Below are 55206 nucleotides of genomic sequence, written 5' to 3'. Positions count from 1 at the left end.
AGCCAGGTGAAGGATATCCAATGGGTCTCAAACGCTTGGTGACTTAGGGACTTCCCCTGCATGCAAAGACAGGCTCTGGCGCATTGAGCAGACAAGGCCAAGAGGTCTTGAAGGTCCAGTGGTCAAGAAGGCAGTTTTTGCCCTTACTGTAGAGGGAAGTGAGGGTCAGATGAGGCTCATCGACCTGGGAAAACAGTCCATCTAGGAGAAGGAAAATTCTGGTGCTAAAACTCTGCCGCCTTGCAGAATATCTTCAGGAAAAGAAAAGGCTACACAAATTTGGAGTCCCCAAGACAACTGGATGGCACCTTGTACACCTCCTTTCAGCATCTCCTGCAGCCAAGCTGGTGCCAAATATAGTGAGACCAAGAGGGAGGTCCCATCATCTGGGCAGCCCAGGACCTCCATACACCACCCAGCCTTGTGCCCCAAGTCACTGCCATTGTAGTGGCTTGACTTCAGCCCCGCACTCTATTGTCTCTCGAGACAGACGGCTGCCAACTTAAGGAAGCAGGAGAGTGAATTGGGCCCATTTGCCACCCAAAGCTCCCTTTAGATAAGAACACAAGAATAGCCTGCTGCGTGAGGCAAGTGGGCCACCTAGTCCAGCCTCCTGTTCTCACAGTGCCCAACCAATGGCCAAGATGGGAAGCCTGCAAGCAGAATCCGAGCACAGGAGCCCTTTCCTTCCTGCAGCTTGCAGCAACAGATTCAGAAGCATTGCTGCCTCCAGATGTGGGGGCAGAGCAGAGCCATCCTGGCTAGTAGCCATTGCTAGCCCTCGCCTCCAATCCTCTTTTAAGCCCATCCAGCAGTGAGTTCCATCGTTTAACTATGCAGTGTGTGGAGACGTCCTTTTGTCTATCTGCCCTGAATTCAGTTTCATGGGATGTTCATGAGTTCTGGTGTTATGAGAGAAAGGAAAACTTTTTCCCTATCCACATTCTCTATGCCATTCTTAATATTAGAAACCTCCGTCATATCGCCTCTTCCTCACCTTTGCTGTAAACTAAGAAGTCACAAGAGCTGCAACCATTCTTCACAGGGGAGGCACTCCCTCCTCTTGATGGTTTTGGTGGTCATTTTGGACTCCAGCCTGGGGCTTTGCTCTGCTGCCTAATTGGCTGCTGGTTAATCCATCCGCGCCAGGATGATGCCCGAGCAGTGTGAGTGGAGCTGTACATTTGGCCAGGTGCCATGTTTATGAATATAATGCAGCCTTGATATTGCCAATAACCAGAATTGTGATGCATCCAGCACCTGTCAGCCGCTGAGCAATTTACCTTGTTGTGACAAAACAAACATACTCAATCCAAATGGTTTGCTTTGCTGCCAAAGGGAATAGAATGTTCTGCAGATTTACCATCTCTCCCCAGAGAATGACAGCTATCACCTGATTATAAAAGAATCCTTAAGTTGATTAAGCTTCACTCTATTTAATCAAGCAATTAAATCTGCATGAATTTGCTTTAAGCTGCATGATTTAGCTTTGAACAACAACAAAAAAGGTTTTAGATATTCTGTGTATGCACCCAACAACTGCAAATGGTCTCAGAGGCAATTCTTCCTCCAGTGGTGGAATGTATGTCAACACCACTCAGGGCACTCTCCTCTCACTGCCAGAGCTGCTGGGGTGGGCGCAAGCGTGCCACAGCCTCTCTCTGCCCCCAGGTGAGCTTGGCCCGGGGATGGAGCTACTGCCGGCGACATTGGGCCGTTGCGCGAGGAAGCCGTCTCTGCGGTTCCTTTGCGTGACAGAGCCAGGCTCTGATGAGGGAGCCTGTGAGGGGACATCTGGTTGAGCCCCCTGAAAAAAATGTGCCCCACAGGCCCCCCCCCCACTGCACCACCACCTTACTGAGAGTTGTTAGGAGCTACAATTCCCAGCACGCTTAACAAACTACAGCTCCCATTATTATTATTTTTTTGGGGGGGGGGACGTGACTGTTAAGTGATACAAGGCAGCTGCTGGTTCCTCGACATTCCAAATTTCTCATCTTATCTCTGGTTCCCTTTTTTGAGGGTGCTGTTTAACTAGACATTGCGACTGGGGCAGCTGCTGTTTTATCACTGCTTTGAGAGTGTGTGCGCGTGCGTGTTTAAAGGCGTTTTATATTTGTTTCAGCTGCCTTATGAGGACTCAAAAGTGGCAGGGAAATGTCTGAAGAAATAGACAACCCTCAGCGCCATTCTCTACAGGAGGGATGCGGAAACCTGTGGCCGTCCAGACACGGTTGGACTCCGACTCCCATCAGCCCCAGCCAGAAAGGCCAAAGGCCAGGGGTGGCAGGAGTTGGAGTCCAAGAGCGCCTTGGGGGGGGGCACCACGTTGAGGAAGCCTGTTGTTCCAAAGTTCCTAGCAATTCTCCAGATCTCACGCATGGGTCTCTTCCAGCCAGGCCAGGATCCTTCCTAATCTGCGGAAGGATTCTTTTAAACTCAGGGTAGAGAACCTCTGGCCCTCCTGGTGTTTAGGGACTGCAGCTCCCATAGGTAAAGGTAAAGGGACCCCTGACCATTAGGTCCAGTCGTGACCGACTCTGGGGTTGCGCGCTCATCTTGCATTATTGGCCGAGGGAGCCAGCGTATAGCTTCCAGGTCATGTGGCCAGCATGACAAAGCCGCTTCTGGTGAACCAGAGCAGCACATGGAAATGCCGTTTACCTTCCCGCCAGAGCGGTTCCTATTTATCTACTTGCATTTTGATGTGCTTTCGAACTGCTAGGTTGGCAGGAGCTGGGACCGAGCAACGGGAGCTCACCCCGTCACAGGGATTCGAACCGCCGACCTTCTGATCAGCAAGCCCTAGGCTCAGTGGTTTGGGGCAAAACTAGGCTTTGTTTCACCAGTTTGGCACCCCCATGTGCATTTGCCACATGCAAACAGGCTGGTGCCCCTCTAGAGGCTTCACTCGGGGCAAAAACCCACCCCAGTGGCAACGGCACTGCATAATCCCTAACCTTTGGCTGTTTGGAGGGCATATGAACTTTAGTAGAGCCTGCTGCATCAGGCCAATGGCCCACCTAGTCTAGCACCCTGTCCTCACACAGGGGCCAGCCAGGTGCCCCAGTGAGAAACCCACAGCCAGGACCTGAGCAGAAGAGCTGCTCTCTCCCCTCCTGCTGTCTCCGGCACCTGGCATTGAGAAGCACTGCTCCCTCCGACTGTGGAGACACAGCAGAGCCATCCTGGCTAGGAGCCAATCCATAGCTCTCTCCTCCTCCATGAATTTGTCTAATCCTCTTTTAAAGCCATCCAGGTTGGTGGCAATCAAAGTCCCCTGCAGCAAGGTGTTCCACAGTTTAACACTGCGCTGCGTGAAGAAGGGCTTTCTTTTAGCCATCCTGAAACTTTCAACATACAGCTTCACTGGATATCGATGAGTTCTAGCAGTATAAGAGGGAGAAAAACATTTCTCTATCCACTTTCTCCAGGCCATGAATAAGTTTATACATTTCTATCACATTGCCTCTTACTCGCCTTTTCTGCGCCATGTTGGGGAAGTCCAGCAGAAGGCAGAGTCCTATATCCTTCTCATTACTCACTGCATAAAAACCAAACCACAATTCCAACCATTGCTCAAAAGAGTGGCCATGCCTGCAATGTTTTTTATAAATGCAAATGGCATCAGTGCAGGAAAGGAGGGACTGATGATATATCAGAATAAGAATAAGGAATGGGTAACGAATTTGTGGGATGGAATACTGGGGCAGACAAGTCACAACAGTTCCTAGAGTGTCCACTAAGAGGAACTCACCTGGAGGAACACCTGACTAAGTTCAGTTTCCTGTTCCTCCAGACATGCAGATGAGATGGATTAGCTGGCAGAGAAAAGCCCCTAGCCAGCAGCCACTCTCTCTCTTAGCCATCTCTTCTTCAATGGGAACACATCTCCAGAGAATCTCCAGTTAGGATGGTTCTCCCTCTTGGCCTGCTGCCAAGAGAGAGACCAGAGGGAGCCTTACTCTACCAAGTAGACTCCACATGTACATATTCGTAACTTTTCTATGTAAGCCTGCCTTTCTGAGATTATGCTGTTAACTCAGGATGAACCTGTAAGTAAATTCTATCTTATTTTATAAACACTGTGTTGTGTATTTCTTTCAAGAGGGTAAAAGGGGATTTGCCAGGAAGTATAATATTGTTGTAGAGGTTCTAACGAACCTAACGCTCACGTTTTGCTGCGCACAAAAGGGGAATGTCACTCTGCTGATATTGGAAGCTTGATAACACAAATTGGATAGGATCTATCTAATAATATATCCTAATCCACATCCCTAACATTCCCACAGAATTTAACCTTTTCCTCCCCTGAATTTAAGGCCTGCCCTGAAGGTGATATTTGCATTGGCAGGGAATCTCCTCTGGAGATCCATTGGACAGACAGACAGACAGACAGACAGACAGACAGACAGACACACACACACACACACACACACACACACACACAGCAAATGCCAGCTTCAGAACAGGGACTTTTCTGAGGGCCATAGCAGGGAAGGAAATGGTTACATCTCTCCTCTATACCTGTGCTCTGATCCCATTAAATTTCAGTCCCACTCTGATACAAGTTGTACTGAAACACACACACAAACTTTAAATGAAAAGATGCATTTAATGTTCTGTCTTGTTCGGCCTTTCAGTGGTGATGCAGAAGACAGATTTCTTTGAATATTTAAAGTATGGTTAGTCATAGCGGGAATAAACTGCAATCTTGCCTTCTTTTTTTGCAAATGTTAAGCACAATGACTGGAAATATGGTATCCTCTCTTTGAAAATGTTAGATTGTTGTTTGTGAACACAGCATTGAATACAACGAAGATCAGGATTTATCCCTCACCCTTTGCTGGTCACAGCACTTAAAAATACACTTTGGGGGGGAGTTTGAAACAAATTACAGTTATGAGACTAAAATGGAAGAAATCAAGTCCTTCCCACAAAAATTAAATGTTTAAAACAAGCTCAGTCACTTTTCCTACTGCAATGCCATGGCTTCCTTCTAAGTTGCTGAGGATTCTGTGTTAGTGGACTCTAATCCCTACATGGGGAACTACAGTTCTCAAGGTTTCCTGGAAGGAGGAATGATGATTTAACTTTGACAGCTCTGCTTTGCAACCAGGGGGGTAGTGACACGTAGTGGTTAGAGTGTTGGACCAGGACCTGAGAGAGACCAAGTTTCAAACACCTACTTGGCCATTAACGTCACTGCCTCTCAGCCTAACCTCCCTCACAGGGTTGTTGTTGTTGTAGGGATAAAATGGGTTATGGCGAGAACTAACTACGTTACCTTGAGCTCCTGGGAGAAACTGGTGGGATATAAATGCAATAAATAATATCTCAGCCTCGCCTCCAATAATGCAGCACTACGTTCCTACGCATGATACCAGGCTGCAAGTGTCTCAGCCATAAAGAGTGAGCAGTGGAAGCAGAAGGACACCAGCCCAGGCCTGTGGCTCCCAAAGGGTGGCTCCCTCATTGCTGGTCATCGGCACCACGGGGGTAAGGTAGATCACCACGAACTTGTCTTCCGATTTGGGGGACTCCTCTTTCTCACAAGGTTCAGTTTGGGGCTCGCTGGCTTGGATATTGTTCCGGATGATGTCCCCGGCAGGATTCTTCGAACCGGCCAAGGCCACATTGACCGAGGCCTCCCGAGACCCCACATCATTCAAGGCCTGGCAGGTGTAGATGCCCTCATCAGCCTTGCTGAACTCAGGGATGGCCATCGAGCCGTTCTTGAAGACCAGGATGCGCTGCTCCAAACTCCCGGCAGCCAGCCTGTTGCCCCCTTCTCCCACGTTTGGTCCACTGATCACCATCTCCTGAGTGGAGGTCTGGATTTTCCACTGGATCTCCGGTGGCGGCCTTCCCACCGCACTGCAGTGCAACCGGAGAGTAAGCTCATCGTGCAGCACACTGTTGCCCAAGCTGGAGTGATAGGCCAACTGGACAGAGGGAAGCATGCAGTCCAGCTTCAAAGCTCTCCCAAGGATGAAGCCCTTCAGGTTGTCTGGGGCAGCACAGGTGATGGAGTCCCTCTCTGGGATGGAAACTAGAGTCTCCTCCAGCCACCTCTTCAGTCCCCAGGCCTTGCAGGAGCAGTTGAAGGGGTTGTGGTTGATCTGCAACTGGGACAAGAGGGGCAGGGAGCTGAAGGTCCCTCTGGCGAGGACGGAGAGCCTGTTGTCATTCAGCCAGAGGGATCTCAGGTCCTTGAGGGTGCGGAAGGCCTCTGGGGGGACCCTCTCCAGCCGGTTGCTGCTGAGCTTCAGCTGCTGCAGGGCAGTGAGGTTGGCCAGGTCCCCCCAGGGGAAGAGGGCAATCCGGTTGTGGCTGAGATCAATGGCCCTCAGCTGCACCAGGGAGGCAAAGGCGCCCCGGGCAACGGTGCTGATCTCATTGTGCGACAGCCACAGGGCCTGCAGGTCAACAACATCCGCAAAGGAGTCTTCCTGCAGGGAGGAGATGTGGTTGACGGACAAGGTGAGAGTAGTTGCGTTGAAGGGCAGGCCGAGGGGAACGGCCCGGAGGTCTCTGTAGGAGCAGTCGGCGATGTGGCGGCCGTATTTCTTCTTGGCAACACAGTTGCAGATCTCGGGGCAGCTTTGAGTCTCCACCAAGAGCAGAGCTGTGAAAAAGCAGAACCATGGACCCATTGCTTCTCCCCATTCAGCAGAAAGAAAGAAAGAAAGAAAGAAAGAAAGAAAGAAAGAAAGAAAGAAAGAAAGAAAGAAAATTATTGCCTTGCAAACCACTTGTTTCCTGTTGATACCTACTGATTATCAGCCTATGCTGATGTGTAGGCAGATCTCTTTGCAGGGCCGTCTTAAGCGTCCCTGGCGCCGTGGAGCGACGGATCCCTCTGGCGCCCCCCCGCCCCGTTTCCCAGCGCGGTGGGCGGGCGGACGCAGCTGCGCGTCGAACCGGCCGGCCAGCGGGCGGGCCGGCGCTGTGGTGCCCTGCGCCACCGGGGGTCTACCTAGAGCCGGCCCTGTCTCTTTGCTGGTGGCGCTGAATCCCCTCCCTGATGAAATGCGAGAGGCCCCATATGCATTGGCATTCTCATGGCTTTTCAATATGCCCCTGTTGACACAGGTAGGCCCTTGAATCTCTTAACCTACATCTGCTGCTATAAATGCTTTGGTCTTTGTATGGGGTTGTTTTATGGCAGTGTTTCTCAACCAGTGTGCCTCCAGATGTTTTGGGACTACAACTCCCATCATTCCTGACCACTGGTCTTGCTAGCTAGGGATGATGGGAGTTGTAGTCCCAAAACATCTGGAGGCACACTGGTTGAGAAACACTGTTTTATGGCATACTTTACTTATGGATTTTGACATCTACTGGATTGTTTGAGTGTGGATTTAATTTATGTGCATTTGCATCTTATTGCTTGTGTAATTGGCAGGTGTGCATGTATGAACTAGCCCCGTTTCAGTATCAAAAGCAGGCATCCCCAAACTTCGGCCCTCCAGATGTTTTGGACTACAATTCCCATCATCCCTGACCACTGGTCCTGTTAACTAGGGATCATGGGGATTGTAGGCCAAAACATCTGGAGGGCCGCAGTTTGGGGGTGCCTGATCTAAACCATTTCAGCCCAGGTCCAGGCCTGGATTTGACAAAGAACCCTGATGAACTGGAGATTGGGGGCTTGATTGCAATAGTTCTTCTATTGGGGGGGTCCCTCCCCCAAAAGAGTTGCATCGAGGGACTTCTGCTCAGCCCTATGCAGTCACTGCAATGCAGGGCCCCCAAGTCCAACCCATGATGGAGCCTTCTCCCACAGAGGTCATCCGCATAGCTGCCAAGTTATCCCTTTTTTAAAAGGGATTTTCCCTTATGCTGAATAGGCTTCCTCGCAAGAAAAGGGAAAACTTGGCAGCTATGCATCCGTCAGAGGGACCAAGGCTCCTTAGGTGCCAGGCCTGGACCCAGACTGCAATAGGTCTAGGTCAGTGAGTCTCAAAGGGAGTGGTAGTGTCCCTTGGGGGTAGGCAGTTGGGTTGCCTAGGGGGTGCCAAGAGATAAGGGGGTGGCAGGGGGCCACTGGAGAAGTTAATGACTATCAGACTTTGAAAGCTGGTCTCACTGGATCAAGTTCATCCATTTTGTTGAATTAATTAATTAAACTAAATGGTTTTAATTGGATTTTTGAATGAATGTGCAATTCACTTGTTACTGCTGTGAATTTTCTTTTTCTTGTGTTACTATCTTCCTTAATGGGTTGTGCAAAGTGAATAATGCTTTTTATAGAATAGGAGTGGGGGGGGGGACTGGGGATGAGTTACTAGAACCAGGCAGCCAGGGCAAGATAGCTTCCTTTTATCTAAAATCTCTTTCCTTGGAGGTTTTACAGTAGAGGTTGGGTGGCCATCTGCCAAGGACACTTTAGCTGAGATTCCTGCATTACAGGGGGTTGGGCTAGATGACCCTTGGTGACCCTTCCAACTCTACAGTTCTATAGCTTCAGTCTAGTCTCCCAAAACATCCTACATATCCTTGACAAGATGTCCTTTACAGCTAATACGATAGGCTACTGTGAAGTTCTGTGGAGACGTGTCTTTTCTGAAAGATGACTGCATTTCTAAAAGAGGAAGAAAAGTCTCATTGACTGAAGTCAAGGCATTATGCCACACCAACTTTCCGGTCAATTCTTGATCTCACTTTCCCCAGGGTCAGTGAAATCATGCGCACGAGTTCATCCCAATACATGGAGCTGGCAGTCGGCAGGGCAGGATCTCGCCCTGGAGTTCCACCCTCCATTTTGTGGATGAGCACTGCAGCTGTGCACAGAGTAGTATTCTTGGCTGCAGTAGGGAGGCAACTACCGTATATTCTGGAGCCCACTGCCGCTGTTGTCTTGAAATTACTTCGCCACTCCTGGAATAGGATTTCTTTCTGCCGGCTGTAGCAACTGAGAAGGCAGCAGGTGCATATCTAGCAAATAAACACTCATCCCGCCAATGTCGCAAAGCTAGACTACTGCAATTCCCTTTTATGGGGCTGCCCTGGTTGTCAGTTCAGAAGCTCCCACCTGACTGAGAGCACATGGCATCAGTGTCCAATGTCTGCACTGGCCCTGCTTCCTTTCAGGCTCAGTTCATGGTTGCCAACCTATAAAGGCCAAAATAGTGGGTCTCTAGCAGGGACCCAGGTGGCGCTGTGGTTAGGGTTAGGGTAGATAAATAGGAACCGCTACAGCGGGAAGGTAAACGGTGTTTCTGTGTGCTGCTCTGGTTTGCCAGAAGCGGCTTTGTCATGCTGGCCACATGACCTGGAAGCTGTACGCCGGCTCCCTCGGCCAATAATGCGAGATGAGTGCCGCAACCCCAGAGTCGGTCACGACTGGACCTAATGGTCAGGGGTCCCTTTACCTTTACCTAGCAGCCGACCCAAGAGGCTGGGTGCTGCTGGCGCTGAGTCTGGGCTGGATTTGGGAAGGGCTTTTGTTAATAAAGGCTGATGCGGGGCTAAAATAAACTTTATGCAAGGCGGTAAACCAGGGGTAGGCAATCTCAGGCCCGGGGGCTGGAGGCAGCCCAATTGCCTTCTAAATCCGGCCCGCGGACTGTCTGGGAATCAGCATATTTTTACATGAGTAGAATGTGTCCTTTTATTTAAAATGCATCTCTGGGTTATTTGTGGGACCTGCCCGGTGTTTTTAAATGAGTAGAATGTGTGCTTTTCTTTAAAATGCATCTCTGGGTTATTTGTGGGGCCTGCCTGGTCTTTTTACATGAATAGAATGTGTGCTTTTCTTTAAAATGCATCTCTGGGTTATTTGTGGGGCATAGGAATTTGTTCATTTCCCCAAAAAAATACAGTCCAGCCCACCACACGGTCTGAGGGACAGTGGAGCGGCCCACGGCTGAAAAAGGTTGCTGACCCCTGCAATAACCCCAACCAATGTTTTCTGCTGGTGGAACACATAGTGACTGCTAGCATGGCAGGGCTTCTGGGGAAGCAGCCTGTGTCTTGCACAAAGAGGATCACAGCTCCAATACTCGACACCTCCAGTTGAATGCATAAGGTAGCAGGTGAGGGGAAGCCTCTCTTGATTGACCCAAACCCAAATCTTAATTCAAGTTACAAGAAAGGCGACTCTGACTAAACGTCAGGAAGAACTTTCTGACAGTTAAGAGCAGTTCGACAGTGGAAGGACACCCTCAGGAGGTGATGGACTCTCCTTCCTTGGAGGTGTATAGGCAGAGGTTGGAGGGCCATCTCTGTTAGACGTTTTAGTTGAGATTCCTGCATTGCGGGGGTTGGACTAGATGACCATTGGGTGTCCCTTCCAACTCTGCAATTCTATGGTTGTTTGTTGCGATGAGATCCCAGACAGCTCCTTCCAGAGTAGGTAGTGCCAGGATAGAGAGATAAACACTCTGTTGTGTAGATGAAATATCACTGCTGGCCATTTTTCTACAGATCCTTAGGTAGGAAGCTGGCTTTGACAGAGTCCATCCAGCCCAGTATTGTCTACACTGACTGGCAGCATGCAGGGTTCTCTCTCAGCCCTACCTAGGCAGGTCAGTGGGTGCCATGGACTGGCTGGATTCGGAGGACTGGTGGGAGGCACCAGCTGGGAAAGCCCCAAGGGAAGAAGGCTCAGAGCCCGGAGAGTGGCCGTGGGAAGGCAGGGAGGGAGGAGGAAATGTCGAACGCTGGAGAGGTAACAGGCCTTAGTGAGCTGGGAGAGTCTGTGGCAGAGAGCAGTCCAGAATCAGATCTACCAGGAAGAGTTGCTGTGCTCACTAGGCCTGGCTCCCTGAGCTGTTTATTTCTTAACTGCCCTCAGACCCCCCCCCCATGTTTAGGGCGGTATATACAGTATATTCCTGCATATAAGACTACTTTTTAACCCAGGAAAATCTTCTCAAAAGTCAGGGGTCGTCTTATACGCCCAGTCGTCTTATACAAATTCAATAAACAAATAAATATTTCACATGGCATCAGTAAAGTTAACTTATTCAAAGAAGTATTTATTTATTTATTTGTTGAATTTATATATCATACTAACCTGCTCCTGGCGCACACACCCAGACACTGACTGTGGGAATTGAACCCGAGACCGTCTGCATGCAAAGCAGCTGCTCTGCCGCCGTCAACTTGCCAATCACTGCTGTGCACGGAGAGGGCAAACAGTTCTTGTCTGGCCACTCCTCCCCTCCAGAAAACGCCTGGTCAGTTCAGGGTTTTGTCTTCTGTGGCCATCATCACCTTCCCTGCTAAGGCCTTTCTAGGGGGGGAATAGCAACCATAGACCATACAAACATCAGAAGAGCCCATTTCCTCCTCCCCAATCTGCCCCCTCTTCTCCCTCCGACCACTCATTGTCTCCCCACCGCCGTTCCCTGGGCCCTGCTGGATCCGGCCAGTGGCCCATCTAGTCCCAGGATCATGTTCTCTCAGTGACCAAACAGGTGCCCTTGTGGGAAACCTACAGTTTCCAGCCATTGGCATTCAGAAGCATCACTTGCCTCCTGGCTGGTAGCCATTGGTAACCGTTCCCTCCATGAATGCTACTTGTCTTCTTATGAAGCCATATGGATTGGTGCCCACACCATTTTGTCTGGCCTGAGAAATTTTTCTGCCTGTGGCAACAGAGAATCCTAGAATTGTAGGGCTGAAGGGACCCCAAGGGTCGTCTAACCCACATACCCCCCTGAAATGGAAGAAGGCAGCACACACACACTCACTGGTTCCATGTACAGAGTCCGGCTGGGTTTTATTCTGGCTCCACCTACTCTGGGGGCTGCTGACTAGCTTAGGGGGCTACAGGATGGCCCCTGCACAGCTCTGTCCTCCAGTCCCTTCCTGCTGCCCCCCCCTACTTTAGCACCTGAAGCAGCCTCGTCTCCCTGTCTAACAGGAGGGCTGGCCCTTTCTCTCTTTCTTTGGCCTTCGCTATATCACAGGCCCAGATGCGTAGCAAATGCTTTCAGGGAGCGGAGGCAGGGAGACGAAGACCGGCTACAGAATCAGAAAGGGCATCAGGTTGGGATCGGCAAAGCTCAAACATATTCTTTTTTTTAAAAAGTGCTCCTGAAAAGACAAGGGATGAAAGTTGTCTTTTTGTTACCTCTTTTTCCCCGGGACTCTCCTCCTTCCTTCACTGCAAGGGTTTCAGCCAGAAAACTGTGTAAACATTGTGTCGGGTCCTGACAGACTCATGCATTCCAAAAACGTTATTAATAAAGGCGAAGTCCAGCCTCCGACGCTCAGGGAGCCAGAAAAGTGGTTTTGATTTGTCACAGGCCTCGGAAAAAAAAATCCCTCTCTTTTTGTTTTTTGTTTTTTATTATTTTTGCTTTGGTTTTGTCCTGAAACGGACCCTAATTCCTGACATATTTACTGAATTAGAAACTGCCCATCTTCTGTTTTGAGGAGGGGGTGGCATTGGATCAAGCCCCCAACCCTTGCCTCCGCCAGAAATCCCACAATAGTCCATTGATTTAATTTCCTCCCCCTTTGATTATGTGTTTTCAAGCGACCTGGGAATACATTTTTTTATGAGTAGCAAAGACCTGCCTCTCTAAAACAACAGTCTACACTTAATAAAAACAGTGGTGTTTTCCCCCAACTTCCTTATCCCTCCCTTCTTGGCTTGGGTGCTGCCAGCTTCTTAAAGAGACAGCCCATAGCAACACACAGAGTGCAGTTAGGATGAGTAAAAGCTAGGTATCGGGGTTTTGCAAAGTGCACACCAAGAAATGTAAGGCTGGGATGGGTTTGGAAATGCAGGTGTGCTCTTCAGATAACAGCCACAATAGGCTGCAGCATCCTGCCCTGAGTTTTCTGCTGCACACTACATGCAAGGGTACTTGGTTCCATTTTACAGCCATTACCACTGAGGCTTGGCTGGAGCTCACTCTAGGAGCCTACGGCCATAGCTGCCAAGTTTTCCCTTTTCTCGCGAGGAAGCCTATTCAGCATAAGGGGAAATCCCTGTAAAAAAGGGATAACTTGGCAGCTATGGCCTACGGCTAAACAAAAGCATGGACCAGTAGTGGTTAGAGCAGGCATCCCCAAACTCGAGCTTCCAGATGTTTTGGGACTACAACTCCCATCATCCCTAGCTAACAGGACCAGTGGTCAGGGATTATGGGAGTTGTAGTCCCAAAACATCTGGAGGGCCAAGTTTGGGGATGTCTGGGTTAGAGTGATGGGCTAGGACCTGAAAGACCAGAATTCAAATCCCCATTCAGCCAAGAAATTTACTGGGTGACCTTTGGCAGGTCACTCACTCTCAGTCTAAGCTGAGATAAAAGCTGAGGTTGTTGTTGCAAGGATAAAATGCAGGGGAAGAAATATGTATGCCACCTTGAGTTCCTTGGAAGAAAGGTTGGATATAAAGGTAATCAGTCAATCATCCCAAAGACAGGGCTGATTTCTTGCTTTAACACTGCATTCCTATAAATATTTTCTTGGAAATAAGTTCCATTGAACTCAACAGGGCTTACTTCTGCGTAGACGTTATTGGATTGCAAGTGTTACACTTTCAACCAGAGGTTTCAGTCTGCAGCTTGTTCCAAATCCATGGCGGGTTTTTGTTTCACCTTTTCTCTCTCTCTCACTTTTTCATTGCACAAACTCACTTAATAATTCACACATTCTCTGTCTCCTCCAGGCTGTGAAGAGCAGAGAGAAGGAGTAAAACGGTGATTGCTTTTCTCCCCAGTGAATAACTGATGAAGCAAAACCCTGTTAAAAGCACATTCCCGGACAGACCTCTCCTTGGCTGCGAAGTCCTGTGGAGTTCAAGCCGCTTACTCCCGGGTAAGTGGATACAGGACTGCAGGATAGTAAGATGCACACCAGGGGCAGGGCTTTGGGCCAAAGTCATTTCTCCTTGCAGCAGAAAATTTCTCCATAAGTATATAAAGAAGTCCATCCTGGTCTCCTTTGTTGTAAAATAGCTATTTTAGTCTCTTCTGAAGATGCTTGCAAGGACAAGGGAGCGCTTTCAGATATGCCAGACTAAGGCCATTTTGGGCTTTAAAACCAGTACAATCCTATGCACACCCAAGAGTAAATACCATTGAACATAGTGGTACTTATTTCTGAGTAAAATGTATGGCAGCCATGGCACCCTGCCCACGCCACACCCCTTGCCAGCCCTGCTCTTCACCCTCCCCAAGCACTATTGTCCAGATGGAATGTGCCTTCGAATTGCATCCATGCCTCTTGCCATCCCGGAGGGAGGATGGTTTGATGGCATGAATAAAGACCTCTAGGGACCCAGTTGGCGCTGTGGTTAAACCACTGAGCCTAGGGCTTGCTGATCAGAAGGTCGGTGGTTCGAATCCCTGTGACGGGGTGAGCTCCCGTTGCTTGGTCCCAGCTCCTGCCAACCTAGCAGTTCGAAAGCACATCAAAATGCAAGTAGATAAATAGGAACCGCTACAGCAGGAAGGTAAACGGCGTTTCCATGTGCTGCTCTGGTTTGCCAGAAGCAGCTTTGTCATGCTGGCCACATGACCTGGAAGCTATACGCCGGCTCGCTCAGCCAATAATGTGAGATGAGCGCGCAACCCCAGAGTCGGTCACGACTGGACCTAATGGTCAGGGGTCCCTTTACCTTTATAAAGACCTCTGGCATTCAGGGTCACAAACACAGTACTGCCCACTACAGCCTTTGGCCCCGCCCACTACTGGCACACCGGCCCATCCAAAGGGAGATGCAGGCCTTGGGGCGGGAAACGTCCCCCAGGGCCATCTTAAGCCCATCCAGTGCCCTGGCACTAGGTCCCTCCAGCGCCCCCCTCCAGAGCCTCTCCAAGGGCCCGGGAGTGCCAAGCGGACCGCGGCAGCAGCGGGAGGCCACCTCTGAGGACTCCGCGCTGCACCTCCTTCTGCTGCTTGGGTGCTGTGCGCGCGCTGGTGGTGAAGCTCGGCTGAGCGGAACCCAGCGCTGGGGAAACGAGAAGGAGGCGCAGCGCGGAGTCCTCAGAAAAGGAGCGCAGTCCTGGCCAGATCGCCGGAACCCTGTGCTCACTTGGCGCCCTTCCAGCGCCCTCCAGCGCCCGGCACCGTGGTTCTCCACGCCACTAGCCTCTATGGCTAGGACGGGCCTGACGTCCCCCAACCCCCAACCCTGTGTAAGGCAAAATGAGCAACTTATATGGTTCTTGCCATATTGTCTTCACAACCACCTTGTGAGGTAGGTTAGGCAGCGAGATCAGTAGATCAGACCCATGGCTGAGTGGTGATTTGAATGTGGGATTCCCCACTCCTAAGCGGCATCCACACCCCACCTCTAAAGTGCATGGCTTCCCCTCAAAAAATCCTGGGAACTGCCATTTGTTAAGGGTGCTAGGAATTGTAGCTACGTGAGGGTAAACTACAGTTCCCAAGATTCTTCTGAGGGGGTGCTTGGAATGTGCTTTAAACATACGGCGTGTGTACTCCATTGGCTCCCAGTTTGTTTCCGAGCACAATTCAAAGTGTTGGTGCTGACCTTTAAAGCCCTAAATGGCCTCGGTCCAGTATACAGTACCTGAAGGAGCGTCTCCACCCCCATCGTTCTGCCCGGACACTGAGGTCCAGCACCGAGGGCCTCCTGGCAGTTCCCTCACTGTGAGAAGTGAAGTTACAGGGAATCAGGCTGAGGGCCTTCTCGGTGGTGGTGCCTGGGGAATGCCCTCCCATCAGATGTTAAGGAAATAAACAATTATCTGACTTTTAGAAGACATCTGAAGGCAGCCTTGTTTAAGGAATTTTTTAATGTTTGATGTTTTATCATGTTCTTAATATTCTGTTGGAAGCCACCCAGAGTGGCTGGGGAAACCCAGCCAGATTGGCGAGATATAAGCAATTTGTTGCTGTTGTTGCTGTTGTTGCTGTTGTTGTTTGTTGTATACAGCCCTAGTCAGACATCACTGCATCACATTGACTCCCCAAGAGCTCCCCCATTATGGAGGAGAGGGCTATGGGTGGCTGCATACCTGCCAAGTTGCTGTCAGAGAAATAAGGGACCGGGCTGGAAATAGCAGACCGGAAGTAGCGCTGCCACCATTTTGGAACTGGGCGGAGCAAGCTCAGAAGTGACCTTTGATGCTGCTTTGCCCAGTTCCAAAATGGCCGCCGCGCCAGAAGTCGCACTGCAGCCATTTTGGAACTGGGCAGAACAGCATCAAAAGTTGCTTCTGAGCATGCTCCGCCCAGTTCCAAAATGGCCGCCACGCCAGAATAAACCGGGAAAAAACAAAAAAAATCTGTTTTTTCAGCTAGGAACAGCTGGGAAAACAGGGATTTCCCGGGGAAAACGGGAGACTTGGCATCTATGGGTGGCTGATACCCACGGTTGCTATGCTCTGCCTTCACAAGTGGAGGCAGCAGTGTAGCTGCATATCGGTTGCTGGAAACCCGCCTAGAATCATGCTTGTGGGTTTCCCAGAAGAGCCATCTAGTTATACACCAGAAATCCCCAAACTTCAGCCCTCCAGATGTTTTGGACTACAATTCCCATCTTCCCCGACCACTGGTCCTGTTAGCTAGGGATCATGGGAGTTGTAGGCCAAAACATCTGGAGGGCCGCAGTTTGGGGATGCCTGTTATAAACCATGAGAACAGGATGCCAGACTTAGAATCATAGAATTGTCAAGTTGGAAGGAACCCAAGGGTCATCTAGTCCAACCCCCTGCAATGCAGGAATCTTCTGCCCAATGTGGGGCTCAAGCCCAGGACTCTGAGGTTAAGTGTCTTGTTTTCTAGCAACTGAGCTATCCCTTCCTGGAACAAAAGGACCAGGCTCTTCTTATGTTCTAACTAATGGACTGGTATCGACGGTTGAGTTGAACATTTCAGCCCAGCTAGAGTTTTTAATGTTTAATGTTTATAGCAGGTGCTGAAAAGGAGTACAGTGAAGGTGCCTGCCTGGTGTCAATCGGCAGGGAGTTCCAGAGTGGGTGCTGCCACACTAAATGACCCAGTTCTTACAAATGTGGAATGGTCATCCTGCGGCACCTGCATCAGTGCCCATTCTGCCAATCAAAGAGGTCAACTGGGCACATGTGGGGTCAAGCGACCTCATAGGTAAAGTGGTCCCAAGTTGGTATAGGTTTTATATATTAAGACAGTGGTACCTCTAGTTATGAACTTAGTTCATTCCAGAGGTCCGCTCTTAACCAGAAACTGTTCTTAACTAGAGGCGTGCTTTCGCTAATGGGGCCTCTTGCTCCCGCTGCGCCGCCGGCACACGATTTCCATTCTCATCCTGGGGCAAAGTTCTCAACTTGAGGTAACTCTTCCAGGTTAGCGGAGTTTGTAACCTACCTGAAGCATTTGTAACCTGAGGCGTTTGTAACTCGAGGTACCATGTGTAGTATCACCTTGAACTTGGCTCGGTTGCTTGGAGACTGTGGTGTCTTTAGGATATTTGGTTTATTTACACATATGTACTGGACAGTCTGAGCCAAGATGGAGAGGTTCACAAGCATCAACACCCTCAAAGGGTCTTGTTTCTCTCGTAGCTGCAACTCTGGATTCAAACAGACATCCGACATCCTGCTCTGCCTCTCTGACTTTTTCCTCCAGCTCACATAACCACAAAACTCTAAAGTCTAAACCTTGGCTTTATTCTCCTAGTTATCTAAGAGCTAGAAGAGGAGCCCACATTTGTCCTCTGGCACAGAGCCCCCTTTCCTTTGTTTTCTTAATGCCCCATTACCCCAGGAATTGCTTCATCAGGAAGCCAGGCTGGATTATATTTTAACCCTTGCAGGGTCTAGGGGTTAAAAGGTCTGGCACCCACAAACTCATAGCAATATATTTTGAAATAAACTTTATAGAATGCCACATATCTCATGCTCTCGGATGGAACGTGAGCCCTGACCGAGCAAATGCCCCTGGAACTTCTCACCACTTGAGGAAGTGAGGGAAATATGACAAGCACTCAGTTAATCCACTGTTAACAGGAATCTTTCCATGCAGATGTCTGAGATAGACGGTTGGCTTTTTCTTGCTCCCTCTGCCCAAGAGACCCCTTCTCCTCCTCAAGGTTGTTGTTTTTTGGCTTGCCTATGAAAGAAGGGGGCAGAGGCTGTGGGGAACATGTTGGTGGGGGGGCAGAGCTGGAGGGGTCCTTCTCATCTTGACTCATTTTCACTTGCTTAGGGAAAAGTGGGCTCTACCCAGAGCTCTTGATTCAACTCCCAGGCCTGTCTGAGGGGGCCGCAGACAGCTTGGGGGGGCATGATTGGCTGACCCCAATTATCTTGGGGGAGAGAGAAGGGAGAAGAGAAACCTTTGTAGGAACTGGTCGAAATAGCAGCAGTGGTTTCTGTGTCTGCCTTTACCCTGGACAACGTTCTTGGATCTGTCCTTACCTACCTACAGTCCTACTCAACACCTGTCCTCAAGGTACCATTTACCGCCGTGCCTCATTTCCAGATGGAAACACGGACCCTGGGTAAGCGCCTGTAACCCCTAGAATTTCACCCTGCTCAGAAATTTGGTTAGCGTGCAACCACGTGCGAGTGGAGCAGAAGGGAAGGAAAACAAGGCAGATGAGAGGGAGCCGATTCCAAAGCTTACTGAATCCCATTGGGAGCTAGGTCACGTTTACATACCACCTATTTCTCCAAGGAGGACACATGAATCTCCCCCCCTCCCTGTTTCATCCTCACAACAACCCTGTGAGGTAGGTTAGACTGAGAGAAAGAGAGAGCAACTGGCCCAAGGTGTGGGAATGTTAGGGATGTGGATTAGGATATATTATTAGATAGATCCTATCCAAGCTTGTGTTATCAAGCTTCCAATATCAGCAGAGTGACATTCCCCTTTTGTGTGCAGCAAAGCGTGAGCGTTAGGTTTGTTAGAACCTCTGCAACAATATTATACTTCAATATTATACTTCCTGGCAAATCCCCTTTTTCCCTCCTAAAAGAAATACACGACACAATAGTATTAAAATAAGATAGAGTTTACTCACATGACATCCTGAGTTAACAGCATAATCTCAGAAAGGCAGGTTTACGTAGAAAAGTTACAAATATATACATCTGGAGACTACTTAGTAAAGTGAGGCTCCATCTGGTCTCTCTCTTGGCAGCAGGCCAAGAGGGAGAACCATCCTAACTGGAGATTCTCTGGAGATGTGTTCCCGTTGAAGGAGAAAAGGCTAAGAGAGAGAATGGCTGCTGGCTAGGGGCTTTTGTCTGCCAGCTAATCCATCTCATCTGCATATCTGGAGGAACTTAGTCAGGTGTCCCTCCAGGTGAGTTCCTCTTAGTGGACACTCTGGCAACTGTTGTGACTTGTCTGCCCCAGTATTCCATCCCACAAAAGGGTCACCCAGTGAGTTTCATGGCTGAGTGCAGATTTGAACCCTGGTCTCTCCCAGTCACAGGTGCTAGTCTAACACTCTAGCCACTGCACACCACTGTTTCTTCTGCAAACCTTGAAATGCGCCAGAGTCTGATAGTACAGTACCTCCTTATTTTGCATGAGTGGTCCTTCCTTGGATACAGGATTGAGATTGCTACTGGCACATATGGCAGAACCCACAACAAATTATGCTGGAAACTCTTCAGATCCGCAGGATGTGGTTTGCTATATATTCTCAACACTCTCTTGAGACGGAAATTCACTCTATTTGCCTGTTTCCATTCTGCTCCCAGGCTCAGAAGAAATGGCGCTGCGGAATCCAACTCCAATAACTCATCATAACTAGATTCCCGGTAGAAATATTAGGGGGCACAGGAAAAGAAATCTATTACTCTCTTAATTAAATGGATGTGGAGAGGGCTGCGTTTCCTCTCGTCTTTGTATGTCTTAAAGCATAAAACTCAATTAAAATGTGCTCACAAGAGGCCATTTATCCATAATGAGAATTCTACATTTCTAATGCGCATTAAAATGTTGATATTGTTATCAGCTAAGGAGATAGAAAAGAGATAGCACCATCTCATTTCTGATCTTGATTCCATGGGGATGTAAATCAGAATAAGCCTCAATAGTTTTACAAAATTGGCACCAGTGCAACTTTGCCTCAGAGCCTGACAAGTATCCATCATCTGCATGCCTGGCAAGATTTTTGCATTTTGCATTTCTCCACTCTTCTTTTCTTTGTTATTTTGTATTCCTTCTTTTCCATAAAAGCTAGACAATGACTTCATGCACGCTGATGAAAGCTGAGCTTTTAAGGCATGGGGTGGGGAATCCTGAGAGGGATTGAAGGGAAAGTCAATTGTCCAAAAAATTCATGTGTTTCCCATAGTTGTGATGTATCATGCAGACGTCCTTTGGCAAAGGATATTGCATTTTCGAAATACTTGAGCTTCAATGTGCTATTATTTATTTTTATTTATTGCATTGCATTTACACCCCACCTTTTCATCTAATGAGCTTGAGGCGGCATACATGGTTCTCCCCCTCCTCATTTATTTCCCACAACAACCCTGTGGGGTAGGTAGACACTCAATGACTGCCCCAGTGATTCCCTACCTTGGGGATGGGGAGAGGGAATCACAGGCCATGGGGCTGCATTATCTGGATGGAGGTGGGAAGTGAGGCGGTGCTGTGGTTGCAGGCTTTGACTAGGACCTGGGAGGTAAAGGTAAAGGGACCCCTGACCATTAGGTCCAGTCGTGACCGACTCTGGGGTTGCGCGCTCATCTCGCATTATTGGCCGAGGGAGCCGGCGTATAGCTTCCAGGTCATGTGGCCAGCATGACAAAGCCGCTTCTGGCAAACCAGAGCAGCACATGGAAACGCCGTTTACCTTCCCGCTGTAGCGGTTCCTATTTATCTACTTGCATTTTGACGTGCTTTCGAACTGCTAGGTTGGCAGGAGCTGGGATCAAGCAACGGGAGCCATAGCTGCCAAGTTATCCCTTTTTTTCAGGGATTTTCCATTATGCTGAATAGGCTCCCTCGCGAGAAAAGGGAAAACTTGGCAGCTATGACGGGAGCTCACCCCGTCACAGGGATTCGAACCGCCAACCTTCTGATCAGCAAGCCCTAGGCTCAGTGGTTTAACCACAGCGCCACCTGGGTCCCTTACTAGGACCTGGGAGACCAGGGTTCAAATCCCTGCTCAGCCACAAAACTCTTCTGGAGTGACCTTGACCCCAGTCACAGTATCTCAGCCTAGCCTACCATGCAGGGTTGCAGTAAGGATAAAACGGGGAGGAAGAAAGCCATGTGTGTCACGTTGAGTACAAGGAAAATGTGAAATACTAAGGCAGAGGGGGCAATTTCTCTTCCCCCTCCCCTGCAACCCCCGCTCACTATCACTGCTTCAGCCTAACTGGAATGGCTCCTGAACTCTGATAACGCCTCTCGCTTGTCTCACTGCAGGACCTGTGCAGACATAGACTTTTAACTCCAAACCAGCATTTTCCCCTCCCTCTCCTTGAACTCTGCTCAACATCCAGAGCCCCTTGTTTTGCATGTAGAAGGCCTGGGGGGGCAACCCAGATGTTGTTGGGCTTCATCTCCCATCAGCACCAACAAGCATGGCCAGTGGTCACATGACTCACATCTGCACCATCCACAGAAAGCTCTCTTCTCCCCCTTTAACAGCCATGGCTTGACCTAAAGACTCCTGGGAGCTGTAGTTTGTGAAGGGTGCTGGAAATGGTAGGTCCTAACCCCCAGCCTTCATTCCCTGGCAGGAGGGGTTGTGTCTAAGAAGATTTGTGGTCGGACACATGCACAAACTATCTAAAAGCAAGGATAGCTGGCTGGGGAAGGTCAATCGCCCAGTGGGAGAAGGTCCCCGGCGCAGGACACACGGAGGTCTCCAGGTTAGGGCTGGGAATATTCATTGTCTCGGAAACCCTGGAGCCTGCTGCCAGTCAGTGTAGACAATACTGAGTTAAATAGACCGCTTGGTCTGACGGTGTCTAAGGCAGCAGCCAAACTTCCTATCCAGCCTGATGGACGCAAAGAGCTCTGGTGCACGCTAAAGTTTGCTTGCTTTTTTGTGAAATCTGGGCTGTTTTTAATAAAGGGGCTTTGATTTTTGTTTTGGGGGGTAAGTGGCGTTTAACCCGCGTGCTAATGTAGCTTCGTTTTCTCGGTATATTTGATGGACTCCCCGCCCCGCCCCCGGGGACTGCAGATTTATTCGCCTGGCCAACAGCGCCCCGGCGATGATATCATTACCCCTGCCGTGGAAGACGCGGCTGCCCCAACCCATGCACTGGCCTTTTCAGGCTCCTCCTCCAGCACCGCCCCGATGGAGATGCGCCAAGTGCCAGGACCAAGAGCTGGAAGGGCGGCACGTCAGTTTCTGCCCCTAAAACACACATGGGCCGCGTGCCAACACCCTGGCATTGTGGCTACAAACGATTATTGCCGGAGCCAGTAAATGCTTTTAAATGCCGGTTGCTGGAAGCTACAGAGTTTCTCTTGTGCTCAGGCTCCGGTTACGGGGCATCTGATTGGCATCTGTGAGATTGGGCTCATCCAGCCGGTTCCTCTTAGGTTTTGATGGAGCCTCCAGGTCCAGAGGCAGTCTATCGAGATTCCTAGGTTCTTAGGGATATTTCCCACGGTGAGAAGAGGATGCCAGACCAGGTGGGCCATTGGCCTTACCCAGCAGTCTCTTTATCGGAGAGCTGCGGTTGCACAGCTCAAGACTGGTTACGGCCAAAACATGCTTTAAGCCAGGCTTTCTCAACCTCGGCTCTCCAGATGTTTTTGGCCTACAACTCCCATGATCCTTAGCTAGCAGGACCAGTGGTCAGGGGTGATGGGAATTGTAGTCTCAAAACATCTGGAGGGCGAGGTTGAGGAAGCCTGCTTTAAGCTTTTCCAGTGGACGCTTTGTCTGAGAAGCCGAGAAGGAATTCTTTAATCTGCATTAACGTGTGCGCAAGATCTTATTCCACTTTGGTTAAACCGATTTTAAAGGGGACGAGGGGTGGCGTGATCCTGCATCAGTGGGGTCTTATCCCAGAGAGAAGATCCCTCTTGGTGAGTGAGGAACTCGCTAAACAACTGCCGGGGGGAGGGCATGTTTACCGAGAGAGTAGAGGAAGCCTGGAGGGCAGCTCGGAAAGATTCCGTAGAAATTTCAAGCATCGAGATTAAATTCCATAAGAAGGAAGGAATAGGAATCGTGCCCACTTAGCTCTTCTTTGTAATCACAATGGTGCCCTAGCTTCGGGGGAGAGCACACACAGCCCTCCGGGAGCTTGAATAAAATAATGGCTTCTGCAGATATGCAAACCCCCCGCGACACAATTTAAAACATGAGTGTGTGCGCGCGCGTGCAGCTTTTTACAAGAGCGTGTACACAAACACTACCTCTGTGCTACATGCAGGTAAATATACAGTTGTGTGTTGGTATGATTTAAAACTCTTGCATGCACGCGCACAATTCTATGGGAGCAGGAATACCCAACCATAGCTGCCAAGTTATCCCTTTTTTAAAGGGATTTTCCCTTATGCTGAATAGGCTTCCTCGCGAGAAAAGGGAAAACTTGGCAGCTATGTACCCAACCAAGCCTACTTCTGCATAAACACCAGCTCCCTAACTAACTCACACACCGCGCCTGCATTTAAAACAGCTGATTATGCGTGTGCTTGTAAATCTTCACAGTAACATGAACACTAAAAGCCTATTTCCACGCATGCAAGCCCCGTCCTTAGGTAAACACACACACACACACACACACACACACACACACACACACACTTCATTTGAAATGAGGGCCGCGCACAAAGCGTCCCAGTGTTTCTGGCAAGCGGCCACGCCCTTTCCTTGAGAGCCCAGGAGCCCTGCCGAATCCGAGCCAAGGCCCATCTGCTCTGCTCCGCCACCATCCTGCTAATTTTGTCTGGCAGTACAGTAATTGATATCCAAAGGCATTTCGCTATCCGTCCAGTTTCGCTGCCCTGGCCCTGGAGAAGCCTCTCTTATAAAGACCCAGCTGTCTGGGCAGGAGAGGACTTGGGGGCAGAAGTCTAGAGCTTTGCGCGGCGGAATGGTCAGTAGAGCTTTTGCTTTAAGTAAGGTACAATTTGCATTGTGTAACCATTAAGGCTGCAACTCCCATGCCCGCTTCTGGGAGAAAGCCCCGCTGAATTCAATGAGACTTACTTCTCAGTGGACGTGCATAGGATTGTGCTGTTAAGTCTCGAATAAAAAATCACCTAAATGCACACAACGGCAGCTGTGCGCACATAATATAAACATGTGCTAATCATATACCCATATGGGCCAGACAGGCGTAGTCAATTAAGAATACATCTTTCCACAATGGTTAATAGAGATGTTGGGTTTTAAAACCTTTATATATATAGCTTTTATTGTATTTTTTTCGTTTTATTGCTGCTAACTGATTTGATATTTTTCTTTTGATGATAGAGTGGTAAATAAATATTTGATAAATAAATAAAAAACATACCTTGTAAGGATCTGGTTCTGGCTGCCTCTCATGTGTTCGTATTTGGATTTTACTTCCGTCCAAGAAAATGCATGATATAGCCCCAAGATATGTATTTTGATATGTGTTTTGCTGGGTGCGTGCACAGCAACAAATAAACATGCATTTTGTTGCACACATCAACGGCATTGCACAGTCCTTTCCTATTTGGAAAAGAATAGCCAAGTAGGTATTCCTGCGGCTTTGATCCTGCCGTCCCTTTTCATGCACGGGGCTGCAATCCTTTGCACATACACAATGGAACTTATTTCCGCGTAAACGGGCACAGGATTGTGCTGCAGCCCCTGAGGACTACGAGCTTTTCCTGCACCCAAAAGCAGTTTGGAAAAAGCATGGGCTGGGTCAGTTTGTGGGACCAGGCAGGGCACACCGATAGTCCCGGTGCATAAGGCACATATGCTCAGCATGCCACTTGTGCTTAACCGTTGTTTTGAAAGAAGCATATTTGAGCGGATGGTTCGGAGGGCTCAAGGGTCCCCACCCTCAGCCCCTTTGCGCTTCCTGATGGACGCGCTCCCTGTCTATGATTGTTTGCGTTGTCCCAAGCGTGAGACTCTGCTCGCGTTGGAACGCAGCCCCGCGCAAATGCGCGCGCCATATGCAAGCTGTTCCGCGCAGCAAAGAGACCTGCAGGCAAGCTGCGCGGCTCGGCTCGCGCCTGCTTTGGGCGGTGGTATTTAGTGGGTGCTCCTTGGAACTACCGTAAGAGGGCAGATGGCGAAGGAGCCCAGCAGCAGGTGGCGCCAGAGCCAACGGACAGGCGGAGCCAACGAATTCCTATCGCTGTCCCTGTCCAGCTCCCCCTCGCTGAGTCCCGCAAGGGCAATGCTGAGGAAGCTGAAGAAGCTGGCAGGAAGAGCCACCCGCCTAGGCTGGAGGGATTGGAAGAAGGTAGGCAGGTGGGGCCTGGCAGAGGGCAGCTGAGGTTGGTGGGGTAGGGGCTCCATTTTGACCCTAATAGACCAACATTCTGCAGCTCTGGGATGGGCGACGCACCCTTTGCCTGACTGAGAGTTTACCTGAACCAGCCTTGATTCCTGTATTGCAGGGGGTTGGACTAGATGACCCCCAAGGTCCCTTCCAACTCTGCAACTCTATGATTCTACCATAGGGGGCTTACGTCGCTCTGCTTCTCTACGCGGCAGTTCGTGGTGACCATCCTGTTTTGTTCTTCGGCCCAGGCAGGTTTTTTCAAACTCAAAGTCATCCAAAGCCAGAGTGCCCTTTGGGGGGCGCAGGCCGGGGCAGTGTGTCCAGACGACAGGAAGGCTGCAATGGTATACCCCCTTACCTGAGAGTAAACTCCATTGGGCGCAACGGAGTTTCTCCCGAGTAGACATGCACGGGAATTGCAGCGCAAGACACGTTGTGTTGTATGTATTCAACTGCTGGTTACTCAGAGTCGACCCATTCAAATTTATATTATCAATGGCATTAGTGGATCTACTCTGAGTAAAAGTTCGTTGACTACAACCCGTGTTTTACAACGCAGTTCCCATGCATGTCTACTCGAAAGTAAGTTCCATTGCGTTTACTGGAGCTTACTTGACACCTGTCAATAAAAACCCATGGCAGGTAGATGCATCCTAGAGAATCCCATATCCTTCAAAAAGGGAATGGTTGGGGTATTAAAGACTCCGGGGTGGGCCTGGGGTGGGGGAGCCTGAAAAATAGATACAGTTTGCTCAGTGCAGCTGTTTTAATGTTCAAAGCCGCGGCGGCATCTGGGTGCAACGTTTGATCGCCAGCTCCGTTTCATGCTAAACGGATCCTGGGGAGATTTGCTCAGACATTCCCTTTCGATCAAGCGCCGCTTTCATTCTCGGCTCTGAAATCTAACATAACATCCTTTGCCTATTTGCAAATTACAAAACAAGGCTCCAAATGTCCACTTTTAAGTCTTTTTATTATCATTATTCTTGACTTTCCACATACAGAGGCACGGTGAAAAAATGTTATCGTTGCTCAGCCTGTTCCTTTCTGAAGGATTCCTTGCACAATAATAATTAACAATCACATTAGTGTTACCATCGTTTGTTTTTTCCCCCTCTCCGCCCTGGAGACGATTGTGCTGGCTTTCTTAGTTGACAATGGATTGCATCTCTTTCTCTCTCTCTTTACTTTAACAGAGGCAAAAACCACCATGATCATTCCAAGCCAAGCACGACTGCACCCTTTGCAAACGATATTTAAATTGTTTCCACTCTCAACACAGCAAAAAAATCAACCCACCGGGACCTCCCATCGTTTTTGCCTTTGAACATCACAGAACCACATCAAGGGCAAGCACGTTTCTCTAGAAGCAAGACTACTCTACCCAATAAACATTTAGCAAATACGGGTCTTCGTGGAGGTGAAATGACTCAGACAGGGCTGCAGGAAGAGGGGAAGGGGGTCAGTATCCAGACCAGGAGCTGGCAGCAGCCCTTAGGACTCAAACTCCACGCGTCCACCAGCGGTCCAAAGTCACGCACAGACATAACACACATTTATCTACAGCACGGCTCCATTTATTTAACACAGGTGATCCTGACCAGCCGATGAGACAAGCTGGGCATTTGGGCTGCTGCCTGGCACGGACCCTCATTTCACTGACCTCCTTGACCGCAAGCTCCTTCACACGGGGTTAAGGGGTTGGAGAGGGGAAGGCAATTCGGGGGTGGGGATTCGGGAGCTGTCCAGCACCATTAACCTCCTGAACTGAAATTGACAGCCTTTCCCGAAACGCCAAGGGAGCCTCTCGCTTACAGACTAGTACGAACGACTTTTAATGCGTTGTTGCCGTCGTGTTTTCTTTAATTTATTTTTTTAAGCAACAAAAAAAAGCAAACCATAACCAATTGTAAATTTCAATTTTAGAAAAGAAGTTCCATTTGCAAAAACGCGGAGGCGCGTGGGAAAAGTGGGGTGCGTATTTCAGAATATTGGTGTGGGAGCGGACCCTAACCAATTTAGTTTCGAGCCTATCAAATCCACGAAAATGCGGAGGGAGTGCGTGGGAAAGGGGGTGCGTTTTAGAAGACAGGTGATGGGGTGGGGTGGAAAACGTAACCTTTTTTGTTTGGAGCATATGCAGTAGAGGGTTTTCAAGAGGGGGGGGGATGAATTTCTCCAGGCTGTGTTGCCCATACCCAATCCATTCTTTTGCCCGAATATTTGGGACATCTCTATAAATCCGGGCGGGGGTCCCTCCTAAAAACAGCCCCTGAACAAAGCCAGCCTTAGGCGCCGGCTGCTGGACGCTCTCGTGGCAGGAGCGCCTTTCCAGAGAAGGTCGCAGCCGATCAGGCAAGCGGTGCCCGAGCCCCAGTGAAGAAGGGCGCTTCCCTTCGGTTTCTGCGCGCCCGGAGCTCCGGGAACCGCCCGAGGGAAGCCTCAACGGGGCGGTTGCCTGTAGTTGCCGTTGATCTCCTGGGAGATCGTCACAGCCTCGGCTCCGAGCGGGAGCCGGTCACTGTATTCGGAGCCCACCTCGAATTCCTCCGGGTTTGTTTTTGATTGGGACTCCGGGATGGAGCTGGCGGCCAGGCTCTCGTCTCTCTCCAGCTGCCGTCCCCCAGGCAGCCCCCTCCGCCCCTCCACCTCTCCCTCCGCCCCCTCCTCCTCTTCCTCCTCGCCTTCCCCTTCCCCCACCTCACTGGGGTCGTAATTCTTCTCGGATTCCAGGTAGGAGGCCCGCGGGTCGAAGTCCGCCGCCATGTGCTTCTCCATCTGGTCCGGGTTCTGGGCTTTCATGATGAGCTTGTAGGTCTTGCCCTGGTACTTGGAGAGCAGGTGGCAGCAGGTGGCGCCCAGCAGAGGGATGGTGGCCAGGCCCAGGAGGAAGACGCTCACCACCACGATGATGACGAGCGAGGGCACCTCCCGCTTGGTGGTGAAGACCACCTGGACCTGGCAGTCCTCCCCGACGTAACTCATGCAGACGGAGTAGTTGGTGCCCGGGTTGAGGCCTTGGAACCAGTAGGCGTTCACCCCTTCCTCGATCTGGGACCACTGAACCAGGGAGTGGCCCCTCCGGCCCGCCTCGCACAGGTAGAGCCTCCTCAGGTGGACCTTCTCTGGCTGGGTGTAGAAAGGGGTGATCTGGACCTTGGCCTCCCTCTCCGAGACGTCCAGCGCGATGACCCCCAGGTCGAAACTGTGGGGCTTGAGGGCTCCGCTACGGTTGAAGGCGTGGTTGGAGACGTACTGGGAGGCCTCGCTCGAGCCGCACTGCTTCGCCAAGACGGGCGGCCCCGACGGCCCGCTGGCGTTCCGGGGCCCGGGCGCGTGGTAGCTCCTAGGCGTGGGTCTCTCCGGAAGGAGCTTGGTCCTCTCCTCGGCATTCATGACGCTGTTCTTGGAGGCCTTGCCCTCGGGCTTCCGATCCCCGGGCTGGGCCTTGCGGTCTCCCAGCGAGCCCGCGGAGTCCTTTGCGGGAGCGTCCGCCACTGCGACGTGGACCGAGCTCTGGTTACTGCCCATCTCGTTGGCAGCAAGGCAGGTGTAGGTGCCTTCCTCCTTCTTGCTGAGGTGCGGAATGAGCAGCGTGCCGTTGCCGAAGGCCTGGAACCTCTCCCGGTCTCCTCTGGACCAGCCGTCGGAGGGCAGGGCGTTGCCTTCTCCTTCCGCCACCGGCGTCTTGATCTCCAGGGTCTCGCCGGCGGCCTGGATCCTCCAGGTGACCTCGGGCTGCGGGAGGCCCAGGGCGTGGCAGTGTAAGGCGAGAGCCAAGCCGTAGGAGAGCCGGGTGCGGTCCAGGTTGGGGTGGTAGCTCAAGCGGACGCTAGGGGGCGCGCAGTGCAGGTAGGGCACCTTGGCCAAAGGGAGCCCCTTCCAGGGCTCCGGGGCGGCGCAGGTGATGGCGTTGCGGTCTGGGATGGAGATCAAGGTGTTCTCGGTCCAGTTCTTAAGCCACATGAGCTGGCACGTGCAGTTGAAGGGGTTGTTGTAGATTTGCAGGTGGGACAGGGAGGTGAGCGCCTCGAAGGTCCCCTCGGCCACCTCGGAGAAGAGGTTGTTATTGATGCGGAGAGAGCGCAGGTCCCGCAGGGTGCGGAACGCCTCTCCCGGCAGGTGGGACATCCGGTTGTTGTTCATCTTGAGGAGCTGCAGGGCGCTGAGGTTGCGCAGGTCTCCCCAGGGGAAGTCGGCGATCTGGTTGTGGCTGACGTCCAGGTTCTTCAGCTGCACCAGGATGGCCAGGGTGCCCTCCTCAATGGCCCCGATCCGGTTGTGCGCCAGCCACAGGGAGGTCACCTGCGTCACCTCCACAAAGGAGCCCCTGCGCAGCTCAGCGATCTTGTTGGCCGACAGACTCAGGGTGGTCACGTTCGACGGCAGCCCTGACGGCACCGACTCCAGGTTCTTGTAGGCGCAGTCAGCGAACTGCTGGGCGTACTTGTCCACGCAGGCACAGGGCTCCGGGCACCCGCGGATCGGGGCGCATAGGAAGGTCGCCGCCAGCCAACAGCGCAGCAGCAGCAGCAGCGGGGACACCCCCGACAGCATCTTAGCCCTGCAAGGGTGCGGGGAGAGAAAGTAGAGGACCACCGTCAGAGTTGGAGGGAGGCGGTCTCCTACCACCAAAAAAAATCCGCTGTCAGCCACCGCGGTCACTCAACTACAACTCCCATCACTCATGACCATTGGCCACGCGCTGGGGCTGGTGGCAGTGGGAGTCTTTAGGTGTCTCCTCCTATTTCTCCGTTTGCCAACGTAGGAGCCCAGTATTGTCGATACTGACTGGCAGCAGCGGCTCGCCTGGATTTCAGGCAGGGAGCCTCTCCCAGCGCTACCTGGAGATGCCAGCGGGGGTTGAACTGGCCCTGGGACCTTTTGCATGCCCAGCAGGGGCTCTGGCGCTGAGGCACGGCCCCCTCCCTCCTCTTCGTGTTTTCTCTGCCGAGGCTACCCTTTCCCGGGCGCTGGGAAGCAAAGCCCCTCGAGCTCTGCAACACTGGTTCCCTCGTCAGAGCGTTCAGGGTGCCCCTTAGGCTGCAGCCCTAACCGTGGCTTGCCGTGGAATCAGTGGGGCTTTCCCCCCCCCCCCCAGGATTGCAACCTTACTCTCTTTCTGTGGGGGGCAGAAAAGTCAGTAAATGAGAGAGGGGCTTCTCAGGAGAAAAGGAGCACCCAGCCACTTTCCCGCTCGCTCTGTTTGACTGCCAGCGCCCAGAAAAATAAGGGGTTTCGAAGTGATACGGAGCAGATTGTCCTCTCTCTCTAGTCAGCCCCCCTCCGCTCCTAACCCCGCTTCTTCTCTTTCTCCATCCAACTTGCAGATCAGCCCCTTGTCGCCAGCTAGCCCCGCTTGTTCTCCAGGTGACAAGGATCGACACCCGCAGATCCCAGCGCAGACTTTCTGCGGTTTCTATCCCCGCGGCAGCCCCTCGATGTCACTCCACCCTCTACACAACCTAACCTCTATATGGAGATAAGAATATCAGAATAATATCCTGTATTGCAGGGGGTGGACTAGATGCCCCCCCGGGGGGTCCATTCCAATGGCCCATGCAGTGGCCCATCCAGTCCAACATCCTGTTCTTACATTGGCCCCCAGGTGCCCATTATGGGAAGCCCCCCAGCCCCCCTCTCCCCTCATGGCGCTGCCAGCAACGGAAGCATCGCTGCCTCCGACTGTGGATCATCGTGGCTAGTAGACCTCCATAGCCCCCTCCTCTCCATGAATTGGTCCCACCCTCTTCTAAAGCCACGAGAGATGATGAGATTCACACCTCCCCCCCCCCGCCCCACCACACACCCAGCCACTCCTTTCGGGAGGTGCACGGCGGTTTATCTTTGTGTTCCCAGCCTAGCTCTGCTATGTCCATTCCCAGCCTTTACTCTGCGCTTTAGGAGAGCCTTTTGGTCTGCAAACCGGGGGAAGCAGCTTCAGCGCCCCCCCCCAACTCAGCCCCCTCTCCTACAGTCCGCTGACCCCGACAGCGGACTCTGCCCTGGGCCAGCGAGCGAGCGAGAGCATCCTTCCTCGCTCATCTCCCCGGATGCAGCCGCTTTGGGTACCAACATCCCATCTTCCCTGGGTTCCTACACGGAAAGCAGGTCCCCTCTCTCACGCAAGCCCAAGCCGTGCCCGCCTCCCTTACCGTTCCATCCTGGGCTCCCAAGGGTCCCTTCTAGGGCGGCAGCATTACCAGGAGGGACCCCACGACCGGACGAGTCCTGCGGAACTCCCGGCGCAGGACCGAAGGCGCCGCCATGGAGGCTCCCGTCCGGAGCGCGAAGAAGAGCGGCAGAGAGGCAATAATCCCCTATCCCTGGGTCTGCCTGAAGACGGAGGCGGCGGCGGCGACGCTGAGCTCGCCCCCTCCTCTCTCTTCCTCCCGCACCTCCTCAATTCCAACCCACTTTTAAAAAAAATAACAATCTCTATTACTATGAGAGGCCAAGCGCGCGCCCGAGGCGCCCGGGGATGCGCCTCGCCTATCCCACCTCCTTGGGTGGATGTAGAAATCGCAGCCTATGCCTATGCCCACCCCCACCCCCAAGTGAAGACCATGCAATATTTATCACGTCAATATGTCTCCAAGTCACCCTCCTTCGCCCTCCGCCACTCCGCAGCAATCCAGCCGGCAGGTGGGCTGCTGCTGTTATGATTATTAATATTATTACTATTTAATCCGCCTCTGAGGCCCAAATTGGAAGCAAATAGCTGAGCAGAGAATTGTATCTGGGGATCCAGGAGGAGATCAGAACGGATGGAAGGCAGGAGCCGTCGAGATCCCTCTGATTTCCCCCTCCCCGACCTACTCTCATTGCCTCCTCTCTGCCCCCTCACCGCCACCATTCTTCCCGCTTCCTTTATTAATTAATATTTTTATTGATTTAAGTACAAAGTGCAAATTCATTATAAAAACACGAAAAAAACAATCTCCCTCACCCCCACGCGCGGCACAATAATTCACATGATCCTGATATTTGAGAGGAAAATCAGCTGTTGCAACAATAAGCTTCGTGAAGGGTCCTGGTTTTTCTCCTCGCCACCCCCTCCTGAACTCAGTTCCAGCAAAATCTCCCAAGTGTTTGAATTGCCAGAACTGGGCCCCTGCGCCAGCCTCCATGGGGGAGATTCTGCACCCCCGCATACTAAAAGAATAAGCTTGACAGGCTGCTTTTCAGATTGCACTTGATAATTTAAAGAAGTGAACGCGCTGCGGGGCAGAATGCTGGAAGTGACATTTGTCCTGGGGGGGGGGACATTTAGCCCAAGGGCCACACATCTTATTGCGGTGACCCTTCTTGTACCAGCCTGTCAGGAACAAAAAGTGGGCAGAGCAAGGCATGTGATTCTGACCTCTGAACAGTAAGCGGGGCTGGCCCGAGGCATTCCGGCACCAGAGGCGAATTAGGAAATTGCGCCTGCAAGAATAAATCGTTTGTTAAGGGTCCTACGCGCGCACGTGCGCGCAAGAGACGCGCCTCTTTCTTATAGCAAAAGGCCACGGCATAAATCGCACTGCTGTTGCATATGGTGCTTCTCTCACTCAATACTCAGTTCAGAACGATACAGAATTCAAGGAGAGGGAAGTAGGTGGTGCTGCTGGCTGTGCCCCCCACCCCAAATGCCTACCTTAGTTTTCTGTGCTTTGTACAGGAGCAGCAACCGTGAAAGCTCCCCATTCGCGCGAGAAACCCGGTGTTTTTGAAAGTACCGTAACTCCGTCGAAAAGCAGATTTGGTTTGCAAGTGAGGGTGACTCCAAAGGAGGAGAGAAGAGGAAGCGGATGGCCAAAGCAAGGCGATAAATGAAAATGAGGGCTCAAGTGGGTGCACACTCTTACTTGTAAGTAAGAAGCCTCATTGTTCTGAGAAAACACAGCCGGGAATGGAAGTGAGAAATGCATTTCCTGATCGCAAAATCAGGAAGCAAAGCTGAGCACGAACGCCTGCGGTTTGGGGGGGCGGGGGCGGCGGAGCTCTCAGAAAAAACACCTGCAAGAATTTGCTCGATGGTCCCTCTCCGCCCTGTGGGCTAGCGGGGTGGGGGGACGCCAGGAAGTAACACCGCACTTGCTTGTCGGAAAGGGGCGGCAGCTGGAACCTGTAGCAAGCAGCTGCAGCCGCTGCTGTGGCAGACATGCCGGTAGCAGCCGACGCCAGGGCTTGGCGGGGGCCGCCCGGATCTGACCGCGCCCCGCGGATCCTGTCGCCCGAGGCAGTCACTTCACACCTCATGGGCGAGCCAGCCATGGCAGTAAGCTGTGTACGTGCCATGCAAAATCCAGTGGTTTTCTATGGATGCGCTCCATAGAACCCACCTCTACAATTAGAATACAGTGGTACCTCGGTTTACAAACACAATTGGTTCCGGAAGTCCGTACTTAACCTGAAGCGTACTTAACCTGAAGCGAACTTTCCCATTGAAAGTAATGGAAAGTTGATTAATCTGTTCCAGATGGGTCCGAGTACTCAACCTGAAGCGTACTTAACCCTAAGTATGAGTGTAATTGGTTCCGGAAGTCTGTACTTAACCTGAAGCATACTTAACCTGAAGCGAACTTTCCCATTGAAAGTAATGGAAAGTGGATTAATCCGTTCCAGACAGGTCCGCAGAGTACTTGAACTGAAAATACTCAAACCGAGGCGTACTTAAACCGAGGTATGACTGTAGCAGAGTTGCAAGGTACTTCTTAGGGTCATCTAGTCCAACCCCCTGTCATGCAGGAATCAATGACAGATGACCACCCAACCTCTGTTTAAAAACCTCCTGTGCAGCCCATTCCCCTGTAGAGCAGCTTCAGGCAAGCGAGGCTTTGTGGCAGTTCAAAGGCACCTTCTAGCCAGGCGGTGCTCAGGGAGAGGGCTGGGGAGGGGGGTAGCATCGGAGGTGCAGAGCCTGGGGAGAGTTCTGAGGCCTAGAGGTCAGCAGTCACGCATCCACCCACCCACCCCGCAAGTGAAGGCAGCACAGGTCTTCCTCCTTAATCAAAATAGACCAGGGGTAGGCAACCTAAGGCCCACGGGCCACAAGTGGCTCACAGGGGTCGTTTAACCGGCCCACAAGCCACCACCGAACCGAGCCTCCTGCTTGGCAAGTTCCCGTGCGCTGCGCTAAACCGGTGCAGCGCAGCACAGGGACTCGCTTCCGCGCTGCAGAAAATCGTGTCTGCGCATTACGTAGCAGATGCTGAAAATAGTGTCTGCACAGACGCAGACACCGGAAGTTGCATCTGCGCAGACACAGACGCCGGAAATTGCGGGTGCGCACACGAAAGCTCATTCCAATAACAAACTTAGTTGGTCTCTAAGGTGCTACTGGAAGGAATTTTTTATTTTGTTTATTTTAAGCAATTCAACACAAACGATGAACTTGATCCAGTGGTAGTCAGCGAGTCCACACACACTCACACCCTACCACCCCCAGGGTCTGTCTTGCACACCAGTTCACAGTCCACAGTTCTTTGAAGGTGGCCCATCGCTGATTTATAACCCAGATCCATCTAGCTCAGATCTGGTTCCCCCTTATGCTGGTGGGGTCAGAAGGTGTGAAGAACATACTCGCCTATGTGGTGGGGATGTAACTGTGCTCAGGAGTTCTGGAAGCACTTTGAATGCTGAGTTATGTCTTTTGTCCATTTTTGATGGCGCAAATGCCAAACTTTTTTGTTAACAATTCTATTTCTGCTGAGCACCACTAGGTTAGTGATCTCTCGAAGGTGGGAGGAGGCGTATTTCTACTGTTTGACTTGTGATTTTAAAAAGTCATGTTTCTCGCCATCTCTGAAAAACATGTCCCCAGGGGTGAGGCAGACCCCACAGACTTTGCTTCTGTTTGTGGGGCTGTTCAAGGTTAATATGACCCAACAACCTCATGGCTGACATGTTCTTGCTCCATATGGTTTTATCTGGTGGTGTTTATGAATAGATTTTACTTTTTGTTGTTGTTGTTGTTTAGTCGTGTCCGTCTCTTTGTGACCCCATGGACCAGCGCACGCCAGGCACTCCTGTCTTGCACTGCCTCCCGCAGTTTGGTCAAACTCATGTTCGTAGCTTCGAGAACACTGTCCAACCATCTTGTCCTCTGTCGTCCCCTTCTCCTAGTGCCCTCAATCTTTCCCAACATCAGGGTCTTTTCCAAGGATTCTTCTCTTCTCATGAGGTGGCCAAAGTATTGGAGCCTCAACTTCACGATCTGTCCTTCCAGGGAGCACTCAGGGCTGATTTCCTTAAGAATGGATAGGTTTGATCTTCTAGCAGTCCATGGGACTCTCAAGAGTCTCCTCCAGCACCATAATTCAAAAGCATCAATTCTTCGACGATCAGCCTTCTTTATGGTCCAGCAGATTTTACTTTACTTTATTTATTTATTATATTAACATGCTGCCCTTCATCAATAGACCACATTGCAACATAATGCAGCAAAATTGTACTGCGGATAAAATTGCAGACAAAAAAAACATCATGCCTCATTCTCCCAGTGAGCAAGGAACGTATGAAAAGGTTTAAACAATTAATTATAGAACAATATTACATCCAAGATATAAACAGACCAGTTCAGCTATAGACACAATGTAATGAAACTATATAAATTCTATATTCCAACCAAAGGCAAAAATATGGCAAGGGATTGCTCTTCGTTTAACAATATGGAGATAAGATTTAGACTGCCAAACTTGCTTCAGGCGTGCAGTTCGTTTCCCCCTGTGTGCTCTTTTTCATGACGACACTGAAGGACAAAATGAAGAGCATTCATTTTGTAAAAATATGTATCCCACTGTGGAATATGTTTTGCATTAGGGGCCACATTCACTGGGCTGTGTGTGTGTCTTGTCTAGGGCCACATGTTGATGCTGGGTGGGGCCAAAGCTGGGAGTGGGTGGAGCCAGTGTCTTCCCAGATTGTTTTAAAAATATGATCCTCAGAACTAGTTTAAATGGTCTTGTGCTCAGGTCCTGATGTCCAGTCCAGTAAATTTTGGCCTCTCTCAGCTAACCTCCCAAGCCCATTCACTGCAGCATGCACAGCATAAAGGAGCACAAAACTGCTCCTTTGTCTTCCATTGTGGCACAGACTCTGGTGGTCATTGCACTCTCTGAAACAGACTCTGCTCTTGCGGATATTTTTTTATGAATGGCTTAAATTAAGCAATACATTATTGATAGCGCTGAATCAGGGAAGCTGCATATTGAACTGCATTTGGGGAGATTAATTCAAATGAGCAAAGCAATATATTGCTCCAAAAAGTAAACGTTATTTCACTGGCTGTTAAAACACTCGTGCTTTATTTTCACCAGGATTGACTGGACCAGGCTTCTTCAACCTCGGCCCTCAGATGTTTTTGGCCTACAACTCCCATGATCCCTAGCTAGCAGGACCAAAGGTCAGGGATGGTGGGAATTGTAGTCTCAAAACATCTGGATGGCTGAGGTTGAGGAAGCCTGGGCTGGACCAACATAAACAGCAGCAGCAGCAGCAGCAGCAACAACAACAACAACAACAACAACAGCTCTGTATGGCCACAGTGCAGAGAAAGAGTGGGCCTTTTGTGTTATTGGACTCCAACATAGCCAATGGACTGGGAAAATGGGCCACAGATTTCTCTTCCCTGGGGTAGAGTGGAATTGCTGTTTCAATGCTTTCCACATATGCATTCAAATCTGATGCATATTTATTTATCTCATTTATATTCCAACTTTTCTGTGGACATCAGTGTCGCTAACCTGGTTCTCCCTTCCTTCATTTAATCCCCACAATAACCCTGTGAGGTACATTAGACTGAGAGAGGCAGCGACTGGTCCCCAAGGTAACCCAGTGAGCTTCATGGCCCAGGGGGTGGGATTTGAACCCCGGCGTCCCAGGTTGTAGGCTGGCATTCTAACCGCTGCGCCAAATGGGCTCTCGGATTTAGAGCTCTCAGAGCTAGAATTCCTATCACCCTTGGCCAACTATGTTTCCCAGGATCCTTTGGGGGAAGCCAAGTTGTGACCCAGGGAAGGGCTTGGGGGCAGAAGTCTCAGAAGAGGGAGCAGGAGGGCCCCAAACACAGCAAAGCTGACTTACCACATTTGGGAGCAAGTGAAGTAATACACCTTGCCACCTAAAAAACCCACACACACACCGTAAGACGGCAGAATCATAGAGCTGGAAGGGATCCCCAAGGGTCATCTACTCCAACCCCCTGCAATGCAGGAATTACAACTAAAGCATCCATGGCAGATGGCCATCCACCCTCTGCTCAGAAACCTCTAACAAATGAGAGACCACCTTGCAAGGGAGTCCATTCCACTGTCAAACAGATCTTACTGATGTAAAGTTCTTCTTCCTAATGCGTGGTCAGAGTCTTGTTCATTTCTTGTCACTTGAATCCGCTGGTTCAGTTCCTCTGGAGCAGCAAAAATCAAAGCTGGCTCCACCTTCCATCTGATTCCTGAGTTGCAGGGGGTTGGACTAGAGGACTCTTGGGGGTCCCTTCCAGCTCTACAATTCTATGATATGATTCCAAGTGACAGCCCTTCAGATATTTGAAAATGGCTCCATCTTGGCACCATCCACAAACCAACAAAATAGCGTTTTCCATCCCCTCCCCCACAAAAAAGCCTCTTGCTTTTAGTCATACCCAAATATATGTGTGTCAAATGATTAAACACTCATTGGATGAATCAGCCAAGATTTCTTTAACGTGGCAATGGCCTTCCTGTCTTCCCCAATACCGCTTGCCAATTTGCCTTGACACGGCAGCTGTCCGTCTTGTGTGCTCCCTGTGTGTGCTGTGAAGTGTGAAGGGGAAATGCACATCTTCAAACTCACTGGGAGAGAGGCTGGTGGTGGACGTGCGCCAGGAATGGCCCTTGGCCATGCTCCCTGATGCTTCTGCATCGGACAGGGACCACGGCTTAGTGGCCAAGCCCTGTGTGTTGCGCACAGCAAGAACCAGGCTTGATTCCTGGTCTCTCCACTGAAAAGGCTCTGTTGCCATGTGGCAGGAAAGTCCCCAGCCTGAAACTTTGGAGAGACATGGATCATGGAGGGCTTTGAAGGGCCAATTTTGCTCCTGTTTGCATTAAAAAAAAGAAAAATCTTCATTGAATAATAATTAAAAAAAACATAAAAAGGAAAGAAAAAACAATGCAGCTTCAAAGAAACAGATGGTGATAGATTTAGATAGAAGATGATAGATAGATGATAGATAGATAGATAGATAGATAGATAGATAGATAGATAGATGATAGATAGATAGATAGATAGATAGATAGATAGATAGATAGATAGATATAGATAGACTGCCCTTCACCAAACGATCTCAGGGTGGTTCACAATATAAAAACACAAGACAAACACACAAATAAATAGTTAAAATGAAAACAAGAAAGCAATAACCCCCCTATCCCACAAGCACATTTAAAAGGCTGTAGAATATTAACCAGCTCAAGGCCTGGTTGAAAAGGAACCTTTTCACCTGACACCTAAAGGAGAACAACGCACAAATGGGGAGCTATTGCGGAAAAGGCTGGTTCTCATGTTGCCACCCTCGGAACCTCACATGGAGGAGGCATGTGAAGAAGGGCCCCAAATGATAAGTGCGGAGTTCAGGTCAGTTTTTATGGGGACAGGTGGTCCTTCAGGTATTGGGGTCCTGAGCCATATCCAAAACATATCAGCTGGGCAGGTAAGCTTGTAATCCATTTCTCTCCGAGTTCCAAATAAATTCCAGAATTTATACATTAAAAACCAAACTTTTTTTGCTGTTAGGTACATCGTGTAAAAAGGAAAGGAGAGCCTATGTCCTGTTTGCATTTTCATCAGGAATTTCTCAAAGCAGAGTGCAAATGAAACTTGACTTCTCTGAATCCTGCAAGGCAGTTCTCCAGCCGAATGTTGTGTGCATGTATCGCAGGAAAGTGTGCATTGAAAACACGCCTATATTGATGAAAATAACATTAAAAATGCATTATATTAAGTGAAAGCGCTTGCAAAAATGTGCTCAAGACTGCATACAAAGAAAATATTTATTGGGAGAAATTGGCAGTAAAATGCTGGTGAAGTTTTGCAAGTACTTCAGAGAAAAATTGGCAAGCTGCTGTAGAAAGGTAGATAACTGGATTTTGGATGGGGGAGGGAGGGAAACGGAAATTAACAAATTTGTTCCTTTCCCCTTAGAGGGCAGATGCCCTCCCTTCATGCTTGGTGGTGTTCTTGATGAATCCCTGAGGCCCTTCATATGCCATTTGACCAGGGGTAGGCAACCTAAGGCCCGGGGGCCGGATGCGGCCCAATCACCTTCTCAATCTGGCCCGTGGATGGTCCGGGAATCAGCGTGTTTTTACATGAGAAGAATGTGTGCTTTTATTTAAAATGCATCTCTGGGTTATTTGTGGGGAATAGGAATTCGTTCATCCCCTCCCCCCCAGAATATAGTCCGGCCCCCCACATGGTCTGAGGGACAGTGGACCAGCTGAAAAAGTTTGCTGACCCATGCACTTGACTCATGCACACATCTTTGCAAGCCGTTTTCCTGAATGCCATGCATTCTGGATTCTATTTCCACTCCTGCCTTCATTCCTGTGCATGCCTTGCTCAAATGTATGAATTTTTGTAGACACCAGTTAGAGAACTGCATCGCAACATACAGAGAAGTGCCAGTCTCCAAGGATAGCTGTGTTTCAGTTTGCACATTTTTTGGGGGGGAGTGTGACTCTTAGATCCCATCTGTTAGGGATGCTTTTAGTTGTGATTCCTGAATTGCAAGGGGATGGACTATTTGACTCTTGGGGTGTCCCTTCCAACTCTACCATTCTGTAATTTTATGAAATGACATAAATTCTCGCCTCCATCCCCAGCTCCCGTATATTGAATTGGCGGAAGCAGGGGTGCCATCGTTGGGGTGGCCTTGATTATTTCCCACTGCCTTTGCGGAATTGAGAAACTGACATGAGGCACTGTTCTTCCTGGGGCAGAATTAAAGGTCTGATTTCTTTAACCCCATCCCATAATTCCTAGTCTTGGATTAGGAGATGCTGAAGGAGTCCCCCTTGCAAAAGACCTCTTATCTGTAAAGGCAGCCTTCCACTTGGAAGCAGCTAATTGTTCCACAGTAGAGTACAACTTCAAGGTATTATGGCTTCCTTGCAAGCAAACTCCCTTCACACCAAGCTCCACAGGGCTGCTCTTATTAGCACAGGGTGCTGTGTGCTCTGCAAGCCGTCTCTGCTCACCCAGATATTTCAACACAGGAGGCCAGGACAAGGGAAGCTGAAAGAGGGGGAGGCGATGGGCTGGGGAGTGACTAGTTCCTTAGCTCTCCCTCCCTCCTTGCCCCAGACCTGCTTTGGTTTCAGTCCAAACCCTGCTTTAAACCAGCACTAGGAAGCCTGAGCTGCTTCCATTACAGGAACAAAGGTCAGTCTCCACATAGGCGTTGAGTGCTTGCCTCCTCTGAAAGCGGCTCGAGCAGGTGCTGTGTTTGCTTGCTGCCTTGACCCCCTTCCCTCTGGAGCACGGTACTTTTGACAATAGCAGGAAACTACTAACCACAGTTGGGAAATGGGTGGCGCTGTGAGTTAAACCACAGAGCCTAGACCTTGCCGATCAGAAGGTCGGTGGTTCGAATCCCCGCGACGGGGTGAGCTCCCGTTGCTCGGTCCCTGCTCCTGCCAATGTAGCAGCTTGAAAGCATGTCAAAGTGCAAGTAGATAAATAGGTACCGCTCCAGCAGGAAGGTAAATGGCGTTTCTGTGCACTGCTCTGGTTCGCCAGAAGTGGCTTAGTCATGCTGGCCACATGACCCGGAAACTGTCTGCAGACAAACGTCAGCTCCCTTGGCCAATAATGCAAGATGAGTGCCGCAACCCCAGAGCCGGTCACGACTGGACCTAATTGTCAGGGGTCCCTTTACCTTTACTAACCAGAGTCTGCAAGGTTGCAAAATCAGTTTTCTCTAAGAAAAAGAGACTTGCATTTGACCAATTCAATCAGAGGGCATTCCAAAAAGAAATTTCATCATAATTGGGAAAAATTTGGAGAATACATGAAGGGACAGTGCCCCACGATAAAATCCTGGGTTTATTTCTAAAGTCTCGTATGGAGCTGATTTGATTTGATTTAATTTATGTTGATACAATTGAAAGGTGATGAATTCTTTTTTTCTTTCTTGTGAGTTATGATTATTTTCGAGAAATATAGGATATATATTTGTAGGAATGAGGGGGAGCAGTACCGAAATAAAGTATTTAAAGATCCTGAGAGAGAGATGAGTGGAAGTCTGACAGGAGAGGAGGAGATATAGGGGAATAATTTGAGGTGAATATAGCTGAAATGTATCTGGATTATTTCAACTATTATGATTTTGAGTATGAATGAGCATTTGAATGCATGAATTTTGTTTCTTTAGTTTGTATTTTCTTTATGATTATGAGTATTATTATTTCAGTTTGACGCTATATGATATTCATTTTTACATTACATTATCATTATTATTTCATTGCATGATAGGTTTTCATTATTATTTATATATGATTTTGTATGTTATTATTTCTACATTATTTATATTATGGTTTGTTTTTGTTTTTTGAGTGTGTATGTGATTATGTGATTGTATTTTAATTTGAATTTCAATAAAGTTAATTTTAAATCTAAAGAAAAAGAAAAAGAGACTTGCAAGCTAAGTAGGTCAGAGTAGCTGGTTTGTGTTGCCTGCCACTGAGAACCAGACAGGCTGAGGCAGAGCGGGGATGCATCATGGCTGAACTCACGTCACGTGGGTCTGTGGCCTGGGTCCCAGTCCAAGCCACACCCCCAGCTGGCAATTGATCTTAGGCTTTTTATTTCAAAAGCAAGGGGTGGGGAACTGAAGGTAAGGTTTGCAGATTGCGCTGGCCCTAACCGACAGCATGTCCCTTGCCCAAGGGGTGGGGGCAATTTCAGTCGAGCAATGCTATCACATTCATAGATCCCAAGGGTCATCTAGTCCCATCCCCTGCAATGCAGGAATCCCATTGACTGAGCCAACGCTAGCCTTGTTCAGGCATCTGAGGAATGGGTCCATATCCTCCGGCCAGGCCTCTAATGTCCTCATCTGCTCCATTAAGCGGGCAGCTCTGAAGGTGCCTTTGGCTGAGCAGTGCAGGGTGGAGGCTGCAGTGTCAGAATGTCACCCGGGAGACCAGGGCTGCAACCCTGACTCAGCCTTGAAGCTCACTGGGCGACCTGGAGAGCTAGTCACTGTCCCTCAGCCTGACCTACCTCACAGGGTTGTTGCAGGGATTAAATGAGGGGGGAGAACCAACTTGGAGGAAAAGGTGGGATATAAATGAAATAATAACTAAGGGAGGGTTGTAAGCTTCAAGTTTTTTTCTTGGGAGACGTGGGTACTCTCTGTTTCCATACACCATTGTCAGGACCTGGAGTATTCACAAAGTCAGTAGAGTTCTTTGAATTGTGCCTTTGCTGCAGCAAGTAGAGCTACATTCATTATTGTCCAAGGGCGACACCTGCTGCCCGACATGAAGAAGTCTCATTTGAATAGGAGCCTTCAAATATTTAACACCAGAAAAGGATCGAAGTAAAATAAAAAAATTCCTTCAGTAGCACCTTAAAGACCAACTAAGTTTTTATTTTGGTATGAGCTTTTTATTTGGTATGAGCTTTCGCACTTCTGAAGAAGTGTGCATGCACACGAAAGCTCATACCAAAATAAAAACTTAGTTGGTCTTTAAGGTGCTACTGAAGGAATTTTTTTTTTTTACCAGAAAAGGAAAGTACGTAGTACAGTGGTACCTCGGTTTATGAACAGAATTGGTTCCTGAAGTCTGTTCATAAACTGAAGCGAACTTTCCCATTGAAAGTAATGGAAAGTGGATTAATCCGTTCCAGATGGTCCGCGGAGTACTTAAACTGAAGCGTTCATAAACTGAAGCAAACTTTCCCATTGAAAGTAATGGAAAGTGAATTAATCCGTTCCAGACGGGTCCGCGGAGTACTCAACCTGAAGCGTACTTAACCCGAAGCATGGGTGTAATTGGTTCCGGAAGTCTGTTCATAAACTGAAGCGTTCATAAACTGAAGCAAACTTTCCCATTGAAAGTAATGGAAAGTGAATTAATCCGTTCCAGATGGGTCCGCGGCGTTCGTAAACCAAAAATTCGTAAACCGAGGGGTTCATAAACCGAGGTTCCACTGTACCGGAAAAGAACACAGTCTGTTCATGGTTTAAAATCATTCCAACCTAAGAACTCAAGACCAGCCCTGTTGAATCAGTGGCCCATCTAGTCCCGCATCCTCTTCTCACAGACCAGAGCACAAGAGCAACTCTCCCCGCTCCTGGGGCTTCCAGCAACTGGTATTGGGAAGCAACTATGGAGGCAGAGCAGAGCCATCCTGGCTAGGAGTTACCGATAGCTGGATCCACCATGAATTTGTCCCATTCCTGCCCATCTGCAGCTTGACGTGGGGCACCCCCTCTACAGAGCCCCCTACCACCGTACATGTAGATCAAGCTCAGCATTTTGTGGCCATTGAGTAGGCTCATCCAGCTGTATTTTGGGGTCCCCTCCTTATGGCATCCTCCCCCCCCATCTGTCAGTACTTCTGCAAATCTCGGGCTTCTCCCAAGCCTGTTGGTGCTTTCCATCCTGTGCGCACTTGGCCACTTGCCCTCTGAACATCGAAAATAAGAGTGTATGCACACGAAAGCTCACACCAATAACATGTTGGATTTTTTGAATAGTCAAGTTACTTTAGAGCCGGTCTAATGTAAATACTGTCTGTTTAAGAGAAACAGGTGCCGGTGTTTCTGTTAATTGCTCACAGGCGTGGGCTCTGCTTCTTGTATATAAGGCTCTGCCAGAAAGCCTTCTGCATCTCTTAGTTAGATCTTTCAGTTTGATTCATCTCTAAGTAGATCACTCTCTCAGTTGTTCTCAGATTAAGAGATTCCTTAGTTGAATCTTAGTATGAGAGTTGCTTAGTTATAAAGCTAGTTTGCTGTTAATTCTTGGGTAGTTTAATGGGAGTTTTGTGGGAGGTTTGGAAAATGGGTAGATAACATTGCTAAGAAAGCATTTATCTTTAGTTTAAAGTCTCTTTAGAGTCAGTTTGTTTTTCAGTTAAAGAAACCCAACCGTTCGTATTTTCATCTGCATACTTTTACAAGTGTGCAGCTAGTAAGGGGTTTCATATAAGGGAGATAATTCCCTACGCTCTTGGTGGTGTTTTCTTAGCCAGGTCAACTTCTGACTGCGTATCATAGCTGCCAAGTTATCCCTTTTTTTCAGGGATTTTCCATTATGCTGAATAGGCTTCCTCGCGAGAAAAGGGAAAACTTGGCAGCTATGCTGCGTATACTCTGCGTGAAGCGTACTTTAAAGGGCCACTGAAAACTGGGATATATGATTTAGTTTAAGCAAGTTTCAATATTCAGTTATCTCCAATATTTTTCTTATTACATATATTAAAAAGGTAAAGGTAAAGGCGCCCCTGACCATCAGGTCCAGTCGTGTCCGACTCTGGGGTTGCGGCGCTCATCTCGCTCTATAGGCCGAGGGAGCCGGTGTTTGTCCGCAGACAGCTTCTGTGTCATGTGGCCAGCATGACAAAGCTGCTTCTGGCAAACTGGATTAGCGCATGGAAACGCCGTTTACCTTCCCACCAAAGCGGTCCCTATTTATCTACAGTACTTGCACTTTGATGTGCTTTCGAACTGCTAGGTGGGCAGGAGCTGGGACCGAGCAACGGGAGCTCACCCCGTTGCAGGGATTCGAACCTCCAACCTTCTGATCAGCAAGCCGTAGGCTCTGTGGTTTAACCCACAGCGCCACCTGGGTCCCCATTATATATATTCTTTTCCAATATAACAAACTTAGTTGGTCTCTAAGGTGCTACTGGGAGGAATATTTTTTATTTTGTTTCGACTACGGCAGACCAACACGCCTGCCTACCTGTAACTGGAAATAAGAGTGAATGAGAATTAACCTTGGCTGTTTGCTGAGTTTGCTCCTGCTGTTGTGTTATAAAAGACTTTATTTGGGTGTGGGTTTACAGTATTTCTATTTGGGGGACTTGTATCATTTCAACAACCTTTGGGAGTTGTCAGGGCTGAAAGAGAAATAAAGATAAATAAAAATGAATGCAGCTGAGTTGCCAAACTCTGTGTTGAGATTTCACACATTCTTTTATTTGATTATTTCAGCAACCATTTAATTGATTTGTTAAAACTCCACTTGTGGGAAAGCAGTCTACAAAATTGTACATAACCAGAAGTTACATATGTAGGTTTATCTGTGAACAGTGAGCAAGACGACCAGAAATGAAATCAACCAGAAGGATATGACAATAGATTTGGCTGGCACGCGTACTTGTGGTATGAAAAGGCAAGAGTACATCAAAGTTTCCGAAACCACATTATAAGGAAAGCGATTTTTTAAGTTTAAGTACAAAGGATTACTAAAACAAAAAACAGCATGGTGGCTTTCTCCCTTAGAGGCAATATCAGGGGGGGAAATAAATATGGACACAAAATGGGTTACATATAGAGAATTGATAATAGAATCAGAAAACCAATTAAAACGGAAAGAATTAAAAGATATTAGAGAGAATGTAACAGATTGGTTACAATACTTTCAGTTAAATGAAATATTTAAGAATGAGAAAAAGACAAGATTTTTGTATGGAATTTCAACCTTTCAGAGAGAAATAATAGAAAATGACACAAAACTAATCTTGAAAATGTACACTCTGTTGCTAGAATGGGAAATGAAAGATGAAGAGGTTAAATTTGTCATGATTAAATGGGCACAAGATGTGGGACATAATATGCCGATGGTGGGATGGGAAAAACTATGGAAGAAGGACATAAAGAAATTAGTGTATTTTAATATTTTTGTTGGAAGCCGCCCAGAGTGGCTGGGGGAACCCAGCCAGATGGGCGGGGTATAAATAATAAATTATTATTAAATTATTATTATTAAAGTTTACAGTATGTGCGGCGATCCAAGAAAATTGTAAGACAATGATGTATAGATGGTACTTAACTCCTGTTAAATTAGCAAAAATGTATAAATCTAAGGAAAGCAAGTGTTGGAAATGTAAAACTACAGAAGGGACATTTTTTCATATGTGGTGGGAATGTAAAACCATTAAGAAATATTGGGAAATGATTTATAATGAATTGAAGATGATGTTTAAAATAACCTTTGTTAAAAAACCAGAAGCTTTCTTAATAGTTATTATAGGAGTGGATTTACCAAAATCACAAAAGGATTTATTTATCTATGCAACTACGGCTGCACAGACATTATTAGCATAACATTGGAAAGAAGAAAGTGTCACAACCAAAGATGATTGGCAAGTTAAAACAATGGAATATTGACAATGAAACTAAGAGGAAGAGACGACAATGAATTTAAAGAAAAATGGAAGGTGTTCATTGCATATATAGAGCAGCATTGCACACAGGTTAATACATTATCAGGGTTTTTTAAATTACTTGTAATTTTGTTATGAATGGATAATTTAAACAGGTTTCAAACTGGACAATGGACATGCAGTGCATTGATAAATAATGGAAACAAGGAAGGGACTAGAGGGAAGTCAATTAGTTCTGTTCTGTTTTGTCTTTTGTATTGTTTTATTTTTGTGTGTGTTCTCTTTGGAAAATTAATAAATTGTTGTTGTTTTTTAAAGTGAAATCAACCAGCTCAAATTTGCTTTAGGGACGTTTTAGACATCCTTAATAATGAATGCACTTTAAAAAAAAATGTGGTCAAGATGCTATCGGAGCAGTTACATGGGATGACTTCCAATGCCATTTGCATCTGCCAAAGTTTGGGGGCAGCCACTCTACGTCATTTCCAATCACTGCAGGTCCCACAACTTCCAGCTGAAATCCTGCTAACTTTTCATACCGCTGATCTTGCAGGGTTTTTTTCTAACGTCCCTCTTTCGTCGTGCTACAGGGCAGGGGTGTCCATCCAGAAAGCAATAATGTGGCAATGCAGGGAAAGCATCTTAGAACAACTAATGAAGTGGACTGATCTAGGGACAATTCGCAATATTGTACTGATACTGCATCAATGAGTTGCTGCGGAAGAAAACCAAAGAAAGCCCACTCCACCAGGCTGGAGGGGCCCTAAAAAAATTGAGTGTCAAAAGAGCCTGGCTGCTGGATGCATAGCTGCCAAGTCTCCCGTATTCCCCGGGAAACCCCCGTTTTTCCAGCTGTTCCCAGCTGAAAAAACGGATTTTTTTGTTTTTCCCCGGTTTATTCTGGCGTGGCGGCCATTTTGGAACTGGCCGGAGCATGCTCAGAAGCGACTTTTGATGCAGCTCTGCCCAGTTCCAAAATGGCTGCAGTGCGACTTCTGGCACGGCGGCCATTTTGGAAATGGGCAAAGCAGCATCAAAAGTCGCTTCTGAGCATGCTCCGCCCAGTTCCAAAATGGCAGCAGCGCTACTTCCGGCCTGCTACTTCCGGTCCGGTCCCTTATTTCTCCCACAGGAACTTGGCAGGTATGGCTGGATGAGGCCAATGACTCCTCTAGTCCAGCCTCCTGTTCTCACAGTAGTCAACCACAGTGTTTCTCAACCAGTGTGCCTCCAGATGTTTTGGGACTACAACTCCCATCATTCCTGACCACTGGTCTTGCTAGCTAGGGATGATGGGAGTTGTAGTCCCAAAACATCTGGAGGCACACTGGTTGAGAAACACTGGTCAACCAGATGCCTCAAATGGGAAGCCCACAAGCAAGACATGAAAGTAATAGCCCTAGTCTTCTAGATTCCCCCCCCCCCCAACAACCAGTAAAGAGTGGTATACTGCTCCTGAACCTGGAGGGCCCATATGTCATGCCTAAAGGCCAACATTAAGACATCCTCATTGCTCACAGGCTACTGCCTCTATTGCCTTTTTGCTACCTCCAGTCTTTTAAGTGGGTATCCATGTCCCAGTCTGTACCTGCATTGGATTTGTACAGCGGTACCTCTACTTACGGACGCGATCCGTTCCGGGGTGCCGTTTGCACCCCGAAAAGTCCGTAAGTGGAACGCCGCTTCTGCACGTGCGTGCAACGCAACAGATCGCTCCTGCGTGTGCGCGAAGCGACAAACCCGGAAGTAAACACTTCCAGGGTTTGCCGCGTTTGTAACCAGAAAAAACGTAAGGTGAACCTAATGCAACTAGAGGTGTGACTGCAATTATTTTTTTAAAAAAATCTATTTCTATAGTTAATCTCTTTGGGATGTTTTGTCATGGGTAGCAATCCAGAAATGAAATAAATGTGCCTAATTCTCTGTTAAAGCCCTCTAAGGCAGCTGGCAGCAGTGAATTTCTGAAGTGAATCATGGGCAGGAATCCAGGTGGGGCTATTGAGTTCCTGCTTCTTCTAGAGCAGTCTGAACAATGGCGTCACAACATCACAACTAGGAGAGCTTTTACAGCCCTTTACTTAATCTTTTCCTAAGAGCAATGATATTCATTAGTTGAATTGTCCCATAGGTTAGCTAACCTTTAGTTTAAACAACTATAGTCATATCTTAGGGAAGTTTATCCCTGGCTGCTACGTAATTTTCAATCCTTTTCAGAGTTTACAGCTCCTGTTTAGTTTTTGATTATAAAGAAACCTCAGCCCCTAGACATTTTCCTTCTGAGGAAACAGATAGAGATTTTCCCGCGAAACGAGTCACTTAGCCGGCACCTCGTCAAGGTTTACTTTATTTAGAGGTTACTTTGAGAAAATCATTCCTTTTCTATATCAAAGTTTCTTTTGGGAAATCTAAACCTATTAGGTTTCTTTGGGTAACCATTAGTTGGATTTTAGTATTTTATCACTTTATCAATATCTCGTTTCAGGGATTTATCACGGCATAGTTTTGTTTTCGCGCTCTTCTAGGCATCTGGCTGGAAGACGGGATGTGCCTTTGCTCTGACCCAGAACTGCAGTCCTGATGTTCTGAATTTCCAGTCCTCATAATAAAAAAACTGAGCGTAACATTCAGTCTTGCCAACCCTCCTTTGATTTTTTCAAGGCTCCTGTTCAAGGCATCTGTTCCCATGACAGGAGAGAAATGATCTGAGGGGGTGCATGTAGCAAACAGTCAAGCTTTCCACATTAAACTTGTTTCGTGACAATAGCTCCGTACAAAGTTCCTAAGCTAATAATTGGACAGGAGGGATGGCACAGGCCAAATCTCAGCTGCTTAAGACTGCCACCAGCCCTTGCCAGAAAAAAAGGAGAGGGGGAGCAAGCCATTGGGGAGAATCGATGGGCCTTGGCCCACGGATGGGCTTAAGGTAAAATTCTTTGCTGACCAGGGAAACCCATGTTCCTTCTCAGAAGTCTGTGATCTGCCTGTGATCAGCTGTTTCTCCTGGTGGATGCTAAGTACTCATAAGGTATTGCGGCAGTAGCATCACCTAAAGGCTCTTGTGTTGCCCAGGCAGGAATGAAGAGTGGGCAGCCTCAGGGTCAAGAGGGACACAGCTCAACACAACCCCGGGATGAGCAGGACTGTCCATGCGCAAACGAACTTCGAGAAAGACGTTCTCTGTAGAATCAGGCAGCGGAAGGAAGGAGGCAGCCAGCCAGCAAGAGAGATGTGGGCATCTTGGCAAGCGATGTCACGGCTGGGGGTTTCGAGGTCAGCTTTGGAAAAGGCACCACCCTCTGCCCTGCTGCTGTCGACACCCGCTAAGACCTTGGGCAGACATTCCAGCGGCGGCGGGCAATCACTGAAAGGAAACAAACCATAGTGAAAGTTTTCGTCCAGCAGACCATAAGGAAACGCAAGTGCAGCGGTGTAATGGCAGGTGCCAATCTGAACTTTTTGTTTTAATTTCTTTCTTTCATAAAATTTGTGCACGGCTTGATTGTGGGGGAAAACCTTGAAGCAGTTTACAAAAGTGAGAAAATATGAAAATGCAGCAATACTTTAAAGGTAAAGGGACCAGTCCAGTCGTGAACGACTCTGGGGTTGCTGCACTCATCTCGCTTTACCGCTTCTGCAGAGTTTTTTTCAGGTCATGTGGCCAGCATGACTAAGCCGCTTCTGGCAAAACCAGAGCAGCACACAGAAATGCCATTTACCTTCCCGCCAGAGCGGTACCTATTTATCTACTTGCACTTTGACCTGCTTTCGAACTGCTAGGTGGGCAGGAGCTGGGACCGAGCAATGGGAGCTCACCCTGTCGCAGGGATTTGAACCACCGACATTTCAATCGGCAAGCTCAAGTGGCACAGTGGTTTGACCCACAGCGCAACATACAAAAAGATAACATACTAAAACAGGTTAAAATTCTCACCAGTATTTCCAAGCACCTGAGTAGGTTTGTCTAGACAAGAACGTTTTTAGCAGGCACGGACAGGAATACTATTGAAGGCACCTGCTTGTTATCCATAGGAGTTCGAACCCTTTTCTATGGCTTGTTATTGTAGCTCATGGCATCAGTACGGAGGGCATAAACTTGATGTAAAATATATCCTTCAGTGAACGAAGGAGCAATCCTGAAAGGTATTGATGAGACCCTTTTTCCTTGGATGTTTTTGAACAGAGGCTGGATGGCCAGGGATGCTTTGCTTGTTATTCCTGCATTGCAGGAGGTTGGACTAGATCAAGCATAGGCAACCTTGGCTCTCCAGATGTTTTGGAACTACAACTCCCACAATCCCTGATCACTGGCCCTGTTAGCTAGGGATCATGGGAGTTGTAGTTCCAAAACATCTGGAGAGCCAAGGTTGCCTATGCCTGGACTAGATTACTCTTGGGGTCCCTTCCAGCTCTACAATTCTGTGGTTCTATGATTTCCTAAGTCTTTATATGTAAAGGTCAGCATGCTAATAAAAAGGATGGTTCCTGCATTGATTATGGTAAGATAAAGTTAGACATTGATGCCGAAATCCAGCATCAATCAAGAAGTACAGAGTGTTTCAGGACCAGGACATTCACAGGGAAACAAAAATGCTTTTTTTCCCAAGTTCTAACTTTATCTTACCATCTTTGGCAATCACTCATAGCTGAGTAAGATTGTCTTCCATAAACACGGTTTTAACAATGTCCGTAAATGACTATGGCCTGGGAGAGGGCACAGCTGCCTATCTGGAACCCTGCAGAGAAGACCTGTGCCCCGCACCGCTTTGCTGCCGATCCCACTCACCTCCTCTAACTCCTGTCACCCCAGGAGTCACAGGACCTCTTGAAATGAGCAAGCTGGAGCTTTCCTTTCCATGGAACCTGCTATGTGGTCTTTGGCCTACTCACCATAGCTGCCAAGTCTCCCGTATTCCCCGGGAAACCCCCGTTTTTCCAGCCTTTCCCAGCTGGAAAAACGGATTTTTTTGTTTTCCCCCGGTTTACTTACCGGCCGGGGGAGGCTCCTTCTGCGCATGTCGGGAGTCTCGGGACATGCGCAGAAGCGATTTCTGGCGCAGCGGCCATTTTGGAACTGGGCGGAGCATGTTCAGAAACGACTTCCGATGCTGCTTTGCCCAGTTCCAAAATGGCCGCTGCGCGACTTCCGGCGGCCATTTTGGAGCTGGACAGAGCATGCTCAGAAGCGACTTCTGGTGCTGCTCTACCCAGTTCCAAAATGGTGGCAGCACTACTTCCGGTCTGCCGATCCCTTATTTTTCCGGCAGGAACTTGGCAGGTATGCTACTCACCATCATGTCGTCTTCGGTGTCCTCGGAACTGCTGATCAGGATGCTGGCGACCTCTGCAAGCAGATGGGAGGACAAACAATGTGTGACCCACACCTCAGAGCGTATAAACAGTGGAACTCCCTCCGACAGGAGGCAGCGATGTCCACCCACTGGGACATGTCTATCGTTGGCTGGTACTAGCCAGCGGGGCTCTGCTCTGCCCTCCACACTTGCTGGAGACGGCAGGAGCAGAGAGAGCTGCCCTAGTGCTCGGGGGTCCTGCTTGCTCCCTTCCCACAAGGGACATCTGGGGAGCAGAGGAGGCAGGGCGAGATGGGACATTACCCGATTCACAGATCTCATGCACAGAATTCTCCAAGAGCTCCACCGAGTTGACCGGCCCACTCTGCTCCCTCTCTGGGGTCGACTCGCGGGGGGAAGGGGACCAGGAACTCAGCCCAGCATCCTGGACTTGCTGCTCAGAAGTCTGCCCGTCGTCAGGGTCGTGGTCCTCCAGCTTCATCACTTTGGGAGAAGCCTGAACGGACTTTTCCATCCGTCCCACCAACCGTTTCATTGGGGAGGTCATTGAGGAGACCTAAAAAGCAAGAGTGGTATAAATTTAAAAACGAGACCAGCTATTTTTATTAACAATAAATCGATAATAAATTATTATCAATAGTAAGTCGATGGGAAAACCTCGGAAAATCTGCATTTGTACTACATAAGAAGTTGTGCGTTTGGGCTACCGTGGAAAAAACTGCAGACGAGCTGTGTTTCCAGAACACTTTTTATGACGCCTGGTGGGGTTTTATTTCTTGAGCTTCAGATTTAAGATACTTGACTTAAAGATACCCTGCTGTCAGGGGTTCTTGCGACTACTCTAGAGTAACAACGCTCCGCATGCTTGCCTTTAAACAGTTTTTATTAGTGCAGTCTATTTACAGTGAGACAGGTGTGTAAAAACATGTCTGCTCATTCCGATGCAGAATCCGGCACTGCCCCCCCCCCCCCCGTGATCTTCTCCATCATAGGAGTCTCGGGACAGTGAATCTCCTCCCTTTCTTTCTCCTGCGTAATTCTGGAACCGGAGGAAAGGGTCTATGCTCCATGCTTTCCTTTTCTCCCTTTCCCCCCTCTCTTTCCTCCATCCTGTGTAGCCGGGGCTCTCCCATGCTGCTGGAGCCCTGGCCCTCTCTCTCCACTTCCTGACCAGCCTCCTCAGAGCCCTCGCTTCCATCACTGCTCGGGGAGGAGCTACTTCTGATGCAAGGGGGAGGTTCTCCGTACTTTCTCCCCCTTACACCTCCATACCATCATCTGCAGGGAAATATGGATGCCTCAATGGGTATTGGTGGGTCACTATTTTCTTTTATTACATGTTTGCTTGCTTTGTATATGACATGAAGTAACACCCTGATTTAGGGAAGGTGGCACTGTGGGTTAAACCACTGAGCCTAGGGCTTGCTGATCAGAAGGTCGGTGGTTCAAATCCCTGCAACGGGGTGAGCTCCCGTTGCTTGGTCCCAGCTCCTGCCAACCTAGCAGTTCGAAAGCACGTCAAAAATGCAAGTAGATAAATAGGAACTGCTGCAGCGGGAAGGTAAACGGTGTTTCCATGTGCTGCTCTGGTTCGCCAGAAGCAGCTTTGTCATGCTGGCCACATGACCCGGAAGCTGTCTGCAGACAAACGCTGGCTCCCTCGGCCTATAGAGCGAGATGAGCGCCGCAACCCCAGAGTCGGACACGACTGGACCTGATGGTCAGGGGCCCCTTTACCTTTAAACATTATTATTATTATTATTATTATTATTAATCACAGAGACACCACAGTCTTCACTGTGCCTTATTATCTGCAAGGAATCACAGATTCCTTTTAACACCCTGATACCACAATTTTGGGCTGTTAGTAATGGCAACGAGGGAAATAATTCTTAATAATAATAGTAATTCACAACTGGCCATCTTTCAGGATCCTTTAGATGTGATTCTTGCATTGCGGGGGGTGTGTGTAAATGTCTCTTGGGGGTCCCCTTCCAGCTCTACAACTTTATGATTCTCCCTTGGCTGAAAGCACAGCGCCCATCAGCTCAGAAGGAGCTGGGACAGCCTGTCAGGGGAGAGAGAGAAGAATCAAAAGAACAGAAGACACAAAAGTGTTATTATGAGCAGCAGAGAACTTACAAATCCATGAGGTGTCTTTTTGAGACTGAGGGTGAACGTTGGTGCCTGGGGGGTCCTTGACTGGCTTTTCTCATTATGAAGACCTTTCTGCACGCAAAAGTGACAAAGGCAGAATTTTTAAAGCGCTGTAACACTTAGGGGGACGACTGACAGTGAACCTTGGGAGACCAAGAAAGCAGAGGCTGAGCCTGCGCTTCAGAAACAAACACATCGTTCTCCTGGGCAAACTGTCATCTCACATGCCAACTAACCTTACATTCTTGTTTTATTTACAAGAGATGTGCCCTTAAAAGTGTTCACACCAGAACAAAGGCAATTTGCAGCAATATGAAACTGCTAAATTACAATACATCAAGAGGTTCAGTCCTATTGCTTGCACACTGAACTGAGGGGAATGATTTTTATTTATTTTTGAACCTGCCACATGTTACCAAGTGCCAGGATGTTTATGTTCTCAACAGCAGCTGTTTCATGAGTGGCCGCTGCTAATTTTCACTGTCTTGGTACTTTCTACATTTTGTTCCCCTCTCAGCTCCCTGTTTCTCTACGTTCACTTCCGCGTTTCCTATCCCAGCTCACCGAAGCGACCACTGGGGCACCTGGCAGAGAAACAGAAGGAGGGCAGCCAACAGCATCTGCAAGAAAGAAAACAGGGCTGTGTGTTCCAGCGTGTTTGGATGAGGCCTCTGCCCAAGAGGTTTCTGGAGGGCTCATTGCACTTCATTTCCCCCATATTATCCCACCTTCTTCTCTACGGAGCTCATGACTCTCCCCCCCCCCCCGGCTCCTCATTTAATCCCAACAACCCTGTGAGGTAGGATAGCCTGAGAGCGAGTGACTGTCCCCAGGTCACATGCAGTGAGTTTCATGGTCAAGTGGGGATTCAAACCCTGGCCTCTCCCAGGTCCTAGTCTCTCACTTAGCTCAGCTGTTCAGCACCAGAGTCTAAGCCAGGGGTCAGCAAACTTTTTCAGCAGGGGGCCGGTCCACTGTCCCTCAGACCTTGTGGGGGGGCCGGACTATATTCTGGAAAAAAATATGAACGAATTCCT

At 49.0% G+C, this 55206-nt stretch overlaps 3 protein-coding genes across 4 annotated transcripts in view; all 3 read right to left on the bottom strand.

The window, feature by feature from the left end:
* Window positions 1-4960: 4960 nt before the first annotated feature.
* ISLR (immunoglobulin superfamily containing leucine rich repeat) lies at window positions 4961-12194 on the bottom strand. Its single transcript, XM_035112442.2, has 2 exons — window positions 12086-12194; window positions 4961-6658 (listed from the first exon to the last, which is right to left on the bottom strand). Exon 2 carries the CDS (start codon window positions 6654-6656, stop codon window positions 5400-5402), a length of 1257 nt encoding a protein of 418 aa, XP_034968333.2. The 5' UTR covers window positions 6657-6658; window positions 12086-12194; the 3' UTR covers window positions 4961-5399.
* A 15585-nt stretch (window positions 12195-27779) lies between these two features.
* On the bottom strand, window positions 27780-31606 carry LOC118084214 (immunoglobulin superfamily containing leucine-rich repeat protein 2-like). The gene is made up of 3 exons (XM_060278263.1): window positions 31541-31606; window positions 31324-31433; window positions 27780-29901 (listed from the first exon to the last, which is right to left on the bottom strand). The coding sequence occupies exons 1-3, from the start codon at window positions 31604-31606 to the stop codon at window positions 27780-27782; spliced, it is 2298 nt and encodes a 765-aa protein (XP_060134246.1).
* Window positions 31607-48656: 17050 nt separating this feature from the next.
* Window positions 48657-55206, bottom strand: part of PML (PML nuclear body scaffold) — a 15982-nt gene continuing 9432 nt past the window's right edge. For both annotated transcript variants that reach the window (XM_035112928.2, XM_060278997.1), the window contains exons 5-9: window positions 54734-54789; window positions 54155-54241; window positions 52316-52568; window positions 51992-52044; window positions 48657-50064 (exon numbers count right to left, since the gene is read on the bottom strand). In XM_035112928.2, the coding sequence (XP_034968819.2) occupies window positions 50062-50064; window positions 51992-52044; window positions 52316-52568; window positions 54155-54241; window positions 54734-54789 (452 nt within the window). In that variant the 3' untranslated portion in view covers window positions 48657-50061. The remainder of the gene's footprint in view (window positions 50065-51991; window positions 52045-52315; window positions 52569-54154; window positions 54242-54733; window positions 54790-55206) is intronic.

The sequence above is a fragment of the Zootoca vivipara genome, chromosome 9 (genome assembly GCF_963506605.1).
Source record: "Zootoca vivipara chromosome 9, rZooViv1.1, whole genome shotgun sequence".
Taxonomy (NCBI): domain Eukaryota; kingdom Metazoa; phylum Chordata; class Lepidosauria; order Squamata; family Lacertidae; genus Zootoca; species Zootoca vivipara.
Note: the sequence above shows the minus strand (reverse complement) of the source record. Positions and strands in the feature narration are given on the sequence as shown.

Excerpts from the sequence above, each read along its gene's own strand:
- ISLR (XM_035112442.2), bottom strand. The coding sequence starts at position 6,656 with ATGGGTCCATGGTTCTGCTTTTTCACAGCTCTGCTCTTGGTGGAGACT.
- LOC118084214 (XM_060278263.1), bottom strand. The coding sequence starts at position 31,606 with ATGGCGGCGCCTTCGGTCCTGCGCCGGGAGTTCCGCAGGACTCGTCCG. Across the intron at positions 31,434-31,540 it reads CGGTCGTGGGGTCCCTCCTG|GAACCCAGGGAAGATGGGAT; the intron begins GTAATGCTGCCG and ends CTTTCCGTGTAG. Across the intron at positions 29,902-31,323 it reads GGGCAGAGTCCGCTGTCGGG|GGCTAAGATGCTGTCGGGGG; the intron begins GTCAGCGGACTG and ends GCACCCTTGCAG.